The sequence below is a fragment of the Typha angustifolia genome, chromosome 8, assembly GCF_048772165.1.
Source record: "Typha angustifolia cultivar Huaian chromosome 8, ASM4877216v1, whole genome shotgun sequence".
Classification (NCBI taxonomy): domain Eukaryota; kingdom Viridiplantae; phylum Streptophyta; class Magnoliopsida; order Poales; family Typhaceae; genus Typha; species Typha angustifolia.
Genome location: NC_133246.1, coordinates 9,859,931 through 9,919,431, shown reverse-complemented (window position 1 = coordinate 9,919,431; position 59,501 = coordinate 9,859,931). Strand labels below are relative to the sequence as shown.

General features: G+C 38.3%; 3 protein-coding genes across 5 annotated transcripts; 2 read left to right on the top strand and 1 right to left on the bottom strand.

Moving 5' to 3' along the window:
- Positions 1-7,060: 7,060 nt before the first annotated feature.
- Positions 7,061-21,864, top strand: LOC140764985 (probable amino-acid acetyltransferase NAGS1, chloroplastic). 2 transcript variants are annotated; one of them, XM_073103885.1, is made up of 10 exons: positions 7,061-7,460; positions 8,025-8,112; positions 8,283-8,491; positions 8,822-8,973; positions 9,398-9,815; positions 10,311-10,408; positions 11,808-11,919; positions 12,095-12,254; positions 13,157-13,229; positions 21,360-21,864. In XM_073103885.1, exons 1-10 carry the CDS (start codon positions 7,131-7,133, stop codon positions 21,367-21,369), a joined length of 1,650 nt encoding a protein of 549 aa, XP_072959986.1. In that variant the 5' UTR covers positions 7,061-7,130; the 3' UTR covers positions 21,370-21,864. The 2 variants fall into 2 exon arrangements, with proteins under 2 accessions (XP_072959986.1, XP_072959984.1); XM_073103883.1 differs by lacking the exon at positions 21,360-21,864 and adding an exon at positions 13,764-14,015 and having other exon boundaries at positions 7,062-7,460.
- Positions 21,865-22,521: 657 nt separating this feature from the next.
- Positions 22,522-23,368, top strand: LOC140764986 (uncharacterized). The gene is made up of 2 exons (XM_073103886.1): positions 22,522-22,964; positions 23,052-23,368. Exons 1-2 carry the CDS (start codon positions 22,919-22,921, stop codon positions 23,237-23,239), a joined length of 234 nt encoding a protein of 77 aa, XP_072959987.1. The 5' UTR covers positions 22,522-22,918; the 3' UTR covers positions 23,240-23,368.
- Positions 23,369-43,396: 20,028 nt separating this feature from the next.
- LOC140765981 (uncharacterized) lies at positions 43,397-50,045 on the bottom strand. 2 transcript variants are annotated; one of them, XM_073105341.1, is made up of 8 exons: positions 49,787-50,045; positions 49,273-49,646; positions 49,128-49,197; positions 48,845-48,900; positions 48,039-48,114; positions 47,907-47,943; positions 44,268-44,382; positions 43,397-44,041 (listed from the first exon to the last, which is right to left on the bottom strand). In XM_073105341.1, the coding sequence occupies exons 2-8, from the start codon at positions 49,554-49,556 to the stop codon at positions 43,792-43,794; spliced, it is 888 nt and encodes a 295-aa protein (XP_072961442.1). In that variant the 5' UTR covers positions 49,557-49,646; positions 49,787-50,045; the 3' UTR covers positions 43,397-43,791. The 2 variants fall into 2 exon arrangements, with proteins under 2 accessions (XP_072961442.1, XP_072961441.1); XM_073105340.1 differs by having other exon boundaries at positions 49,273-49,562; positions 49,787-50,044.
- Positions 50,046-59,501: the final 9,456 nt, after the last annotated feature.

The window sequence follows — 59,501 nt, the reverse complement described above, 5'->3', positions numbered from 1 at the left end:
GGTGGTGTTAAGAAATTAGGAAGTTTGTGAAGTCATAAGGAATTTGTATAATAAATATGCATCCAAATTGTTTTTTATGCCTAATTCGAATGTGAATATAAATAACAGCTAAGTCTTGCAGAGTGATAGAGTTGATGTTGATGAAGATTTAAAGCAATTTTTAAGTGCGAAATGTTAACAACAATTTATTAAAGACAAATTTGGATCAAAATATTGAGGATGCCTCACTTTTATGGCAACGTAATGATAGTAAATTTGATTTATTATCTTGGTGGAAGATAGAAGATAGTTGAAAGTATCAAATATTGAAATGAGTTGCCCGTGATGCATAAGTAATTCTAGTCGTCACAGTTACATCTGAATATGCATTTAGTATAGGTGGCCAAGTAGTTTATGCTTATCGTACGTAGTAAGTTGGATCCCGGATCGATGGAAGCTTTAGTATGCACTCAAGATTAGATAAGATCTACAAGAAAAGATACTGATTATAATATTTGATAGCATTTTATAAAATAATATTAATTACTAATTTTAATATATTTTTTCTTATTAGAACAAGTAGCATAAATTATTCAGGATGCTGAATAATTTGAAGTTGTTGATTTACAATCATTGGTTCCATATTTAACTTCACTAAATTAAAAGGGGAGTAATCACATTTTAAGTATTTTTCACTTTATATTTGAAACACCCAAACCTTCAAATACACGCGTATACCACGTGAGTAAATTTCTCCACGTGGTGCATCACGTGACCTATCAGTAATATGTTTTCATAAGGCACATAAAAATATAGGTTCATACCATAAATGATCTCAAGCAAAATGTGAGTCTGGATATATGTTTAACATGCCAAAACAAGCCTTCAAAGATACATGTCCAAAATATAACTCCAATGTCCAAAATATAATTCTAATGTCCAAAATACAACTCTAATCATAATACTCTCGTAGGGGCTCAATACAACTAATAGAAATAACCCTAAATCATAATACTCCTCGCTACCCACACCTGCTTCCCCTAACTCTGAAATGATGCCACTAAGAGGTGGTGAGCACACAGCCTAATGAATAGAATACATACAATCTATAACAATAAAATCATATGTGCATATTCCAATGCATACCTATAGTCGCTAACAATAGAATAAGCTTATTTAAATGACTTACAATGAGTTACTAAATAAATGCAAACGATATAGACTACACGGTACTGTCCTTGAACATACCAACTCTTATTCTTATCAGAATAAGTTTATACAAGTATAAAGTTTGATATAATCTCTTATTCATACAAATCTCAATCATATCATTTACATGTTATACTTAGGAGTAAAAAGAGTAGTTTTTCTCATATTTACTCAAGTCAAGGAGAGTTAGTCATCACATGTTCACTAAGGCATTAATTATGATTTATTATAGCTCACCGAGCCATTTACCATATAATTTAGATATTCTCTAGAAGTTATCCATTACATAACCACCCATTATCTCATACATCGAGGAGGGATATATACACATCTAGTGCTAATGTCACTCAAATATGTATGGCGACGCTACATGTGATCGGTTGTCTATGGCTATCAAACTAAGGACCTCGGTCGTTAGCTCATATCTCACTATCTCTAAATCATTATCGTCCTTAGTGGAATAGTCAAGAGCCCTTAGCTCATTAGTGGACACCATAACCCTGCGTTGTCAGGTACCACTAGAGATATATCTCCGCCTCACAATCATATTCTTACTATCATTATAATCCAGTTTTGATCATGTAGTGTAATTACCTAAATGCCACTTAGGCTAACGACCTTAGGTATAGGTTGCTAATAGTATAAGTCATATACGATGCACTTTACCCTTAACCCCGAGCTGAGCGAATAGAGTGCACTGCCTAATCAGAACATGATTACTAATGATAGGTGGAAGTGGTGTAGTGTCTGTTGATGTATTGATACGATTCGGACTTCACCGATGTTGTCTTGAGCTTGGATTCACTTTTGGAGTGTTTTTGTTTCATGTTTTAGTGTTTAATTTCCATTAAAATAAGTTTTCTGTAAGTCACGTTCGAACGCAGGTGGAGTGAGTTCGAACGCGTTTGTAAACGGGGTGGTGAACGTGGGTGAAGAGAGTGCACTATGCGTTCGAATGTCCCGTTCGAACGCACTGTGAACGCCTGCATCGCATTTGCAAATACAGAGAAATGGAAAACAGGCACGTTTGATCGCACGTTCGAATGCCTGCAGTGCGTTCGAACGCCTGTATCGCGTTCGCAAATCTAGAGGAGCAAACTCGGTGCGTTCGAATGCGGTCGGGCGCGTTCGAACGCGGTCGGTGAAAATTATATTGTTAAGGTTAATTTTGAGTTGTTGGTTAGCATCTAAAAGGATGTGGATGGCAACCAAAGTCATTATTGATTATTAGGAATTGAGTTTTACCTTTCCTCCTTCGTCTTCTTCGCTCCCGTTCTTTCAATCCTCGGCGACGCCGCTTCTAACCTCCCTCGACCGGCCAATCACCCTAGACCCTTAGGAGCGGCCCTCTCCTCCCTCTTCTTCCAATCTATCCATCACTTGCCCTAACCCTTCTGTCAACTATAACCCTTCCACCACCATTTTTCATCGGTGCCACCCCATTAACGCCAGTCATCCACCAACCACCATTACCTAGGATCTCGTGCCTCCATCCACGGATCCTAAATAGATCATCTTGATATTCTTCCACTAAACGGACTATATCTCAAGATCCCCAACTCCGATTCGCCTGAAACTTGATTTGTTGGAAATATTTTTTCTTAGGCTACAACATATCAAAATTTCACGTCAATCCGACAGCGGAATATTTCGGGATCTTATTTCAAAGTTCCGTACCAAATCTAGTCCAGATTAGGAAATTGGAAGAGATCGAACCTTAGGCTAAAGGGACAATCATATCATATATAAGTCATGTCATAGTCATCATGGTCATTACATACCACATTTACTACAGATGTTTATGCAAGAGTGTCTCATACCAGGATACATATAGATCATAATTACACTAATACATGTGCTAACATTAATATTCTCATAACATCATGAAGAGTATACTATCAACAACTGCGCATATTAGGATACATAATAATTATACTAAATGCATGCGCTAACACTATCATTCTTATAACATCATGAAGAGTATAATAGCAACAACTACATTGTTCTAGACTCATATAAACTCTACTCGCTTGGGGATCTCCACAGTACTCTAATTCTCCGCAACTAGCCGGCTCCAGAATCCCAAAATCCTCCTCACGAGGTGTCGATACTTATAATTCGTGCATAAGGTTAGTTAATTAATATAATTAATTACCTTATTAGAGAATTTAGGTTTAGGCATATCACATGAGTCAAGGGTTTCCTAGAGTGAGTTCCATGTCATCCTAAAATTTACACTATTTAGGTAATAAGAATTTGTCTTTAGAAGAGTGGTTAAGCTAATTAATAAGATGAGGATAGGGAAATGGGACTTATAGGGTCCAAATAATCTTATTGGGCCTAGGCTAGTGGATAGGTGGGGTGCTGAATTAGGCATGAGCCCAATCTAGCAGGGCAAGGGAGTATAGTTCAAGGGCTGCGATCCAAACCGCAGCCCACGGGCTCCATGGGCTGCGGTTCAGACCGCAACCCACCAGCTTTATGTGCTGTGGTTTAGATCGTAGCCCACTAGCTTCATGGGCTGCAGTCTAAACCGCAGCCCACTAAGGGATGGGTGGGGGTTTGTTTAACCCCCACCCTCCCTCACCATCTCCTTCCAAGGGAAGGAGATAGAGGGGGGAGAGGCTCTGTTGCTGCCGATGCCCACGTCGCCAATAGCCCACCCTCCAGACCGGTGGCCTGCGCCCGTCACCCGAGGTGGGTGGTTAGTTGGAGGGAAAGGGAGGGGAAAGAGAAGAAGGAGGACTCGACTCGACGACTACAGGGCATAGCCCGAGCCCGCGGTGGAGTCACTGTCCGTCCTCCCCTCCTATAGAGGAGTGAGAGCAGCTCACCCCGCAGCCAGGGTGGCTAAGGAGGCGGCAAGGCGCACTCCATGGCCGCCGGCCATGGAGATCCTCCTATCCCTTCATTAAGGGCCTGAAGCCATCTAAGGAATTTCTCCCTCCCCCATGGGAGCTCTCGGACTGGGCGGTTAGACGCGAAGTCGTTAGCCGCTGAGGACTCTGATGATGGCGAGGGGAAGGGGTTGATTTACTGAAATTTAACGAGGGGTTTAGGGGCTTACCGGGAGGGTTCTACGGCTTGGCTTCATCAGCTCCAGGTCCGGGGCTTCATTGGCTTCGGCATCGGCAGCACGAGAGAAGGAGAGGGAGAGAGAGATGGTGGGGTGGAGGGGAAATAGGGGAGGGTGGCAGTGGTGGCGTGCATGGAAGGAGAAGAAGAAGAAGAAGAAGAAGAAGAAGAAGAAGAAGAAGAAAGACAGGACGGTGGGGGGGTAGGCTGGGACACACGCACACGTGACGCGGCGCATGGGCGATTTTTTTTTAAAATTTTTGGGTGTTACAATATTTTAAGTTGATTAATCTAGTTTCTTTACATTACTTTTAAATTGGTTAATCTAGTTTCATTTATTTTGCAGATGCACTTGAACGAGAAGGATTGTTTGAATGGTTGGATATTTTGTTCCTCTTTAACTTTGGGATGTTGATACCTTGTAAACTTGAGGTAATTTATTTGTTGAAGTTCATGTAAACTTGTGTCTAGACTCTAGACTTTATAAGTGGAAAGGTATTTTATTTTCTTTTGTGGTTGATAATGTGAACTTATGCAAGGATAATTTATTTACTTCTATGGTTGACAATATGAACTTGTGCAAGGATATTATATTTACTTTTATGGTTGACAATATGAACTTATGCAAGGATATTATATTTACTTTTATGGTTGACAATATGAACTTGTGTAAGAATATTATATTTGCTTTTATGGTTAATAATATGAACATGTGCAAATCTATTTTATTTACTTTTATGGTTGACAAAGTTAGAATCTCATGATTGTTGTTGTTGTTATAATTCTTAGGTCAAGTTTTTTGCTTAGTCTATTATTTGATATCACTAGATAGTATTGCTATATCTATTACATATTGTTATTATGTTGATAGTTCTTTAATCTTTTTTTCTTAGTAGTTGTCTTTCAAAGATAGTTTCAATCATAAGTATGATCATCTTAATTGTTACCTTTTAAGAATGAATATGACATAGAAACTTACATGAGATATGTCTAAGTTGGAAGTACATAATTTGTTTAAAATCTAATGCATATCCGTTTAAGATTCAAAAATTTATTCCAAAGCTATCCGATTCGTATCCGAAAAATATCCGAAAACTGTTCGAATATGACATAGAAACTTACATGAGATATGTCTAAGTTGGAAGTACATAATTTGTTTAAAATCTAATGCATATCCGTTTAAGATTCAAAAATTTATTCCAAAGCTATCCGATCCGTATCCGAAAATTATTCGAAAACTGTTCGATCCATATCTAAAAATTATTCGTATCCATTTTATTAGGATATTATTTTAATTTTTGCTATCCATCAAATATTTGTATCTGAATTCGTATTCGAATAAAAAATAAGGATTCGGATGTGGGTTGAGCACTATCCGATCCATATCCAATCCGTTTTCACCCTTAGGTATATATTTAGCCTTTAAATATGTAGAACTACAACTATTTTGGATTATTGAATATTTGTGCATTTGTTTTGAAATCTAAGCGTGAACCATCCTTCTCTTCTTCCTTTCTTCTCCTCGGTATCCATGACGAGCTTCCTCCCACAATAGAGGCTACACCTCCATCGCTTCTCCCTCCTCACTTAGGTGACCCTCCTTCTAGTAGGTAGCTCCATTCTCTCTTCTCTTCTACAACCTTGACTGATCCCTAAGCCATTCCTTTTCATTTTTTACTGATTAAAGTTAATCTTCATTAACCTAACCTTTCAAATAACTACCCCACAACTTCCCCAAAAACATCTTCATCCCTATCACCTTATCTAATCACCACACCTCCTCTATCACAATCTCCACTATGACCTCTTCTTCCATTTGAACTACTATAACCCTTGATCTACCCATAAAAAGAAGATAAATCCCCTACCAAAAGCTCTAACCTAGCCTAATTACTCTTCTCCACTCGTGCGCAGTGTTTTGTGATTTGGTTACAACAAGTTGGTATCAAATTTAGTTTTCCTTGCCGCGCCTCCGCGATGACGCTAACCATTAGATAAATGGCGGCAAGAAGGAGAGAAGAAGAATAGGAGACATACACGCCTAAGATTTGAGAGGAACTCTATACCACCACCTACGGGTACCTTAGGGCAAGAGGACTGTGGATGCAAAGCGTTGCCTCCTCCATCTATCATCACAGATCCAAATATGGAGATACTATCGAGGTCTATTAATGTTTTGGGACAGACCTTCACAGTGCCATCGGTCGGTCAAGGACAAAAGAGCGAAGAGACCATGCCCAAGCCGAGGCTAGGTAGGCCTAGCCGGCGAGCACTATAGACCTAGATAAAACGCTAATAAGTTTAACCTTTTACTTTTGAATGAAAACGCCAAAAAATTTATTTATAAAATGCTCAACTTTTTAGTCATGTTTAAAAAATGGTGAAAAGTTGAACGTTTTATTAGAAATAATGAAGAAATTTTTTTAAAGTAAAATTTGAAGGAGCTAGGGTAATTATTTTGACAATTTTGAGCGCATTAGGCTTCGAAAAATAACTATGTCATTCCAGTTTATAGAACTATTCTATTATGACGACATATTTTATAATTAAAATTTTGAGAAGTATTTTTAATAATAAAATATTTAACTTTTCAACATTTTATATGTATTTTTTTTGTTGGTAATACCAGCATTGCATTTTACTTGATAAAATGCTGATCTAATCAGAATTTATTTTTGGCCTCGTAAAATGCTTAATTGTCAAGGGCTTTATTTTACGGGTACAGTAAAATATAAATTTAAAAAAAAAATTAAGTTTTGGTAAAAAAAAATTAAAAACAAAGTCTGGTCAAAAACTCCGGCGTCTCCTCTGAATCTCGCCCGCCAATTAGGGTTTCTCTTCCAACTTCCCTCATTCCTCATCCCTAAATGGCTACTTCCTGCTCCAAACCATGGATCTCCCCTCGCGCGCTCGGAATATCCCCGGATCCCAAGAAGAGCCTCCGCCTCCTCCCTTCTCGAACAGTGTTCAGATCTGATGGTCGCATTCTTCGACGCAGGTCTCTCTCGATCCGTTGTAGCTTCGATGTGGATTCGGATAACGGCGTCTCCAGTGGCTACCCGGATAGGGAGAATGAACAATTCGTGGGGTGGTTCCGGCAAGCGTGGCCTTACATTAGGGGCCACAGAGGAAGCGCCTTCTTGCTTGTCATATCCGGGGAAATAGTGGATAGCCCCTACATGGATAGCATTCTCCAGGTATTCTCTTCTCCTCGTTTGTTCTTATCTTAGTGTAATCGGACATCCTGAAAACTTATGTTGGTGCATCTGAGTCAGTCTTGTTTCTTATCACTTTGTGGCTCGAAAATTTATGTTTGGAGCACAACTTGCAATTCATGTGTTAGAACATTAATGTTGGTCTACTAGTTATAATCTATCCTTTTTTTTGAGAAGATTATAATTTATAGCTAAGATTCAGACGTGGTAGAAATCTGTTGTCAGTTGTTAAATCGGTTTGGTCTATACAGAAAGGCGATTTTCTGGTGTATTTGAAAATCTGACATTAACTCTAAAGATGAAATTCCTACAGAATAGTAATCTTGAGACTTTTATATCCTTGTCTTGACTCACTTCAAATTAAAACTCATCTATTTCCTATCAGGCTATCACACAGCTCCATTTAGTTCACCTTATTTTTTTGATGTTGAGGATATTATACTTGGCAAGCCTAGGAAATAGGAACTACATTTTAGCTAATAGCCTATTACTATGAACTATGAAGTACTTGTTTTTTATCGTAATTTTGCCCGCATCTATTTGCAGGACATTTCACTTCTTCATGGTTTGGGGATTAAATTTGTCATAGTCCCTGGAACCCATGTTCAAATTGATAAAATCCTGGCAGAGAGAGGTGAGGTTGCCTTATATTTTGTCTACTTTGCTCATATGTTTGCATGCCATTATGTTGAAAATGTACTATTATGAGAACCTAACAAGTAAATGGTTTATAATGTCAACTCTCAGTCTCATAGTGTGAAATTAGCTCCAATACATTCTTACCATGAAATTCTGTACTTCTAGGAAGCAAGGGCAAGTACGTGGGTCGCTACAGAATCACAGATTCTGATTCACTAGAGGCTGCAATGGAGGCTGCTGGGAGGATTCGTCTTACAATAGAGGCAAAGCTTTCTCCAGGGCCACCAATACTGAATCTTCGGCGACATGGTGAAAATAGTCGTTGGCATGATCTTGGTGTTAGTGTTGCAAGTGGCAATTTTCTCGCAGCTAAGGTGAGAATACTGTATGGCTTGCTAGAACTGTATTCTGATGTAGACTTTACCATTTCCAGAATCATGTTGATAGAAGGAATTGTTTAGTTGCAAATTTGAAAATTCTGGGCTGATAAGGAGGATGGATCTACTGAAAGAACTTTGAGGGAAGTCATGATGGTTCTGGCACATTGCCCTGTCCTAAAGAAATTCCTGATATTGTGTTTGTAGCTCTTCCAGGAACCAGGAATAGTATTGCCCATTAACTCTTTGAGGCTAAAGGATACCCCTAGTTTCATTCATTTACTCTCTATTAACTAGGTCAATGAAGTAATTTTCCTTTTTTGTCAGAGAAGGGGAGTCGTTGACGGCATAGATTTTGGAGCGACTGGTGAAGTTAAAAAGATAAACGTTTGCAGTATAAGGGAAAGGCTTGACAGGGATTGTATAGTTATAGTAAGCAATTTGGGCTATTCAAGTTCAGGAGAGGTACTAAATTGCAAGTATGTACATTACCTTATATTTATTATTCTAATATCCAAAGTCCATTACTTTTCTTTATTATTCTAATACCAGGGAGCCCACCATAAGAGAGGGTCTGTAGATTTTTATTTGTAGATTTTCTAATCTAGCTGGAAATGAGTATGTGGCATTTGAAAGTGACTTTGTAGCATTTGAAAGTGACTTTGTAACTTTTCAAATAATTTCTTATTATTGTTTAAGCTTTTATTGGACTTCCCTATCAAGATGACTTACACCAGTCTCATCGAGAATATGATTTTTTTATTGTTAATTCCAAATTTCCCCGACAACAATTTTCTGTTAGCAATTACATGTAAATGCTTGTTTGTTATGCATTTTCTATTGGTTCTTTAGAAATCCTGTGGACATAATGATTGAGTCTCATTTTATCTTTGCATTCTTCAGCACTTATGAAGTTGCTACTGCTTGTGCCTTGGCCATTGAGGCAGACAAACTGATATGTATCGTAGATGGCCAAATTCTTGATGAAAATGGACGACTTATTCGTTTTATGACTCTAGAAGACGCAGACTTGTTGATCAGAAAGAGAGCTGAGCAGAGTGAAATAGCTGCAAACTATGTGAAAGCTGTAGATGAAGAAAACATTGGTAGTCTGGACATACAAAAGACCAGTAGTTACAGTTCTTCGACTGGCATAGGCTTTGGTGAAATGTACAATGCAACATTCCAAAATGGTGTTGGGTTTGATAATGGAAATGGTCTCTGGGCTGGTGAACAGGGATTTGCTATAGGTGGTGAAGAGAGACTAGGCAGATTAAATGGTTATCTTTCAGAATTGGCTGCTGCAGCATTTGTTTGCCGGGTAAGGCTCTTGTTTTACTCTTGATAGTGTTCTTCCTACTTGGTGCGATTGATGTAGTTTTGCTTCATACTGCTTTTACTTATTCTGGGGGGATCTTGTTCTTCTCTTTTTAACTTTGTGGTAACTACTGGACAATATTATTGTGCTAGAAATTTTTTATTTATTCACTAAAGAGCATCAGCAAAAGCATAACTTTTCTGAGGATTCTTAGATTTGTTGATCCCGTCCACTGGTATGGGATGTCATATACTAATGTTTTTCTTGTTTCTGTTCCCTCTCATAATAATGGATAAGGTGATCTCTTAAAATCACGATAACATATTTGCCCTAGGGAGATTTTTTGATTATTTGGTAGTTACACTTATTGGCATACTTATCCTGGCACTGTAATATGAAGAATGGCAAACCATTTTCTATTTTAATAGAGTAAATGACTGCTCCACTGCAAAAGTATGTTCTTTTAATTGGTGTCAGTATTTTTCTTTTCTTTTCTAGGGTGGAGTGCAAAGAGTTCATTTGGTAGATGGCACACTTGGTGGGGCCTTGCTTCTGGAATTATTTACGAGAGATGGAGTGGGGACTATGGTTGCTAGGTAAAAATCATGCACCTCTGCTATTTTGTTCTGTTCTTTCACTACTTATATATGTATATATCATTGCCTTTATCTGTATGTCATCTTATACACACACACACACACACATTATTATCATGGTTTACTACTTGGCAGTAGGTCATATTATGAATTTTTAGTCTAGGCTATCTTCTAGACCCCTTGTACCTCCATCATGTTGTCTTGCTTTTCTTTTCAATATCAAATCAATGCAATAGACATAGTCATTTACAATATCTCCTGTGACATGGCTTATCGTGTCATTATATAATTTCCACAGATATTCTCGTAGTGCTAAAAAATCATCTTTTTATGACATCTCCAATTTATCAAATTAGTGGATCATTAGGTTCTTCATAGTCTCAATGTCTATGAAGTGAAGGTGCGAATCTTTTATCTTTCATCATCTAATCATCCAATTTAGAAAGGGCTATCATCTAGTTAGTTATTAAAAGAAAATAGGGATAATTTCACTTAGACCCTTAATTTATCATTGTTTTCCACATACACTCTTTGAAATTTTTTTATCCACATATATACTCTGAACTAAAACAATATCTATGTAAACACCAAAATTAAGAAAAAAGAATTAACTACATGGATTTTTTGAGGGGGGTCTATGTGGTAAAAAATGTTTAGGGGTGTATTCAATGGTGATAATTTCAAGGGTGCTAATTCTAATTAACCCTATAAATTATTCATCTTTCTAACAATTATTGTTAATCAATTGAGACTAATATATTCTAGTTTGGGCTTATTTAATTGATCTTCTCTCTAGACCCATGAAATAAGAAGTTGGTATTTATCTATCGATAAACAGTTTTTGGTGTAATAAACTCAAATAAATGACTTGCCTCAGAACTGCTCTTAGGGGCAAAAGGGCAGTATATCCTCTAAAGCTACATACGATAGTGCCTGACTGCTTGTCTTTATGAGCCATGTCAACTCAGAAGTGCTTCAACTTGACATCCGGTGGCTTAATCTAGATATATGTGAACCTACTTTTTTCTTGGTATTTCAGAGGATAACCAGATGGGAATATTTTAGATAGTTGTTTACAGAATCTCTTATTTTCTGCATAGATTGATTTAATTCTATAGCATCAATCTCTAGTAGCTAAAGCTTGATGCATCTAACCAAGAATATCAAGCTTATTATCTTATCTTATTAACAAGGGAACCTTTTTTTCTTGTTATATTGAGTTTTTGATGCTGCAAGATATACACATCATATTTGTTAGTTGTGGTTGTGTGAAGTTCGTATTAGTGGAAGACTACTCCAATATTGTTGGAAATGCTAGCAAATCTTGTTGTTACCTTTCTTCTGTGCAAATATGTGATTTAGGGCAGCACTATAATGTGCTTTCATTTATTCATTGTAGTGATGTATATGAGGGAACTCGGAAGGCTACAAAGGAAGATCTTCCTGGTATAAGGCAACTTATTCAACCGTTAGAAGAATCAGGTGCATTGGTTCGAAGGACAGATGAAGAGGTCAATGATGTCTCAAACTCCAGCTCCACCCTAAACACCAAAATACACAGAGACAGATTCAATTATTCTAAGAAACATATAGCCTTTTCTTTCATTTACTTCAGGCATTGTGAATTTTTTTAGCTAAATCTAAGCTACTAAAGCAATCTTAACTGAATTATTTTTTTCACTGCAGCTTCTTAAATCGTTGGATTCATTCTTCATTGTGGAAAGAGATGGATCACTTATTGCCTGTGCTGCACTTTTCCCTTTCTTTGAGGATAAATGTGGTGAGGTAGCTGCTATTGCTGTCTCTCCAGAATGTCGTGGGCATGGACAAGGAGACAAATTGCTTGGTATGATCTTTCATATCTTCTTATTGCTTCTATCCTTTTTTGAAATTTTCTTTTTCCTTGTTTTTGAAAATGTAAGTGCAACAATTTCTCTTTCAGATCATGTATATGTGGAATAAATTTTGGGTACCAGATTACTTTCTCCGAAAACAAAGCTACTAAATGCTGGTTTTCACATCTGTGAATTGTGATCACTAGCTCAGAGAATATTGTTAGATGATTTACATTTCTTTCTCTGTGCTGGCGGGATTCAATTTGCTCTCATATAAATGGATTGCCAGTGATCTTCCATTATTTCCCGACTAAGCCTCTTCTGGAAAATAGGTGGTTGTCTAGGTTGCAACTAACAACTAGTTAAAGGTTCCATAGGAGAATTATCTTTTTGTAACTTTCGCCAAATGCCTGGATGATTCTCTTTGAACATTTATGACTGCTTGGATAAATGGTTTTCTTTGTCTCATCATGCTTCACATACTTTATTGTGCATACTATGATTATATCTCAACCATCTTCCTGTTCCTGGCTGAATCGTAGTTATGTCTGTTGTCACTAGTATGTATGCTATACTAAGTCGAGCCAATACAGAGATATATGTATAGACTAACACATTTGAAAATCTTTTAGATAAAAAGAGGTTTACAGGATTGCTGTTGAACTAATATCAACAGTCTCCCCAGCACAGAAAAGGCCAAGATTCATACTCTGCTGCTGTATAGATCGGTGGATACATTTGCATAAACTTTATTTATTTATTTATTTATTTATTTTTTCAGATTTTATTGGGCATGAATTTTGTGGGTTTGATAACTTGCTTGTGGACATAGTTGATGCTTTAAGTATTACACATGATTGTATATCTGTCCCTTTGGTTAGTGTCTTGCATATAAAGCTGGTTTTTTATACAGATTATATTGAAAAGAAGGCATCTTCTCTTGGACTAGAGAGACTTTTTCTGCTTACAACTCGAGCGGCTGACTGGTATGTTTCTTGAAGTTGTATTTCTGAGATATCAGAGTCACTGTTTTAGCCCTTTCACTACTGATGATGCTTTCAAGTGCTGATCAATGAATTTGGACCATATAGTTATTTCTGCCTCTGTTCTTAATATAAATAGGTGTAGCCATTCTATTTGACTGGAAACTATAATTGAAGTGTCAAATTAGGCTGTCTTGCTGATATCTACTTTTGATGTCTTCTTGGAATTTGATACAGTTTACATAGCTGCTAAGTTTTGAATTAGGTTGCACTAGAGGTAACTTTCATTTATTTTTTATTTCAAATATCAAATTGTAAGGCCAACCTTGAGAAACTTTGTGATTCAGATCTGAAACTGGAAAGAGATCAATCATATTCTAATTACCTAAAGTACTGTTTGGCAGAGTCCATATCTGAAGACTAAAACTTGAACTATTACCTTGATAGTACCGCAGAATTTATCTGAATGAAGTATATCATGAACACTATAATTCATCATTGTCCTAATGGTAGCTACTGGACAATGCTATGATACAGGTTCGTGAGGCGTGGCTTTTCTGAGTGTTCTATTAATTCCATTCCGGAGGTGAGAAGGAAGAGAATCAACCTGTCGCGTGGATCTAAATATTACATGAAAAAACTGCAACCAGGCCTGGATGGAAGTATCATCAGGCCTGCCTTTGGTTATTCATAAGCGAGAATACTTATTTCCTTGTTGTGGATAACTTACATTTTTGACTGAATTCAGCCACACCTTATTAAATTGATCTTCCTTGCTTATTTCTTTGATGAGACACTAGTAGTAGATTGCAGTCGCAGATACATTCTAAACTATAGATCAGACAAGAAAAGTGTCATCTTAAATTTTCTTTGCCTGGTGAAAAGATTGCAGTCCTGTTCGTTTGCTCATTGTGATAAACCTCTTCTAAGCTCCCACTCATTCCTACATTGTGGCTCTTGGGATGGGTGGGGAGAGGGGTTGCCCTAACATATTCTTCTTCTTCTTCTTCTATTTTTGGTCAATAGGCTATATTGAATACGTGCAATCTTTTCACCGTTCTGCCGCAAGTGCCAAATACAAAGTTAAACAGCAACAGATGAGGCTGTAGGGCCAAAAATTAAATTTATTTCTTGTCATTAGACAAAAACGACATAAAATTTAAGTTCTTCACTGAATATCATCTATATTGTGGAAATTGATGGAATATAGCACCATAGTGGCAGCCTTGCTGGATTTCTTTTTCTTTTGGTGCTACTTGCTATTGTCATTAGCAAAAATGTTGCAAATTAGATGAAGTTGAAGCTGCCCACAAAATCTCAGGCACCTACTCTAGATAAGGTGCAAAAAGAATGAACCTCCATAACTGCTCAAGTGGTACATTGGATCCACGCATTTGCCCTGACCTCAGTAGTGGTTGAGTGGTGGTAAAAGGATTCTAGGTCAGCTCAGTGGTGAGGGCGAACATGACTAGTAAACTCAGCTAGGGTCCAAGGCTGCACGACTACATGACTAGTATACTCAGCTAGGGTCCAAGGCTGCACGACTTATAGTGAAGGTTAGGGCTTGGCATGGTGAAGCCCTAGCACATGTGGAATGAGGAGAAGGGCAGCGAGGGTCTAGGGAGTCCTAATTTGGAAGCAAAGGTCGAGAATCCTAAGGTTTATGAACTCTTAGCACGTTTAGCTAACATATGGTTTGGTGGTCGCACCCAAGTGCTAGGGCGTGGTGGCTTGGGTTAGTTATTTAGGTCTATGAAATGAATGATGGTTTCGCTTGTCTATTAAATTTCTTAGTTATACTTATAGGGACCCTACGTCGGATCCTTGCCAAAATTTGGCCAGTGTTAGATGTCGAACAAGGGTTTACCTATTCTAACTCTTGTTAGGAGGAGGACATGATCCATGTTCTTATGGAAGGGCCTTGGACTATTTAGGGATTGGTTCTGAACTTAATCCCTTGGAAGCCAGACTTTAGTCTTTGGAAGAGATCATTTGATTTGTACTAGTCTAGGTTAGGTCCTAGACTTACTGTCAAAGTATTGGAAACTTGAAATCTTGTCGTCTATTACTGCGAAGCTCAGTTGTTCGCTTTAGGTGGACAACATTAGTATCACCGAGCACGAAGTCGTTATTTGCGGATGTGCGTTATCTAGACCTCTCTAAGCCACTCAGATGGGCTTTATCTATTGGAATTGGCTTAAGGAAGGTTCAAGTTAAATTTATTTATGAGGACCGACCTAAATTTTATTTTGCATGCGGTAGAATTGGCTATAGGGTGGTGGATTGCTCGGACCCCTTGGAAGGGAAGCTCTAGTAGTGCTAACGATGACGCCAGAGGCAGTGATGGCGAAGGCCTCAGTTTCTGATGGGATAGGGTAAATGTAAGAGTATCGTAGTTTGTAATAGTCCTAATATGTAGGTGGTGAATCTGTAGGTGGCAAAAGAAGATGATAAAAGAAGATGACAACCTTGCCTACGGGCCTTGATTGTGCGTCATGCGGGATTACTGTGGAGGAGGTAAGGGGAGAGTGCGGGGATTGGGCATGGGGGTGGTTCAGTTAGATCCTTGCTAAGGAGACAACTCAATGGATCCTTGCTCGAAGTTGGTGTCATGTGGTGGCCCCGTGACTTAGAATGCCTTAGATGCCTCGAATGTTGGGCCCACCAACCCTGGTGTGACCCTTTTGGAGGCCATTGGCTCCGATGAAACAAAATGACTAGGACAAATGGCGAGATCTCGTTATATCAATCTAGCTTGAGTGTTCTAGATGATTGATAATTGTATCAAAACTCTAAATTAGGATTGGTGAAAGGCTTAAGGGAGGAAAATTCTATTATTACTAGGGAAACTATCGGATTGAGGTGAATCCTCATTGCTCAGTCTTTGTCCTCCATCAGCACCGCATCCTTGAAGGCCTCCTTCAAGGTTTGAGGCCTTAAATCTCTCACATCGGCTTGTATATCTCCCTATGGTTCAGAAATAAACATGCTTTGTAGTTATTGATTGGTTCACACAGGATGATAGCGACTATTTATTCTTTCAAACTCGTTTTGATACACACTAACAATGGTCTTTTGCTTGGTTTTTAAGAAAAGTGCGTTGAAGTCTACATAATAGACACGTCAAAGCACTAGGTAATGTTGGTGTAAAAATCGATCCATTGCTCGATCATTTGGTGTACATTAGCCGCTTAAAACTAATGAAGTGCCTTATCTTCGAGGTTGAAGCTCGTGAGCATCACCTAATGTTCTTCCGTCGTGCCTTGGTACACGAAAAATTATTTCGCACGGTATAACCAATTGATCGGATCACCTCCCTTGAACTCCAACAGTCGAGGTGCACGGTCTACCCTTAAATATCGTGGTCTCGATCTAGGTTGTATCCGAACCCTAGTTTGACCATGGTGAATGAACCATGACCATTGGCTGATCTAATTCAGATTGAGCCATCAAAGTTTTGGCTCAACTTGATTAGACCATGGGTTGGGACCCCTTAGCGACTTGTCGTTAGGGTTTTCTTGATGGTCGAGCTCACCTGTGAGGTGTCAGGCAGAACCATTGCGACGACCTCTGGCCTAAGGGGGTATAGAAGCAGGGGTTCTTATTGGCGAAGGGGTTGGACCGGTGGTGGGGTGATTGTCGGTATAGTCTTATTAGGGGGGTGTCAATGTAGCTTTGTTTCACAATGCTTCCTAGGCAATCCTAGCTGATTGTGAGGCCATTGATTTGGTTCCTCCTCTACGGCTCATTGAAAGTCCGAGGAATGGTGGTTTTGGTACCAATTTAATACATGCTCTGATATATTTGATAGGAAGTGGCTTGGCTCGTTCTTCAATGATCTTTAGATAGATTCTAGAGCGAACTTTGCGAGGGTGATTTTAGGTGATCTACTAGTTGGAACCTTTCGAAATTTGCATATGTTATTGCTCTTTAAGAGAGTTTCCCAATGAATTTAAGATCATAATATTTAGTTGATATTGACCCCATAGTGCCCAAAGGTCGGAGAGAATGGACCTATGGGATGAAGGTCTATAGCTAGGTTGTGGAAATTTGGTAGGTGGAGGTGCAGATTTCTAAGTGTGAGGTGGAGGTGAAGGGGCGGTGGTCATAAGGTGGCATTGATAGGGATGGTGATGGTGGAATGTTAGGGAAGGTGGAGGTGGTCTATGGTGTCACTAGAGAGAAGAGAAGAAGGGGGAGGAGAAGGCCAACTTAAGGGACTAAGGTGGATGGTTAGCTGACAAGGTGTTAGTAGTCACAAAGCCAACGATGGCTACGACTGTGGGTACAGAGAATGAGGAGGAGAGAGAGAGAGAGCTAGGGTAAAAGTAGTTAATTCATTCGATAGTTTCATTACAGTACACACCACAATGTTAAATAGGTGGCTATCGATGAGCTAATACGACTAGCCCATTCGGATTGGACTCATAAGCACTTAACAGAAAATACTACTAATGCAAGGACTAAAATGCAATAAGAAAATAAGTAGCAAATAAAATAAAATAAGGGATCCAATCCTTATGTCCTTAGCTTGGGGCAGCTTGGTTTGATCCGAGCCGTATCAATGCATAATACGATAAGTTATGGCTTTAGCATTCATTTGAATATTCTTTACATCAATTTCATCCCATTCATTCTTGAACTTGATAATAACCTTTCCATCTACAACCGTAGTTGGTATTTGAGGACCATTAATAATGTCCTTCCAAAGTAATAATCTATGGCTTTGATATATATATATATATATATATATTCTCATTCTAGTATTTTAATAATTATAATTAGATTTGCTAAATTGGGGTGGTCTATTAGTTGATTGACTTTTGGTACGAGAGATTTCTACTATAATTGCCATGATCTACTCTAAGACGATTAAATTTAAAAATAGAGGTCTTGCTCCGATATTGTTGGCCTAATTAGGTAACCCAAGAAGGGGTGAATTGTGTTTACAAATTAAATAAGATAAAAAACTAAGTATGCTTATACATAAATTATAATGATAATGAAAAATTTAAAACTTCAAGCAAATTAAGAAAATGCAAACAAATAACTTTATGCTTATGTGAATGTTATGCTATGAAAACATAAATGAGATAAGTAAAGAAAAGAGAGGGAATACAATATTAAGATTTGTAGTGATTCAGCTAATGTCTACGTCCTTGAGAATTCATTATGCACTAAAAGACATACATCACTAGCTCATCAAGGTGCTTACAATACGCAAGAGATTTATACCCTAAATTTTTTTTCTCTCAAACAACATTTGCTTTGAGTTTAAGAAGTCCAACTTCTTCTAAGAGATCTGCTTAATTTCTTACTTACAAACCACAAAGGCTTTTCCACATTCTTCACAAGTCAAATCAGATTCACAAACACACCTAAGATGTAAAATAACTCCCAAGGACTTTGATTTACAAATAAATCTCACTAATAAAATGAAAGAAGAAGAGAAATAAAACTTGTCATGTGGGAACTTCTCTTCTTATCCAATATGGGCTGAACTAAATTATTATCTTTTGTATTTTTTGATTTGCCTTTGAAACTCTCACTTTAATATGAGGTATAAACCTTTTTTAATAGGCATGGGAATGTGCTTTCCCATTTGTTTGAAATAGTTTGAAGTAATGAAGACTATTTTGCAAAGCATTTAATATTTGCAGATTCTAATCAGATTTTTTTCTCTATTTTACAACACTTTGCTGACAGCTAAAATAGTCGGATTAGCCTTTGTGGCCAAAAAGAAGTTGTAGATCTTTGAGTTATCTTTTCAACCTAACAAGAATTACATCAAAAAGATATTTAGCAAAAAAATTATTGGTAAAATAGCAAACCTGTGTCAATTTGTAGGCCCTATTTCACATAGGAAATAATCTGAATTTCAAATATATTTATATATAACATTATAGAAAATTAAGTGTAATTTTCACATATGAAATATCATATTTATCAGATCACAATAAATAAAGTTATAAATAAAAATCGGATAGATATTAAGAATCTATTTGCCAGAAATACTATTTTGTACTCTCTAAATTGTCATATAAGTTTGAAAACTAAAACTTGATAATTGAAAATTATATATTATAAAAAAGATATAAATAAATGAGTCTTTTTTTTAAAATAAAAAGGAATCACATTGACATCATATAATAATTAAAAGTTATGTTGGAATATTAATACATGATCAGATTTAACTTAGGCTTACATTAAAAAGAAAAAGTTTCTCAATTAAAAATTACTATTTTAACTTGTTTAGTATAATCAAAATAATATAACTAACTCTTTTGTTTGTTGTCATCAAAATCAAATAGGAAACCACTTAAACCATAGGGCTAACATTCATGAATTTTTCATTTCTAATCTTCAAATACATGATACTTGATAGCAAATTGAGATATTGTGAAGAAATAATTTAGACCAAAAATAAGGTTTTGCCAGATTATGTAGTGGTCTAGTATTTAGATTTTCATATTTTTAAAAGATTTATTTGGATTTTAGTAAGATTTACCTATGTGATGAATTATTTTGGGTAAAAGTTTTTTTCTATTTGATCATTATGCATCGGTCTCATATTTGGATTTTCATATTTTTAAAAGATTTATTTGGATTTTAGTAAGATTTACCTATGTGATGAATTATTTTGAGTAAAAGTTTTTTTTTTTCCATTTGATCATTATATTCGTCTTATCACATGCATCAAGCATGCGGTATGGGCGCGTGGGCATGCACATGGCTAACAAGCGAGTGTTACAAGTGGCTTGGGCCTTTAGGATTGGCAAACCTGATGTCCTTATGAAGTTCGATTTTTGGAAGGCCTTCGACTATATTAGATGAGATATCATTATTGACATCCTTAGGGCCAGATGTATCCCTACTAGATGGATCGAGTAGGTTTGCCTCTACCTAAAATCTTCACAAGTTGCCACTGTGGTCAATGGGTTTCCCTCTAACTTCTTCAACTTGGATCATGGTCCTAGGCAGGGTGGTCCCCTCTCACCCTCCTTGTTCATCATTGTCCCCCTTTCTAGGACACGGTTACCTTGGTCTAGCATTGTACTAATAAAGCCCTCCTCTTTTTTGAGGCAGCTTCCTTGTTCATCTCCAGCCAAAAGACTATAATGCGTCTTTTCCAGATCATCTTCGAGCTTTGTATTAGCCTTTTCAATTCTCGCCTTCTCTCTCTTTGGTTGCGAGGTGGCCATGTTTTCCAATCAAATACCTAAGCCTCTCTGTAACACCTGACCTCCTCAAATCCTAGGACTAACAATCAATTGTGGATAGAGATGAAAGGAAACTTATAGTGTGGAAGGCACGAACCCTTTCCATCTATGGCAATGTTACCCTTGTTAAGTCAGTCATTTTGGCCCCTCCTTCCTATTTTCTCTCTATCTTTTAGGCCTTGAACTCCATTTTTAAGCAGATTGATTTGATCCATAGGTCTTTTCTTAGAAAGAGACAAATGAGATCAATGACTTCCACGACAAAGTCAATTAGGCCATAGTTTACTGCTAAAGTACTTCAGCAATTTGGACATTCAAGACCTCTGAAGATTTAACTTTAGCTTGCTCGTCAAATGGTGGTGGAAGTTTCTTGGGTTGAGCTCTTCCTTAGTGTGGGTCAGGGCAATCTAACATATCTACCACATGTAGCTAGTTCCTCTCAAGGATGTGCTGGCCTAATGCTATACTCTTTGGAAGCGGGTTCTCATGGTTGCACGTATCTTCTTTATTAGTGCCTCCTTTCATCCGGGCAATAAATATTATATTTTGTTATGATCCAATCACTGGATGTGCGAGTCCTCCCTTCTTTCCAGATGTCCTCGTGCTTTCTGAGCTTTCAATTTACAGGCTCTCTTGCGAGATGCTCACAGTATGAAATGACCTTTTGATTAAATTTGAGATTATCTATCACATTCTGAAGGTGATAATATTTTTAAAATGGCTATCTACACCATTGAGGCAATTTGCCAAATCATATGAGATACAATAGAGAGACTAAAAGAAATAAAGGGTAAGCTTTTTTTCAAAAGAAATGATTTACGCTAGTTTGAAACTGAGTATAGACTTGCTCCATTGCTGATATGCTCCATTTTATAACATCTAAGAAACATGAGAATTTGATCCTTGGTGACAGGGGAAGCTAATCATTAAGGGAAGGGGCTCTCAAAGTAGAAGGCGAGGTCGAGGTTGAGAGGCAGAGGTAGATCTCAGTGACTACAAAGAGGCAGAGCTTGGTGACAAAAGTAGAGAGATGATCAAACGGAACTTGGCAAAGAAGTGGAGGCAAAACATAGCAAAGAGGTGGTGGCTTGGTAATGGAGGAGATGAAAAGGATGTTCAAGCTTTGGTTCTCATTCGTGGTGACTAGGGCTAGAGATGAAAGATGACAATGAGTAGCTAGGTAGGGTATATAAAAGATAAGTATATTATTTATAATTTATGTTGGTAAACGGATATCCGATATTTGTATTCGAAAAATTCTATCCTGCCCATATCTGTAATTGGATATTTTTCAAAAACCAGACCCATATCTAGGCTGTATGACTTGAAGAAAGTCAGGTCAGGTCAAAGTTAATCCAACATATTTTCATCCCTATCCCCTCTTTGTTCCTTATTTCCCAATTAACCCTCAATGGTTAATAAAGTAGATTCATGAGTTGAAGCTTCCAATCTGGCATATTAAATCCAATGCAACTTTAAAACATATTAGTATATATCCTTATTTATCAATCCCATATTGAGAATGTATCAAAGCCATAATGAATAACTAAAATTATTACTTTTCATTCAAATACTCTTTTTACTGTATCTCGAGTTTCATAGAACAAACTACAACTTATCATTAAGCCGATCAAACATCTATTAGTATGAAAGTTGTAATATGAACTGATAGATAGGTCTTAGGTAATGTATCAACATTGACAAAGGACAAAAATTCTGCGTTTGTATTAGTGTGAAAACAAGAGAGGAAAGGAATAATAGAAAAATAGAGATAGAAAACCAGTAATGGAAAATCTATATATTGGCCCGTTTAGGCAATCCAAAAACGGAAAAGAATTGAGTTTACAAACTAAAATTAAAAATCAAGTATGTAAGAGTTACTATCCGAATTGATTACATGTCAACTAATTTACTTATTATGTTTGATCCAATTATTTACTTATTTAATTAATTTGAGTTCATGCATGATTAAGTCCAGACGGCCGCTAAAGATGCTTAGGTATGACTTCATTTTGTGCAAATACAATTGGACATTAGTATTGACTAAACTTGTTGTATTTTGAAGATGGACCATCCATAACCCGGTGCACAATAATTAATTTATTTGAATTGGTGAGGTCGATATTAAGGAACGTAGAGAGTTGAAAATCAAAGATCCTCCTGTATTATCCGGCGTCATCGGTGCTGCAGTGTTCAACCACCGTTTCAGGTCCACTAAAGCTGCTTTCTATTTGAAAAGACTGCCACTGAATAATTGATTCAAGAATTTTTTCGTAGCATATTGCGTGGTCAAAAGCCAAAGTCTAATCTGGTTTCCTTAGAATCTTCTATTTGGTGCATGAATTAAATTTTCAAACTTAAGTATCCTACTTTCCACACCTATATGTGTAAATTACAGCTAGAGACTCTTAAGAGAGATGCAGATTATAAATCCAAAGGAAACCATCATCTCTTATGTAAGCTCAGGTAGAAATGGCCTGCATCAGGCTTTCCACGACTTGTATTCTCCTACTATCTGGTACTACTCTTATCTTCGAAATTCTTATTAATTACATGCATGGTCGATAACCAGTTCTTTCTTTTGTGATTGGTTTGATACCAAAAGGAATCCTCTTGCTTGGTGGATTGCAAAGCAGCATGGAAGCCATCGCTTGCCCTCAGTATTGTCTCCAAGTCGACTACGTAACCTGCGCATCTACTGGCGGTCAGAAGCTGCCATCTAGGTGCAACTGCTGCAATCTTAAGAACTGCGTCCTTTACCTCTCGGATGGAACTCAAGTAACTTGCAACTGACATCTGCTGTGTGGAAAAAATAAGCAACTCGTATTGCTTGATGATAAATAAATATCTGCTAATACCTATTAAGGACACCAAATGTCGTTTTGCCCTTGCTTAATTATGTATCAGTTATCTTTTCAGCTTTGCTTGGTTGTTCTTTTAATTATCAGTTTTAGTTCTTATTAATGGAGTATCTACAACAACTAATGGATGGTTGTGAATGATGCGAAGCATTATTTGGGGAAGAAGAAGAAGAAGATGATGATGATGCTAGAGCCCAGCCTAGGCATTAACTAATGTCAAGAAGCTCCAAAGTCAACTCTTACAAGCTTAACTATATTTTGAGACTAAAACCACAAAAAAAGAATCTGGTTATACCAGCAGTTGACGAATGCCACTTAAAAGCTAATATATGCCATTGTAGATCTACACCGGCACTTAGCCGAACACTGTCCAAAGCCATGCCCGTAATGGTATCGGTGACATTTCTTACGAATGCCAGTGACATGGAGAAACAGCAGCATTTTATAGCTCTACAGCGACATTTATATCATATCCATGGAAATCCACCAGCACTTGAGAAAATGCTGCTGATAATAATACTTTCGCATTTTTGCAAATCTCGGTGTTTTATATAGTGACAGTTTAACAAATGCCGGGAAGGACATTCTGCTTGTAACACCCATATATATATATATATATATATATATGAATTTAAGCGTACGCGCCATGCGCGCTCTAACCGCAGTTAGTTGCGAGAAGTGGGAGAGAAGTGCACCGGAGTGGAGTTGAACTCCACTCCGCTCCCCTCTCCGCCTCATCTCTATTTAAACTCCAACACCCATCCCCCTCAGGTTTTCTATTTTTCACGATCTCTCTTTCTCGCTCTTCCACCCCTTTCTCTCTTTTCTCTTTCCGAGCCACTGAAGACCTCGTCGCGGACAGCGGGTTACCGAAGTGCCGGCGGCCAACCAAAACCCCCTTACCTCAATCCTTGGACCTATTACTGTGCGGAGAGGATCTCAAAATTCAGGAGCCCACTGATTAGGAGAGTGAGACAAATTCCAAGGATATTCTAAGCGAGTTAGATCCTATATTAGTCTACGAATAATGTTTACATATGCCATTTCTTACTTGCATTAATTACTACTTATTACAGACCCCATGCTTAATTATAATTCATGTTACTTTGATGATCATGATATAATAAATAATAGAAGTTATGACACCACATGCATGTATCATTGTTAGTCTAGTCCCAACTAGGCGCCCCTCTCACCCATAATAGGATTTTTATGTTTAAAATTTGTGTATGGACTTGTATTTTTAGAGGCTTGTTGAGGCCTGTGATAATTATAACTTTAGATTATTTGCTTATATTATTATGGTATTTTTAGACTTATCCCAGATATTTGTGAGATTATTTCACTGACAGGTCATGTGAGAATCACGTGGATATCTCCACGTAAGGAACACGTGATTTTTAGAAGTGAGTGTTTCCCTGCTACTTCAAAGCTTATTTTGGCATTTAGTTTTATTTTTATTTTTGTGACACTATAATTGTACTTATATTAGCGCTCTGTATACTGCACGCAAGACTAACATTTGCCACATTATACACATCAATTTCATATTTATGTTACAACAAGAAAAACAAATATAGGTAAAAAAAGATGAATAAAATCAGTAGTGTTATATTTCATATTCTTTTATAAATAGAAGATACAATCATCCGTAATATATCTTATGCAAATATCCTCATTTTTACAATCATGAATATCTTTGAGACCCAAAATGACTTTTACACCCGATACATCCAAAGATTGATGTAAACGAGATTTTTTTCACCTTCAATTCTCTGTTTAACATGAAAAATCACACAGAAGAACTGCCAGGTTAAATGAATGAAATTGTATTTAAACCTATACTGAGTGAAACTAATTACCAAGTAAATAACAAGTAAAATATTGTAAACATGGAAAGATATTTAGATAATAATTGTTTTAAAAACTTTCACCTTAATGCATGAACTCTTCTTGCCTTAGAATATAACTAAGCTACGTTTAAGTCCCGCCTAGGCTACCCCATTAGCATCTTGTATCATATTTACTCTGAAAGTCAATATTATTATACATATTGATGAATTAGTGGATCATAATAGATTATTATAGTTCATAATAAGAATGCGTTAGTATATTATTTAGATTGTATTATTAGTTTTAACTCTTCAACTAAAGTATTGTAGGTGTTTTAAAATTATGCATCCTCATCCTCATCATCCTTTCTTTCTTCTTTTCTACCTAAAAATGATATCTCAGAAAAATCATGAATAGATAACAAGGAAGTAGCAATGATAATATGATTATCCTTTTTTTATAATAGGAATCATCTAAATCATCGATTAAGAAAATTTGTTGTCTAATAAAACCATAATCAATAAAAGCACGTGATGAAGGAGAAACGAAAGGAACCCAAAGAAAATCCATATATCAAAAGATCACTCTAATACAAGAGAAATCCGCTTTAATACCAAATGAAAATCTGGGAAGATAGAAATTTTGAATTGGGTTAGGAAAATTGAATCCTACTATATATATATAAACTAATTTAGAATCATATTATGAAAATTTAATCCAAGTAGGAAAAGAAATCTGAATACTATTCTAATTATGACACAATTTTTTAACATGGAAATAACTCTCTCATCAATGAAAAGAAGAAAAATTGAATCTAGTTAACTTCTCGGATCAATCTATTTCACACTTAGACATAGATACAATACTTACTTGTAATCCCTCTCACTGTGCTATGGATGATATCTTGAATTGAAGTACTTTTCTAACTCGAGTGTTCCACATCGATGAACTACTTGATGAAATGGATCGCTCCTCGTTTATTGTCCACAACTCGACATGGACCAATATCTTGAATTCCACATATCACTGTGGATGTTGATGTAGATAATTCGATTATGTTACTCTGGTGCTCGATGGTTAAACTTTGATGTAGCCTAGCATACCGAAATATGTAGTAGTTCTAGAAAGTATGTGTCATGAAGGAACCGAAAACTTGTAGATGATGAAATTGAAACTCCTTGAGTTCTCCTTGTATGGATCCTCTTTCTAACCTCAAGTTCATCTCTTCCTTGTAGATGATAGTTGGCTTGCACTCAACTAAAATTGTTCCCTATGCAATGATAACAATTTGAAGCTCCTTTGGGTGACGGATCTTGGATTGATTAATGCTTTTCTCTACCGCTAGATCATTTTAAACAAGTGTGGAGGAAGTTTTGCAATTCGTATTAGGAGAATCTCAAAAGAAAATATCAAGTTTGATATAGATTTATGATTCTTATTTCTAATCTCCTATTAGGGTGTGCAATTCATTTACTGGGTACACACCGAGCTCTAAATACATACATACTCAAATGTAAACTTGACGCCAGGGTGCGCACTGCACTGTTCTGGGTACACAATTAAAACAACTTAAATTCATTTTTGTTCTTTGAGCTTCACACGAGAAATCTTCTACTAATCATATGTCTTTGATTTAATATTAAATCTAGATCGCACACTATATTTTAGAGTGTTTTGTGCCTACAAATTTGTCTCAACTTCTAGTTTGCAGTATGCCACTACAGATCAGTTGTCAAACTCTTCTATGGTTGGTGGTGGTAATTGATGTAGACTTGGTTCAGCTACACTAGTGTTTTAGGATTATCATTTTGTCAAGCACAACACTCATATGCAATTTGAGGGATATCAAAACTAATATATGATTTATGTAAAATTTCTTTGAGTTGGATACTCTGCCCTCTAGCGTTAAGTCTCTTAAATAATAGTGAGAAACATTTATGATTTTTTATAGGACAAGCCACCACAGGTTTCTCCAAATCCTTTTCTGATTCAGCTTTTTCATTGTGCTATCCTACATACACCGTCTAGATGTCATTAAGTTTCCTTTGATTGTCCAGATGCCTTAAGTCTCGTTCCGATCGGATGAGATTATAAAAATAGCTACTAAAATCTAATTTTTTTGCTTCAATTTACTTGATTTCTTCGGACACTCTGATCTTCCATAAGCTATATGAGTTTACCATGCATTTTAATATTATTTGTTGAATTCAATCACATGTGAATTTGTCTATGAATTTGCCATTTTAAAATATCACACTTATACATTTACATTTTAAGTAATAAATAATGATTTAAGTAATAAATTATTTATATTTTAACATTTATAAGACAGCTTCATTTTGAGGCAAAAATATTAAGAACAAAAAAATTTCACTGCATTAAATACATAACAGACTTCTCTCCACTCATATATAAGGAAAGAGTACTTTCAGAGAAGAGTGAAAATAACTTTCCACCTAAGCAGGAAACTAAAATGGACCGAACCTCTAAAATTAAATACAGATTAAATTTTTATTGCACATTATCCAATAGAAATAATTAAAAGTAATAAATCATTTTTTTAATAAAATGGGTGACTTGCATGAAAAAATACATGGTTTTCATTTTTGCTATTTGAGCCAGTTTTGATTTTCCTTTGCAAGTTAGGCCTTATCTCTTTTTTCTTCCATATTTGCCCTCTTACCACTTGATGCCTCGTTAAATTCTAATAGGACACTATAAAAGTAGAGAAAATTTTTACCGTACTATTCTTGGAATAATCTCAACCCTTCACGTGCCTCTCACATGAAGTTGCCTAAACTTCGCGTGAGGTTCAAGTGGAGACTAGGAGGCCTATATACACACAGCACTAGATATTACCAAAATAATATAAATAATAGTAAGGCTCGTAGACCACAATAAGTCCATTAGTAGTAGAAAAGCATGTGAAGTGGCCGAATACAAGAGTACATGTTGATATTAGCTACAATAAGGGGATATTATATCACAAAATAAAAACTACAACATAGAAAATAAAAGAGGCATAATTCCCTACTAGTAAACTCATACAAAAATTCTGCTGTGACTATAGTTAATGTGTATCATATGTTAAATATGGATGAGTGATACAACCCGCATTAACGTGATTGAATCTACTTGGATAGGTTGCACCCTTGTTGCTATCGATGGCTATTTTGCTACAAAATTATCTAATTTGTAGATAATGAAAAGAGAATATAGATTGAAGTAGAGGAAGAGAAAGAGAAGAGGGAGATTAGCGGCTACTCTGGAACCGTTTTGACGAAATAGGTGGAGTGGTTGGCATGGAGGGAGGAGGGATGTGTGGTTGTCGATGGCTAAGAGGAAGGGAAGAGATAAGGGGCCATAAGAGCAAGCCAAAATAATCCTCGATGATCAAATTAGGATTGCACTCTATATATATATAGAGGCTAATCCCAAACTAACTTGGATTCGTACTTGATCAACTAAAGTAACTTGGTTAGCCCAATTTGAACTTGGGTTCACCATACATGTCATGACTCAACTAATACAATTAATTAACTTGACTAGACCTAATTATTGAATTAATAAGTTGAGTCCATATTAGCAAATACTTGAGTTCATGACTCAACCACAAAAGCAGGTACTACAAAAAGTAAATGTCTAGGCAAGACCCAGCAAACCCAATGTGTCCTATTGGATCCAATCCTATCAAGTACATATTACTCCACCACGCTTCTATTCATCTTAGCCTTAAGGTGTTAAATTTGGATAATGGTCCATGAAGTCGGATTTGGGCATCCAAGTTGCCTAATTAACAGTGTGCCCATACCACTCCACCAATAGCTTCGTCACCAACCTGCCTTGAACTCGAGTGCACCTCCTTGATAGAATCTGGGCTCAGCTCTTGGCTCGGGTGGATTAGCCCCTATTAGCTTGGGTGGAACCGATCCAATTAGCTTGGTAGTAGGAATCTGAGCCTTAGGGCTCAAGACATGAAAAGACCGTGGGGAATTTGAGCCTCCTTGGGTAGGTCCAGTTGATATGTTATGAGTCAACTTGCCTGATCACCTGATATGGTCCAAAAGCAATGTAGGCAGCGGTCAACCATAGACAACCTCGAACAGGGTTATGCCAATGGCTGAGTGGTGCATTGTATTGTAAAACCGTTTAACCCATGGCAAATAGGATAGCCATTAACATGGCCACTTTCCCTTGAAGCACCACAAGTATTGCTATAATCAATAGTTTAGCATCTTGGATTGGCGGTTCGTTTGGGGGTGATAAGTTGAACTCATGAGGAAGTGTGTCCCTTGGAGAGCAAAGAATCTTGCTAAAATTGACTAACAAAGAAAAGATCATGGTAAAAAATAATCAATTTTAGCATGTCATGCAATTTGGCCACATCACGCACATAGGTCTCCGCAGCCTTCTGCGCTCGGCTGGTCATAAGATCTCAATGTTGGGGGTATGCACCCATAGACAACCTCAAAAGGGGTCATCCTAATAGCGGTGTGATGAGCCGTGTTGTATGAGTACTCCGCCCGATAGGTAAGCTAGCCATTTCTTCGGTTGCTCCCGGCGAAGCATCACAAATATTGCTCGATGCAGCGATTAACGACTTCGGATTGCTCGTCGGTTTGCGGATGACATGTCAAACTCATTTTCAGTTCAGTACTTTGCTATTTGAAGTACTCTTATCAAAAATGACTCATGAAGATTGGGTCATGGTCTAAAACTATTGACCTTGGCATTCCATGCAACTAGGCTACTTTCTTCATAAAAGTTTCTAGTACCTTCATCGCAGTGTACGGGTTCTGCTAGAGGTGAAAAGTGCGCACTCTTCGTCAACTGGTCGACCACCACAATTGCCACAGTATATTCTCTAACCTGGGGCAGTTCTTCATGAAGTCCATCGTCACATTTTCCCAAGTTTGCTCCGAAATGGGTAGTAATTGCAATAGTCTCGTTGGTTTGGTCGAGTCCGCCTTGGCGCGTTGACAAACTTCACATATTCGAACATAGGATAGCAGCTCCTTTTTCACCCCTGCCCATACACAATTTTGTGTCAACCTCTTGTAGGTTCTAAAGGTTCCCTCATGCCCCGCCATAGGAGTACCATGGAAGTGGCGAATCAAAATCACTCGTAGTTTGGGTTTCGTCGGTACTCGTACTCGCCATTGGTCTAGTAGTAGACCGTCCTTCACTTCTAACTTGGGGTAGCTAGATGGTTCTTCCTCAACCTTCTTCATAAGCTCCCTCATCTCTAGATCTTCCACACATGCAGCTCTAATCTTTGAAAGAAAGGGAAATACCGGAATAGAAATCATGGCTAAGTCGGTTGGTTCGGGTTGTCGTGATAGTACATCGACGACCTGATTTTCAGTTCTCTTCTTGTACACCAATTTATAGTCATACTCAACAACTTTGTCATCCACCATTGCTGTGACGGAGTGTGGATCCATTGCCCAAGGAAGTAAGGAAGACTTCGCTGGTCGGTATGCACCACGAATTGTCGACCGATGAGGTATGGTCTCCATTTGGTGACAAAATGGATAATGACTAGCATCTTTCACTCATAGGTAGACATCATCTGGTTCTTCGTTGATAATGCCTATGCCACTGGCCTTTCGTCTTGCATGAGAATAGCTCCAATTCTAGTTCTTGACGCATGCATTCCACCATAAAGGGTTTGATGAAATCGGGTAATGCCAAAATTGGAGCAGTGGTCATTGCCTTCTTCAATGCTTCAGAAGCCTTCGTTGCCGTCTTAGTCCAACAAAACTCTCTTTAGTAGTGATGTCAAGGAAGTGGCAATCTTGCCATAGTAAGCGACGATCTTGCCGTAGTTGGTGACGAATCGATGATAGTAGCCCGTCAATCGAAGGAAGCCCCGCAACTCTTTCGTTGTCTTTGGAATTTGCTATTGCACCATCTTTTGCACCTTGGCGGGATCGGCTTCCACTCTCGCCACTGAAATAATATGGCCAAGATACTCCACTCTCGGTTGGCCCCATAAACATTTGGACTCCTTCACCTTCTACTCGTTGTCCTTCAAAATTTGCAACACTTTGCAAAGGTGAGCAAGATGCTCTTTCTATGAGCGGTTGTACACAAGGATGTCGTCGAAGATGACTAGCACAAACCGCCTTAATAACGCCTTAAAGACATCATTCATCAAACTTTGGAAGGTGGAGAGGGCATTAGTGAGTCCAAAAGGCATGACCTTGAACTCATAATGCTTATCATGGGTCCGGAATGCAGTCTTGTGCACATCCTCGGGCCTCACGCAGATTTGGTGGTAGCCGACTCGCAAGTCTAACTTGCTGAAGTAAGAGGCCCCCGATAGCTCATCCAAGAGGTCTTCAATGACCGATATAGGATACCTATCCTTCACCATGATGGCATTGAGTGCACGGTAATCCACGTAGAAACACCATGTTCCATCCTTCTTTCGCACTAGGAGCACTGGTGAGGAGTAAGAGTTTTGGCTCGGTTGGATGATTCCGTTGGCTAGCATGTCCTCGACAAGTCTTGTGATCTCCTCTTTTTGCACAAATGGGTACCGATAGGGCTGCACATTAGCCGGTTCCGCTCTAGGAGTAATCTCAATGCGATGATCTTGGGGTCTCAAACACATTGCTGAATTCTTTCAGTAAGGCAGACAATTCAGTGGGTACTTCTTCCTTTGCATGGCCTCCTTGACTCCGGATTAGTTGCATTAAAAGTCCATGGCATCCGGCCTTTGGCAGTCCTACCATCGGTTGAAGTTGCGCTCTGAGCTGCGATCAAATTTCGTCTAACTGCACTCTCTTACCACTTCATTTGAAGTCCATCCACATCTTTGAGAAGTCAAAGGTCATCGGGCCCAAGATTTGCGTCCATTGTATCCCCAATACAATGTCAGCCCTTCGTAAGGCCAATAGGTGAAGATCTAAGGTGAAGGAATTACCTTGAATCTTCAAAAAAAACCCTCAACATATGCCGTTTGCCCAGAGCGTCATGCTATCTCCTAATGCTACATCAAATCCCAAAGTAGCGTCTATAGCCATCCCTATCTTCTTGACCACACACTCGTCCATGAAGTTGTGAGTGCTCCTGGTGTCGATGAAGATCCTAACCGTTTGATTCTTCACTGTGCAATCGACCCGCAACGTCCGAGGTGCATTGGCGCCGGTGTAGGCATGCACGGATATCTGTGTGTGGATCTCCTCGCTGCCCTCCAATTCTTCTTGGTCTTCCGCCACATCCTCTAGTTCAGCTTCCATTATCTCCTCTTCCTCCACATCCTCTGCTTCGTCCAACACCATCACAGTAGCTGCTGGTCAGACACATTTGTGCCCAGGGGTGAATCCCTCATCACAATAAAAATATAGCCCTTTTGCTCTTCTCTCTTCAACTTGGGCTGGAGTAAGTCTTCTTATGATAGTTCGAGAAGGTCCCCTCACTTCTGTTTGTGGCTGTGGAGGTATTTTTGCACCCATTGCTTTTGGCGGAGGTGCCAACACATGATGTGTGGCTACTGTTTGCTGAGGCACTCCTCTATACTCTGCGGTACTCCAACCCCCTTTTGCCACTATTCGCAGCTCTCGAAGCTTCTCTTCCATCAATTGAGCTGTTGCAAAAGCCTCCAACAACGTGGTTAGTCAAGCGACCTTCACTTCGACTTGAATGTCTCATCGAAGGCCACTAATGAAGGTGCTCTTGAGTTGAGAATCCGACTAGCCCCGCACTCGATTGCTAACTCGCTCGAACTCCTCTTGATATGATCTCACCGTAATCCTTTGGGTCAGCTTGGTGAGGGCGGCTTGAAAATCTTCGTATCTGGAAGGTCCAAAATGAATGAAAATGACGTCGACAAATTCTTCCCACGTTTAGTAGGGCTGAGCTCGGTTCGTCGCTTGGTTCCAACAGATGGCAGTCTCTTCGAGGTGGAATGATGCCAATAACACCTTTTGTGCATTAGGTGTTCGTTGGTACTCGAAAAATTGTTCCAATCGAGTGGATCGCCTCCATTAAATTGCGGGAAGTTGAGGCGAACGGTCCCCCCACGGACTTCGTGTTCTTCTTCTTCATGTCGGTTGGGCCTTCTTTTCCTTGGGTTTAATCCAGCATCCCTAGGATGATATCAAGGGGTTGCTAGTTCTTCATAATCCACCCACTTGTCATCGTCATCGTGGTGTGGTAGATCCAGTGCTCGATCTTGGTGAAAAACTGACGGTGGTACATTGCACCTTTCGGCCAGCGTAGGCAGCAAGGGTCTCCTGGAATGACCACCATGGGGTCTTCATGATCTTCCTCCCGCCTGGTACAGAATGGTGGAGGCGGTGTCCCTTGGCAAAAATGTGGTTCTGTTGGTGGTGTAGCCTGGGCTCGAGTAGGGAACTCGGTCGCCGCCGTACCCTTTGGTGCGCTAAGAGGACTTGAGTCATGGCTTCCATTGATGCTTGCATGGTTGGTTGTGTCTCCATCATATCCGCAAACATCTTAATCAGATCTGAGTTGACCATAGAGGTCGTTGGAGACGTTCCGATAGGTGAGTTAGGGTTGGCCTCCAATCTAATAATCTACGTGGCCTCTCCCTCCGTGGGAGGTGCCTTCATTGGGTCTTGATGCCATGGATCTCATGGTAGGCATTGTGGCTGAGGAATGGTGGCTTTGATACCATTTGTTATGGTCAGACATCTATTTTTTGATCTAGATTGATTGTAGGAAAGCAGTTCGTGCAGTCGAGAAAAAATATTTACCAGATGTTCTACCATAGTTGGAATATTACTAAACTAGGGGTGGTCGATCCATAACTTCCTAATCTACATTTTTAGTATTTACGCTCTTCATAGATTCTGACTGCAACTGGGACTAAAATAAGTAAAAGTAGGGGTGAGGGTGGAAGTGACGACTGGTGGTGATGATGAGGTTAGGGATGATAATGGCGATGGGGGTGGATGGATTGTGGTGTTTAGGGGATAGGGATGAGGGGGGAAGAAGGGGTCAAGATCCCAAGGAGGAGAGAGGACTTGACAGACAAAGAAGGTTAGAAAATCACCGACGTCGAGATAGCGCACAGTTAGGGCTTGAATGAAGGGGAAGGAAGATTAGGGTAGAGAGGATAGAAAGGGGGTAGAACTCAATATTCATTCATCATAATATTTTTGGTTGCCATCTACACCTTAAGAGGCTAACCAAACAAGCCAAAAATGATAAATAATAACTCTAGAAATAGTGAATTCTTGTCGATCGCGTTCGAACGAGGTGGAGGTGTTCGAACGGGCATTGTGCGTTCGAACGCTTATTTCACGTTCTTTGCCGATGAGAACGTATGCAGACATTCAAACTGGGTCTGCACGTTCGGACACATAATTTACGTTCTCTATCAATGCGAACGCCTGTAGACGTTTGCAAGGGGTGTTCGAACACACTCCTTTCTGCGTTGGAATGCGACATACATAATCCTTATTTTTCTTAAATAAACAACTAAACACAAAGAAAAGACTCTCATAGGGTGTATCATGCTCGAGACGACTCGGTGAGGTCCGAATCACATCACCACCAGATACATGGAACGATCTAGTCCTAGTTCAAGAGCCCTAGTCGGTGCACACTCATCAAGTTCATGTGCACATAAGTCTTGCTTACAACTTGCCCTCGGACTATTTTTATTGAGTTCAATTACTTCCTTTAGCTATGGCCCATAACTCATATGTCCTAAGTGATGCTTTCAAGGGGGGACTCATTCGCAACGAGGGCTGTCAAGCTTGACGAGTGGCTCGGGCTTGGCTCGACTCTAGCTCGAGTCCAGCTCGGCTTCGTCAGATCTGAGCCGAGCCCGAGTTGTCAAATACGGCTCGAAAATAATATTGAGCCGAGCGTGAGCTGGAGCCGGCTCGTTTAGGCTCGGCTCGAGAAGCTCAAAATTATATATATATATATATATATATATATATATATCTTAATATATTAGTTTTCTCTCCATTTGATAGGCTAAGAGGACAACCCCTCTTAAATACTTACACCTCCGGTCTCCTCTAATCTCTCTTGCATCGGAGATCAGGAGGAAGAGGAAAAAAGATGGCGGCGTAGCCAGCCATGGTGCACGTTAGCTTCTACCGCAACTATGGGAAGACCTTCAAGAAGCCTTGTCGCCCCTACGAGAAGGAGCGGCTCGATGCTGAGTTGAAGCTAGTCGGAGAGTACGGATTGCGATGCAAGCGCGAGTTGTGGAGAGTCCAATATGCTCTAAGCCACATCCGTAATAGTGAGAGTTGATTATGAGAAGCACATAGACTTTTCTCTCTCAAGTCTTCTTGGTGGAGGTCGTCCTGGAAGAGTGAAGCAGAGGAACCAGATGGCTGTAGCCAAGAAGGCAGCAGATGGGGAGGGTGACAAAGAAGATGAGTGAGCATCTGGTACTAGATATGTAGCAACTAAGCTTTAAGTTAGATATCAATTTTTTGCTTTTGAAATTTTCAGACTTTGGATGCCTTTTTCCTTCTCTCGTGGCTTACACAATAGTATTTTTATTCGAGCATATCTCGTTCCAGATCATTGCATACTTACACCTCCAAGCCTAACCCCTACTTGTCTAGCCCCTACTTGCATAGCCTCATAATTACTGCCCATTACTCCTCCTCTTTCCCATCAATCACTAATTCCCAATTTTCCATTTTTCTGAACATCACTTTTTTTTTTTTTTTACTAATATCTTTCATTTTCACCTTTTACTACCATATATTGGTCAACCGACTTGGCTCGATAGGCCTGGCTTGGCTCGGGCTTAGCTTCAATAAAGTTTGATAATAGGCTCAATTCAAGTTCGAGCTTAGCTCGGGCTCGATCTGGCTCGGCTTGAGCTGAGCTGAGCTTGAGCCTACTATTTCGGCTTGAATTAATTTTGAGCCAAGCCTAAGTTGGCGCCAGCTCACTCAAGCTCGGCTCATTTACACCCCTATTTGTAACATCCAAGCCACGATGAAGGCAATTCGTCCACATATTTTGGCGGAAGTATATGCACGGTCAAGGTAATAAAAGAGAAGCTTAGGAAGCTATGACTAGCTAGGAAACCATTATGGTGCAGTTGCGAGGGGCATCACTTGGCCACTCGTGGTCAATATGGACAAGTGGGATTTGGTTTTCCTATATGCAATAACAGTAGATACACTTAAGTGGGTTCGGCAAAAAGTGCATGAGTTTTAGATGTTGTTCTCATCTTGAGGATAAGGTGGACAAAAGTGTTGTAGATTGATACTATCCAAATTTGAATTGAGTCTAAGTCTAAATTAGTCTTAAGTCTCTAAATTGTAGAAATATACAATTTATGTAATTTTGAAAAAATAATTAGCAAATATTTATATGATATTCAAAAAATATGAAACCAAATGGTTTAAATCAATGACATCATGATCTACATCTCTTAGCCTAATTTTTTTTTCTTTTGTCTCTGACTTTTCCTCATTCATCTCTCTTTGCCTTAGTCATCTCTACCTCGCATACAATTTGCATCTTTCCCATTACTATAGTTGTAGACCAATCATAGCTTTCAATTATCTATCATATCAGCAAGCCGCTACCATCGTCTATTACAAAGCCACCTCCAACAACTAGTCGGCCTCCACTCCATCATCACCATCACCTAATGAGTGGCCTCCATCTCAAGTCACATCACATCTTTAGCTTGGTCTAAAACAAAAGGATATCAAATTTGATTGGATCTCATCAATTGTTATCAAAGCTTGGGTACCCTCAAGCCGGTCCGTATCAATTGGTATTAAAACTAGGTTGAACTGCATCAGGATGGTGGTGTGGGGTTGGCATGTGAGGATGATGAAGAAAGAAGATAGGGGTAGCTGAGATAAGGGGAGAGCTTGGCTAGAGGGGAGTCGCCGTGGCAAGGAAAAAGGAGGCTAATAGCTAGGTTAGGGTTAAGTTGAGAGGGAGAAGGAAGGTGAGAGGGAAAGCGGAACTAGTTCAGATTCAACATGATATTAGACTAGGTTGCGATGTATAATATTTATAGAGGCTGATCTGACTCGACTCGATTAGACTAGCCAACTTGAGTAGGAACCAACCAATTCAAGCAAGAAATATGTTCAATTGAACCTGACATAAACCCAAACAAATACAATAAATCAAATAACTAATTTGAAATAAAATAAAACAAACGTGACTGAATGGACCCCCTAACTCAGGCTAACTTGAACTTGGCTTGAAGAAATGGCAAACTTTAGCAGCAACCTCCGAGTGATCAAAATAGGTTGAATGTTATTCAACATCCATATATTCGCCTTCGATGCCACACCGAAGAGATGCAGCTTCCTAGTGTAGTCTATGCCCAAGAATCTATGCTTGCAAACTACAGTCTTCTAGGTAATAAACTTGTTAATAAAACAATTCATATATAAAAGTACCATAGTCTTCGTCAGCCAGAATGTATTACCCTATGGCACGTGTATCTTAAACTCTAGTTGCTTGAGATGAGAAAACGTAAACTGTGCCATAAGAATATGATTACTCAGTTTGCATCTAGCACAAAACATGGGTTCATTACAAGAATGTACTATATCCTTCTTTCAACAATCATATCAAATTATCAAGTTATAAGAGTTTTCATGTAATTATGGGTTGATTTGCACCAAAAAGCTCTCTAATTTTCATATTGGCAAATATGAGCTCCTCTATTTCGAATTACATTTTTGAGCCCCCTTTACTAACAATACCTAATTTATCATTTTCCTAACCCAATCTAACTATTTAATTAGATCTCTACCTGCTCAAAACCTCTTCTTCTTGTTTAGTTTTTTTGTTCTCATCATTGTCAACCCTAACTTTCTCTCAGACACATAAAGCCCTTCTTTCTCTTCTTCTTCTTCTTCTCTTTCTCTTCTTCTTCTTCCACTCTTTCTCTTCTTTCTTAACATTGTCCTTCCATTCTCACACATCAAACTTTAATGCATACATTCAACTCTTTCTCGTTCATTCCTTGTTATCTTATTCAACTCTTTCTTGTTCATTCCTTGTTATCTTATTTTCTTCTCCACTTCTTCACTATTTCCCACCATTTTTTTTTGATCTTATGGCTCCTCGATAATGGCACAAGAGAAATCTTCCGGTGGTTTTAGGTAATTAGCATTATGATTAGTATGAACTATTTATTTGGCTCTATAACTTTAGAGTTATTGCATCATCACATCATACCCTTACACTAATATAAAAATAGATGAGTAAAATTATGACTAGGAATCACGCTACTTTTATAATTGAGGCTAAAAAATAATAATTAGAGTTGGCCAATTTATGACCCCAATATGTAACTTATTTTTCTACATGTACTAGATAGATGTAATATAGTTCATTTATACTAGATAGATGTAATATAGTTAATTTGCCATAAATATTTTTTAGAATAATACTTCTCTAAAATATTTCATGGTTATATATACTTTTTTAAATTAGCCATTTTAAAGGCACATGATATCAAATAACTCAATATCTACATTAGAGTAGTAACCGATGAGATCTAGTGTGATATGTGTCAAATAGAGATAATTCAACAATAGAAGTGGAAACAAGTCCAAAATGTGTATAAAGAAATACTAAATACTTTTCTACTTTGTGGAGATCTGAAACCAAAAGAAGGCTATGCTAACATTCCTTCAAGATTTAAATATATTATAGGAATCAATCCGCGCAATCGTGGGAAAATATTTGTCAAATATTCTCCGGTAGTCCAAAAATTACGAAACTAATTTGGTTAGATCCGTAACTTTCTGATCTACAACTTTCATATTTATGTCCTTCACAGATTAAATTGTAGAAGGGACAAAAATATAGAATAACTTGGGTGATGATGGTGGTGACGGGTGAAGTGGATGTTAGGGTTAGGGTTATGGATGAGTATGGAGATGAGGGTGGATTGTGGAAGTGATTAAGGGAAGTAGACAAATAGAACGAAGTGGTCGAGATCCCAAAATTGATGTCGGCCCTTTAGCTTCAACTAAAAATGGGAATTCTCTTTCTCAAGCACACCCGAACAATGATAGGACATGAGACAAATCCAACAAAAGGTGAGAAGAGGGGTGGCTTAACAGACGAGAGAGATTAGAAGTTAGGAGAAACCTTGCCAACGGTAGAGATGGAAGGATGGTGAAGAGGGACGAGGGAGGAGTTTAGAGAGAAGATAGACAAGAAATCAAGAATCCAATTGCATAATAAAGTTGGCTACCATCCACATATTTATAGAGGCTAGCCAATAAGTCCTAAAATAATATGAAATCCTAATTCTAGAGGATTCCCGTCGATCGCGTTCGAACAAGCCTAATCGCGCCTGACCGCGTTCGAATGCACAATATGCGTTATCTGTATTTGCGAACCTGATATAGGCGTTCACAAGGGCGTTTGAATGCGACCCCTCTTGCGTTCGAATACAACCTACAGAAATTTTATTTTAATAAAAATAAACACCTAATGCAATAAGAAAAGATCCTAACTAAGTGTATCATACTTACTGATAAATACATAAAAGATGCCAATGATATGATAACTTACTAGGTAACCTAAGTACATAAAATTATTTATGGCTGTTAAAATTGGGTAAGTACATTTATTTGTGCAGGCATATATTATAAATGATCATCTTTTTTATTAGCACAAAGAGATATACATCTGAAGTAGAGTTAATGGAAAAGACAACTAGAATATGTTGTAAATATCCCACAATAATGAGGAGTGTATGTTTATTTAGTTTTCATCTTATTTATTTAAGCTTTTATTATTTATTATTATGAACTCATTAGTTATATCACTTAACATGAGCAAGCAAGATTGTGGTATATTTGTCTTACAATATGAAGATTGCTTACAACTACATATGCAATATAACTTTTACTAGTGAGATATTATGAAATTTTTTGCAATGATAGCTATTGAGATTACTTATGATGGGAGTGTACATGAAGAAGTAACGAAAAGTTACAAAATTATATCGTGTGATTAGGGTATAATTATATAGTTATGGAGTACTCAGCGATGATATATTGTTATTACAATTAGGTTATTCTGTTATGATTTATTGTTTTATGTTATTGATGACTTTAGTGATGATTTATAGTGTAACATACTCAAATATAATTCTACTATTTTATTTTAAAAATTAATGCAAATTTTAGTGATGATTTATTGTTATTACAAGTATGTTGTGTTATTATGTTATTATGATTTATTATTTTATATTAGCAATGATTTATGATTTAACATACTCAGTGATAATTTTAGTATTTTGTTCTGAATTTTTTTTTAATTTCTATAATATTAGTGTATTCATTTTGTTAAATAGATGTATACCTTTTAATTTGGGACATGATATTGTGTTGTTCTTTAATTTCTTGTTGCTAAAGAAATTAATGCAAATTTCTACAATCTATTTTATATAATTTCAATACATTAATTTCTAAAAGATAAGTACATTATACTTTAGTCATCTAGTAGTTGTTTTAAAAATTTCTGGAAAATGAGTGTATTCATTTTATTAAATGGATGCATATCTTTTAATTTTTGTAAGATGAGTGTATATCATTTTGTCAATATTTTTCACTATTCTACTTTTTTTACAAAGGTTTCTTTACTAAAATGGGTGAAAAAGTATTACGCATCATTTATGTAAATTCTGCGCACTTCGTATACAAAATGTAAGCTTAAAAAATAGGTAATGTACACATTAATAATGGTGAAAAAGTCTTACGCATCACCAATGTAAATTATACACATTGTTTATATAAAATGTATGCTACAAAATTAGGTAATATATGCATTTATAATGATTAAAAAGTCTTACCCGTTATTTGTGTAAACTAGCGACATTTTTTTTAGGTATTAAGATATATAGTTGTATAAAAATGTCAAATGTTAAGGAAATAAATTTAAGATAAAAATATAATCTTTAGGCTTTTTCGCTGGACACCAAGGAGATAGGTAATATGCGGCATTTTTTTTAGAAATCTCGATGCTAATTGGTTAAAATTGGAATATACAATTTGCATAAGCGATGCATACATATTAAATAAGCGATGCGTGACATTTATTTAGAAATTTTGAAGCATACTTTAGTTAAAATTGAAAAGTATATTTTGCATAGGCAATGCGTTGTGTTTTCTTAGAAATTTTGATTCATACCTTAATTAAAATTAGAGCGTATAATTTGCATAAATGATGCGTACATATTACATAGGTAATGTGTTGCATTTTTTTAAAAATCTCGATGCGTACCTTGGTTAAATTGGATCGTATAATTTACATAGGTGATGTGTACACATTACATATGCGATGTATATCATTTTTTGAAAATTTTGATGCTTACATTGGTTAAAATTAGAACGTATATTTTGCATAGGCGATGCGTACATATTACATAAACGATGCATGATTTCTTTTAGAAAATCTCAATACGTACTTTAGTTAAAATTGGAGCATACATTTTGCATACGTAATATGTACATATTACATAAGCGACGCATGACATTTTAGGAAATCTCCATGCTTACTTTGGTTAAAATTGGAGCGTACATTTTGCATAAGCAATGTAAATAAATTACATAAGCGATGCGTGGCGTTCTTTTTTTCTTAGTAAAAAAAACTAACAATTTCTTTATTTAGGTTTTGATGCTTACCTTAGCTAAAATTTCTGCCCATGACTTGTATACTTTTTAAAAATACTTTACATAGATGATGTACATGATTTTTTACTGGGTTTACTAATATAATGGTGTTAGATTCTAAAATATATGCAATTTTCCACAATCACCTAGCGAAGAAGCTTATATTTCTATCTTAATTTTATTTTTCTTAAAATTTGGCCTTTATATACAGCTATATATTTTAATTTTGAAAGATTTTTTTTGCCGGTTTACATAGGTGATGGACAAGACTTTTTCATCATTACAAATGCATACCTTGCCTAATTTTGAAGCACACATTTTATATAGGTAGTGTACATAATTTATATAGATAATGCATAAGACTTTTTCACCATTATTAATACGTACCTTGCATAATATTGAAGTACACATTTTGTATAGAAGAGCATAGAATTTACATAGGTGAAACTTGGGTAAAATTAGAGTAGTGGAAAACATTGTTAAAATGAAATACAAATATTAACAACATTTACATGGGTGATACACCTATTTTGAGCAAGATAAAATAATCACTAAAACATTAACTTAATTCAGAATACTTCAATCACGAAAGAACAAAATGAGGAAGATGAACAGTGAACAAGATGGGAGAGAGATGTTGAATAAAAGAACTAGCTTCTAAAATTGTCAAATCAGACTATTTTAGAGGAGAAAAAGTAATTGAATTGTTATTATTGAAAATAGAAGATGTAAGAAGAATGAAAGAAAGAAAATTATAGAAAAATAAGAGGAAGAAAATGGAAGAAGGAAGAAGATGGAAGGGAGTAGCGTCTAAAAAATCACACTAAAGAGAAGAACATGAAAATCTTGTTTTAGTTTATTAGGCCTAAATTAGTAAATAAGGTAATGAGGTAATTTGGCGAGTATTAATTTTACTATTTTAGGACACAGACAGTTTTTTTAGGATTTATTCTGAAAAAATTGTAATATGATAACAAAGAAGCCTATTGCTGTCGATTCAATAACGAAGAGACATTTTGCTATAAATTGCCCAGTAATTATGTGTAGTGGAGTTTTTGACCAAAATAAACTTATTTTTAAATTTTTTACAGAAATAGACTACCCTCAAACTTATTTACTAAATAGAGTCTAATTTATTGATTAATATTTTTATTGCGAGATAATTCTTTTTCTAAACTGCTAAAAGACTAAGTTAAATGAATTTATATATATAGAGTTAGACAAAAATGCTAAACTGATGATTAGATTTGCATCTTTCTTAGAGCTACAGTGAATTAGATCCAATTTGGTAAATAAATTTGAAGACAGCCCATTGTGGTAAAAAAATTAAACTTTACAAAATAAATTATTCCAAAGAGTACAGAAAATAGAGAGAAACGGGAAAGTAACAATTTTCTAAGGCTGATTTTGAGAACAACGTACGATGCCCTTGTCATGTCATAATTTTGTGGCCATTAATTGGCATGATTGGCTCTTGATTCTCAAAAAGAAATCGCTAAAAATCCTCGCATGAGCATACGCCATTCTTGAAATAGTGAAAACGAGCAACATCTCGGAAAATTATCTTATTGTTGGTCACACGGAGGTTCCTTATAATTTTGGATTGTCCAAATAAGAAAATGAACATTGACTTTAATATCATAAAAGGTTCCTTCTTGAATATAATTAAAATGCTTAGGAGAATTATTTGCGGGGACAAAAGGGGATGATCTTCAAATACAAATAAAGATCTAATCACTTTGACAAAATTTAACTGGAGAATGTGAATCTACCGTCCGTTCCTATGCGAGGAACCTTGCCACTGAATCTACGGGATGCTACGACTTGCAAACCGTAGAGGAAACTGTCATTAACTTTGTTACCATGAAGTTTCATAGGTTCGAAAACCACGCAATGCTTAAACAATGGCGATTGGACCATATTGTGGATATAAGTTAATGTCCTGCACTTTTGGCAAGAAATCATATGATATATATATATATATATATATATATATATATTACATGAAACTGTTTGTATGTTTAATTCAAAGCTCATCATAGACATGAGGCAGTAGCATTTCTGCTTGAGGAACTGCCTTACCAGCTGCTTGGGCTGGAGTGAGCCCATTGTCAGCTCCCAATCTCTGGACATCTATAATGACCTCTTCATTTGCTATTGCACCCGATCTGATAGCAGCAATTACTTTTCTTTGCAACTTCAACAAGCCGATCCGTTTTGACACAACATAGAGCACTGAAGTCGAGAATATGAGAAACCCAACAATAATAATGGCCCTGTAGATGGAAACTACGGTCAGTACATTCAATTGGAAAGGAGGCACATAAGTTCTGTCTGGTGGTTTTGGGCTCTTCCAGTCATATCCTATTAATTGTTAGTGCAACCATGTCATGGCCACTTCAGATGGTGATCACTATGTCGCTGAAATCAGGATGTTCATCGAAAATGAAAAAGAAAAGTAAAACGAGTTCTCTAACCATGAAAAGATTAAAAGACCCGCACCTATCAATAACGTCTTGACGCCGCATGGTGGAGAGCAATCGACGGGTGCGCATCAGCAAAGAGCGATGTCCCTTGTACTCACTCTCGGCCTTCCTTAAAACGCTTGTTGATTCCTCTGTATAATAACAATTAAAATCATGAAATAGTGCAAGTGGTCATGGTACTTCCCAGGTTGAGAATCTAAAATAAAGCAGCAGATTTTTTGTTTCATAGAAAATAAAGATAAAGCTACATTGCCACTCAAATGCAAAAGAAATAAAAGTCTTAACATGTTATCAATGCTATGGAGCAGACAATGATCAACTTGCACAAGTAGATTGGAATTTCTAAGAATGCAGTATCGGCATTCTATAAGGGAATCTAAACAAGTATTTGAAACTGAGGTGTAAAAATGGTTTTGGAAGAGAAGCGTACTCAGCTTCTGATATGATCCAGATCATATCGGACCATCTCGTGGACATTAGGCTCATGGCTTGAGTCATTTATCTAACTGGTGATTTATTTCAGCATTTGGTTTAGTTTATTTCAGCTTGTAGTCGGCTTGATTGAATGTTGGATTAGTCATGTTTTGATAAATAAGTTTTCTGACTGGTGCGTTCCAATGGGATGAGAAAGGGCATTCGAACGTGCCGTTCAAATACTTGTATTGCGTTCGCAAAGTCAGAGACCCTGTTTTGGCCGTTTAAATGCCTTGCAAGGCTATTCAAACGCCTCGTAGCGAGAATGATCGTATTAGGGTTAATTTTTTAGTTGTTTGGCTGTTAGATTAGCCTCTGTATATGTGGAAGGCAGCCTCATTGGATTATCATCGAACTATTGAATGAATCATTGAATTAACCTATCTCTTCACTAATCTGAAGCTTCTCCCTCCTCACTCAAACCCTAGCCGCACATCACTTCGTCGTCGGTTACCCCTAGCCTCCTTTGACAATCGGACCCTCCCTCCTTAGGAGACCGACCATCTTCTCTCCTCTCTTCCTTCACCCTACTGCACCTTGTGTAAACTTTACCTGAGACTCACATCCACTCTATCCCCACCATTATCACCACCACCCGTCATCAACGCCATCATCATAACTCTGTTGTAGTTTGCCTAGCTATAATTTGAATATACGAATGACGTAAATGAACGAACCCATCTAGTTTCATAATTTTTTGACTATGAGAGACTAGCGAATATTCTCGTCCGACTGTGCAAATTGTATTCCTGCACACGAACGAAAACTGATAGCCGAGATTGGATCATAACAAGTGATATCAGAACCATCGTTTCTTGGACACCATACCAACAACCAGATCCATAGTGTCGAGACCCCTTAGGGGCACCTCAGCTAAAGCGAAAGCAGCAGAGACATTTAAGTCTGATTTGAGCTGATTCAATTTGAGCCAATCCCTAACCGCCAACGGTTGCTTTTCCTTTGTTTCTCCCAAGGAATTCAGATCTTGTCAAGGTGATGGCTTTGTTGATGGAGTCACTAAAGGCCATGCAAGTATCCATGGAGGCCATGGAACACTTCATAAGCGCATAATAAAACCCGATGGCGATAGTGCCTCCCGTTCGCACCTAAATTCCCGAATCAATAAAGGCTCCCCTTTACAACCGGACTCCTCCACCTCCACCACCACGTGATGGAGGACCTAAGAAGCCCATTCCACTATTAAGAGAGCCTCTACTGCCCACTCCAACAACAAGGCGACACGGAATGGGTGCTGAATTGCACCAGTGGACTATTTAGGCGGGTGGGAGGACTTTGATAATTTGGCGTCTCAACGACCTTATTTTGAAGATCCAAAACCTCCACCACCACCTTATGCAGAGTTTAAAGAAGAACATGGAGGATTACCAAAGGGTGAAATGGATGAGGTTACGAAGGAGATTGAGGAGATCCATGTCGAGGTCTCCATGTATGCATGCCCACCAATTGAGCTGGCTTTTCATCTTGCAACCAAGCCTCAGTCAACTTGAGACTAAAGTTGAGATTTGGTCCGATTCTTTTTAGGTTATCCCTCACCTAGATCAGCCATATACCAACCTCAAATGTCCTTCTCCAAGCTTTGGGCACACCTCTAGTACAACTAGTCCAACCAAGGCTACGCACGCACCTATCGACTCATCGGGTCATTCCGCATTCGAACTTTGCCTAAATCCACAACTGGGCTGAGCCTTGATCAAACCCTTGCCAAGGTTCCCCATCCTGCTTGGCCACCTCCTCACCTTGGACAAGCTCTAGAAGGCCTTGGATGCAACCCATTTTCAGCTAGCCTAGGATTAGCCCAATTCAAGCTCAAGTCAAACCAACTCAGCCGACTTGGTCTCTTTTTTAGTTTTGGTTTCCCTTTCCTTCCTCTAATTTTAGAGTTGAAAGAAGCTTACTTGAAGGACCCAAAGGTGGTTGAGCTTGAGTCCAAGAGGTATTAAAGGACTTGAGTTAGACCAACAGAGCCGCTCAATCCACCCGCACTCAAGTCGAGCAAGATTGAAGAAGCGTTTAATCCACCCATCACTTTGAGAACAAAGTGAGCAGAAGCATAGTGGAATGATGTGATCCAAGTCAGACTAAACCACCTCGTGTACATTAGGCTCATAGCTTGAGTCATTTATCTAACTGGTGATTTATTTCAGCATTTAGTTTAGCTTCTTTTAGCTTGTAGTCAGCTTAATTGGATGTTAGATTAATCTTGTTTTGATAAATAAGGTTTTCTGGTTGGTGCATTCGAACATTGCGTTCGAATGCCTACATCACGTTCACAAAGTCAGATACCCTATTTTGGTCGTTCAAACACCTCACAAGGCCATTTGAACATCCCGCTGCAAAAATAATTGTATTATGATTAATTTTTTAGTTATTTGGCTGTTAGATTAGCCTCTATATATGTGGAAGGCAGTCTCATTGGATGATCATCGAACTATTGAATGAATCATTGAGTTAACCTATCTTCTCCCCTCTAATCTAAAACTTCTCCCTCCTCGCTCAAACCCTAGCCACGTGCCACTTCATCACTAGTTACCCCTAGCCTCTTTCGACTATTGAACCCTCCCTCCTTAGGATACCTACCATCTTCTCCCCCCTCTTCCTTCACCCCACTGCACTTTGTGCAAACCTTACCCGAAACCCACGTCCACTCTATTCCCACTATTATCACCACTACCCTTCACCAACACCAACACCACCACCACCACCACCACCATAACTCTGCCGTATTTCGTCTTAGCTACAGTCCGAATCTGTGAAAGGTGTAAATTGCAAAAACGTAAATCAAGAAGATACAAAACAAACTCATCTAGTTTTATAATTTTCTTACTATGAGAGAATATTTTACGAATATTTTCGTCTGACTGCGTGAACTGACTTCCTGCACACGAACGCAAACCAATAGCCGAGATCGGGTTGCAACAGCTTCTCTAAAAGTATCTCATTGAATTGCTGTTTCTGTTCGCATTTTATGAAATGAAACTGAGTGGGATACCTCTATGGTTCTTTTTGAAAGAAAAAAAGAAATAGCTAGGTCTTCCGCATATCTGAATTCACTAACTACTGCATGAAATTCTTACAATAAGGGGATTACATTCTTGTTGAAAAAATGTATCTGCTTGTTAGCCCCAAATGGGAAAAAAGACAAGGAGCGAAGGGTACATACCAAAAGTTGCTAATGTGCTTGCACTTCTTTCAACCTCCTGCAACAACATAACTTATTAGCTTAATCTTAAAAACAGCTGTAATCAGATATTACTCCAGTTATAATTCAAATAAGTATTGCAGATGTGGTCACCTGAACCATCAATTGACGAGTCCGGCGGAGGCTCTCAGTAATACTTTCAGCAGCAGAAGTCATCCCAGCCTTTGTCCTTGAGCAGTCATAGAGTTAAAGCTCATTGTAACTTGTCATTTAGTTAAATTGAGTGGAAGAAATTATTTTCAAAAAAAGCATTCTAATAAACAACAGCCTATGATCTTTAAGGCAAATAAGTTTTAGAGAAGTCAAATAAGGTGACTTCTATGGTAGAAATGATAAAACGACCATCAGAATCTTCCATTCAATTGTGAATTAGAACACTTCAAGATAAATAAATTTTCTTGAAGAGAGTAAATGGATGCATAGCTATTAGGGATTCAAAAAAGATTGTTTACAAAACAATTCCACATGCTCTGACAAGTCTATTCTGTTTGCCATCTTCTTTGCCTCCAACAAGAAATAGCAGAAATAGGAGCACTTTTTAATTGGTAATCAACCTGAAATAATCATCAGCTAATAGCACTAAAATAAACTTTTTCTTACATGTACCTATTATCAAGCAAGTCTATTTACAAATTACAAACAGCATAAAGCGTACCAATTATCTTGAGCAGTGTCATATTTTACAAATTACAAACAGCATAAAGCGTACTAATTATCTAGAGGAGTATCATATTCACATCAAGTATATCTTTGAAGAGAAATGAATCCAAGTAAAACTTGTAATTTAAGAACCATTAAATGCAAGTCTTAACAAACCATATTTGAGTTCAGAACTTCAGAGTATTCTCCAAATATTTGGTCTTAAAAACATGTCACTCATAGTAGATAAATCAACATACTGTAAATTACGCCTGCGAATGGTAGACTCTTCCCCACCTCCTAAAAGAAGCTCTCTCTGAAAACAAAAAATCCAATGATAGAAGAGGTGAGAATTATCTACAAGCAAAACAAAGAGAGGACCATAAAGTTTCCAAGTTGATTAAAGTATAATGAGCCAGATCGTGAAATGTTAAGAGATAAAACATCTAGGTTAGTAACACCAGTCTCATTTCATAAACACTGGCTATGAACTAGGAGTCTAATAAAGAGATAAAGATGTCTAGGTTTATGAAGAGAAATCACCTCCTCTTCAGCAGCTTTTCTGATGTTTGTTTTTGCTTGCAGATTAGCCTTCCTCAGTCTCATTTGTAGCCTAACATTATCAACCAGAAGAATTGAGAACAAAAAATGATGCAGAACAATTATGGTTTCCGAAATTAAAACTTACTTTTGGTACAATTCCTTCCAAGAATCTAAGGTCGACAAGCCAAATTTCACTTCCTCTGCTGTAGGCAATTGCTGGGCAAGGAGATCAAGTCTAAACTGCATTGATTTAAGTAATGCAAGACAATCCTGAGCAGCACCATTTAGTCTGGGAAGAATATTTGCTTCCTCTGCTCCTTTTCCAGACTTTCCACAACCTTCGATGGTTGTGATGTGTTCGTCAAGCTGCATCACTGTTTGATCCCATTCCTTCTTCAGTTTCGCGACAGCTTGTGCAACCTCATCCATCCTTACCTAGAAGATGGCAAATTCTCCCAATCATGAATGAAGGGAAGAAGAGATCAAACTGTAGGCAACCGGGGAGATCTGGATAGAACTCTAGAAGAGAGAAATATGTGGGTGGAAGAATAAATGAGAGTTGGATTTGGGAGTTTCACCGAGAAGAGAATGAGGTCTAGAAGGAGAGATATGGAATGGAGTGGATGATGAGAAAGAGAGTTCTCAAAAGGGGAAATTACCTTCTGTTTCCGGATAGCTTGTCGAGAGAGAGAGAGGGAGAAGGGAGAGCGGCGACGGCGGCTAGCTTGTCGAGAGAAGGGGAGAACGGAGAGCGGCGACGTCGACAGCTGGTTCGTCGAGAGAGAAGGGGAGAATAGAGAACGGCGGCGTCCTCGTGGTCGAGAGAGAGAGGGAGTAGCGTCGTCGAGAGAAGAAGGGGAACGGCATCGGAGTGAGAGAGGGCCAGAGGTAGGGCACGGAAGGGTAGACGTGATCAAACGGCCCAGCCAGCCTAAGCCAGAACTACCCATGGGCTAAGCCAGAACTACTCATGGGCGGCACAGGTCAGCCCTTTGCCCGTTCGACCTGACCCGAAAGCCCGCCCGTTTGGCCCGTAACTAGGTTCGCCCGTTCTGCTACAGTAAAAACCAATTAAATTTTTGGTATTGTACCATTTTATATTTTTTAAAGCACACATTTAAATTTTTTAATTTATTATTATTATTTTTAAATAGAGGAATATAAATATTTTTTTTTAAATAAGCTAATAGTAAAAAAAATTCTAAAAATAGCTAAAATGTAGGTTGGCCTGAATGATTGGTGGGTTGAGACGGCTTGGCTCGACCGGCTAACCCGATCTCTCACGGGCCGATGGGTGGTAACGGACTAGACTATTCTAGCCCAGCTCGAACCCGGTCCAGCCCGTCCGATGATCATGTAGAAGGGGGAGAATGAATAGGGGGGCGACGAATGGGGTAGGATGTTATAAAGCATGATTCATTCATATTAAGCTTTTCCTTTCCAGCTTTTCAATTTCTCTCTTAAACATTTGGAAGATGTTACTCTATAATAGTGCATTTGGGGGGTCACAAGGAACAACTTGTCTAACTCAATATGTAGAGCTATGTAAAATACCGTAGTCTACTAAGTCCAACATGTACATGAATTTGTACATGATGAAATCTAAACTGATGATTTAATGTACAATTTCCCTCAAAAAGGAGAATGACAATTCCTCACACGATACCTTTAATAGGACCAAACAATTTTAAAATACTAGTTTTCACATAACATTTGGCCATTAGTAGGTAGCTAAATAATCGTGGATATGCTCCATTCTATAACACCTAAGAAACAAGAGAATTTGATCCTTGGTGACAGAGAAAGCTAACCATGAAGGCAGGGGGCTCTCAAAGTGGAAGGCAAGCTCGAGGTAGAGCTGAGGCAGATCTTGGCAATAGCAGAGAGGCGGAACTTGGTGATGAAGGAAGAGAGATGGTCAAATGGAGCTTGGTGGAGAAGCGGAGGCAGAGCTTAGCAAAGAGGGTGTTTAGTAGGGGTGAAAACAAATCGGGTACGTATATGATAATGCTTAATCTACATCTGAATCCATATTTTTTGTTTAAATACGAATATTGGACAGATAGCAAAAGTTAAAACTAATTTCTAACTAAATGAATACAAATAATTTTTGAATACAAATCAAATATTTTTTTAATAAGAATCAAAAAAATTCCGATTACGGATCGGATAATTTCCGGATATAGATCGTATCTTAAAAAGATACGGATCAAATCATAAATCTTTTAGACACATAACATAAAGTGCTAAGCGTTTTATAAAAAATAATTTATTACATATCAAATACATATAAAATTAGTAAAATCAATCTCTACAAACAAAATAGATCACATTAATAATATCAGTATTCATCATCTAAATGAGCAAACTAAAACCTGCATATTCTGCGTAAGAGGGGCATGCACGGCATGCACATTTATTTAGGTCTATAACCTGAATAATATGGAACAAAGAAAAAAAAATTCATTTACTAAAGTAACATAGTCTGAATAATATCACATCTATGCATATCTATAACTTGAATAATATGAACATTTGTGCAAATCTAGAAAGGGAAGTGCATTCACAAAGTCAGTCATATCCCCACCATGCATAAGTAGTTAACTATGGAAAATTCATTGTGAATCAACGCAGATATGAATAAGGAAAGCTAGACTATGTTAACAAATGAACTTTAGATGCCATTACCTAGAAAGTCCTTGAAATCACCCAGATGAAGACGATGGTTGCAGAGCTTGATGACGGCGAGCTCAAGGAGGAGGTGGATCTTGGTGACGGCTGAGAGGCAAATGCGACAGAGCTTGGTGACAATGAGCTCGATGAGGGAGGAGGCGGATCTTGCCTCTTGGTGACGGCTAAGAGGCAATGGCGACGGAGAGAGCCAGTGAGGTGACGACGGTGGAAGAGTCGAAGATGGCAGATGATGATTTTGGGATTTCGATGGCAGCTAGGTTAGGGATTTTCTATTAGGATTATTCTTTTTCACTCTCACCTTTTGTAATGATATGAGATTAACAATCTCAAATCCCTTCGCTAACTACTCCCAAAAGGCTATTGATGAGAGCAATTAGCCTTGGTTAATGGTTTTCCCCTTCCTCAAGCTGAGAGAAGAGAGGGCTATTGTATTACGAAAGAGGATGATTTTTACATAAAGGGGATCGATGGATTTATATCATACATCATATCCAATCTCTCACTCTCTAACTTACTGATAGCCACGTGACGTGATGACGTAAGGACTCTTACGAAAAACAATGATATGGGATTATTTTATAAAATTTCAGTCCCTAGTGCTGCTGATACAGATCAAAACGCAAATGGCTCTTCTTCTTCGTCTTCTTCTTCCCAACGAGCTCCAAACATGACAAATGCCCACCTCTTAAGATCCTTGCCCTCAAGGATATAAAGCAGGAAACTAGCATGTAATGGCGTAATAGTCCTCCCAAGTAGCTTCCTTGGGGCCGAAAAATGTGAAATGGCTCAGTTATTTCGCTTCACCATTCTCGTAGCCAAGATCTTGTCGAGGTGGAGAAGTAGCTCACCATTTGCATCGACTATGGGCAAGGTAGTTCTAGTAATGTGGTCAAACTTGAAATGTTATTTGAGTTGGGATACACGAAAGACGGGATGAATCTTCGAGTCGACTAGTAGGAGGAGATGATATGTCACATTGCCAATTTTCTCTAGAATTTGATAGGGACAATAGAACTTAGTAGCCAAATTGAGGTTCTGTCGGACTTGAATTGAAGATTGGTGGTAAGGATGAAGCTACAAGTAAACACAGTCCCCCACTTGGTACTGTTGCTCTATGTGATTCTTTTCAGCAAAATGCTTCGTCTTGGCTTGTGCTTTAGCTAATTAAACATGAAGGAGTAGTACCATCTAATTTATATCATGTAGATATGATTCTACAGAAGCAAGATGAGAAGTTGGCTCCACAAAAAGAGCTAATTAGGGTGGAGGGTATTGAAAAGGAGTTAGGTTAATACTATTGTGGTAATTGGTGTTAAACCACCACTCAGCTAGAGATAACCAATTTGCCCACTTCTTTGGTTTGGAGCTAGTCATGCAATGGAGATAAAACTCCAAACAACTATTCACCCACTATCTGTCCATCGGACTATAGATGGTATGCAGTGCTGAAGTGCAATGAGATACCCAATCTACTAAAAAATTTCTTCCAAAAAGCACTAAGAAAATTTGAACCCTGATTAATCACAATGGTGTTTGGTAAGCCATGTAATTTGTAAATATGATCAAAGAAAAGAGTGGCCACTTGCGGAGCAGTGTATGGGTGAGGAATATCAATAAAATGAGCATATTTGCTCAATTTGTCCATCACCGCTAATATTACCTCTTTACCTTTAGACTTCACAATCCTTCAATAAAATCCATTGAGATGCCAGCCTATAACTTTTTAGGAATTGAAAATGATTGTAATAGGCCAGCTGGGTGGGTATTCTCATATTTGTGCCGCTGACATATATCACATTGCTTGACATAAGTGAGAATATGTTGTTTAAGTTTAGGCCAATAAAAATATTGTTTAACTCTTTTGTATGTGGCTTGCAATCTTGAATATTCTAACAAGGGTGAAGAATGTAGAGTTCGAGACCTGAGATCAGTATTAGTTCCCTCATAGATACAAGTATGGAACTTTATAAGGCCTTGTGCGAATGAATAGTCGGTAGATTTAGAGATGGCCAGTTTATGGAGCATATTTTCAGCAAATAGATCACCTCAATAAGAGGTCAAAACCTCTTATAGCCATGTGGGAGTGACACTAGTGATGGCAGCTAGGACACTGGTCCATTCCGACAATCTTAAAAGTGCATCTGCGGCATTATTAGTCCGACCTTGCTTGTAACCATTTCTATTGTAAGGTGGTGTGTAATAACCCAAGTACTAAAAAAAATTATTATTAGTTGGGCATGACGCGACCAGCTAGGCTGTGGTCGGCCTTGTGCCCAGCATGCTTTGCATGCTGTGGTAGTGGTGGAGGTGCCATTCACCTCTACCAAGCCACTCTTCTTGGCGTCACAGCGACGTGTGGAGGTGGGACAGAGCTTACTAGCCACTCTGCCGCCGCCGTGTGACCACCCTGACCTCTCTCTCTAATTTTCTCTTTCTCCTCCTCTCATTCTCTCTCTCTCTCTCTAACTCCCCCCCCCCCCTCTCTCTCCCTCTAGTCCCCCAGTAGCCACCGACCATCGAGAAGAGCCACGTCGGCCCTTCTACCTATCGGTAAGTCTCTCTCTCTCTCTCTCTAGTTCTCATGGTTTCCTCTCGAGGCCGCTGGAGGATATAGCCGCCGAAGAGAGGCTGGCTGTTGAGTTGTTGCCAGCGGCCATTCCCTTCCCCTATGGCCCAGCCCCTCTTCCCCTTCCATTCTTCTTCTTCTTCTTCTCCTCCTATTCTTTTCTATCCTTAGGCAGATTAACCCTGGCTACATGGTGTTGGGCTTGGCCTAGCACCTGCAGTGTTGAGGTGCTGGGCTGAGCCCAGCACTATGTATAGTAATTTTTTTAAAACATTGTTTATTACTATTTAAATAATATTTGATTGTGTTATTAGTTATTTAATTATTGTAGTTAATCTAAGGTATTTAATTTATATGAATTAAATCTAATTATATCATGGTTAGTAAATAAATCTAAGAATGTATACTCCGATCCCAAACATGCGTGGCACCCCTAGCCCGTGCTAGCCCAACATGGCACGAGGCCGGCCATGTCGTGCCATGCAAAATTTCTTTCTTTGTTTCTTTTTTTTAAGGATAGGTTGTTACAACTCGGTCAACACCAATTTCTAAATTTACGGGGTAAAGAAAGAGGACAATTAATAATGCTGAAAATAAAAGTAAGGAGGAAAAAGAAATTTTGGCTCAGTCCCTACTTAGTCTAGGAATTAATGACACAAAACCCCAAAAAGACTTGACTTGATGAGCGGGGCTATACCAGCCCAAATAGGGATAGTCAGGTTGGGCCAAGCCCAACCTGAGCTCGACACACTTGGGCTAGCTCCACCCAGCCCAAGCCTGATGCACTCAAGCACGCTTGGGTGCTCTCAAGTTGGGCACTGCTCAACCTGAGTCCCAAGCGTGTTCGAGTGCACTCAGGCTAGCACCGCCCAGCCCGAGCCCAGCACACTCAAGCGCACTCAAGCTGTGCTCGAGCTAGGCATCCCCCAACCTAAGCTCGGTAGTCCCTAGGGGTGTAAATGAGTTGAGCCTGAGCGAGTGCTCAGGCTCGACTCAAAATTAATTTTGAGCCTCTTTATTGGGCTTAGGCTCAGCTCACCTCACCTCAACTCGAGCCAAGCCTGAGCCAGGCCTGATCGAGCCTGAGTTGAGCCCGAGCCTGAAATGAGCCTATTATCAAACCTCATTCAAGCTGAGCTGGCTCAAGCTAGATCGAGCCAATTGAAGCCCAAGCTAAGCCACAACCTATTTAAAGTGAAATTTTTGAAATTGAATAATAAATTTAATCTGTCAGCTGATGGAGGAGGATGACATAGCGACTGCTCAGAGAAGGAGGGTGAGGCGGAGCTTAGATGATAGATGCCAACTGCTGAAGGAGTAGGAGGCGGTGGTAACTCAAGGAGACAAGCACGAGTGCTGAAGTTTCAAATTGCTGACTGCCGAAGGAGGAGGAGGAGGAGGAGGTAGCGACTTGGCATCTTCGCGAAGAAGGAGGAGGAGGAGGCAGTGGCAGCTTAAGAAGATGAGCATGGGTGCTGACTGCCAAAGGAGTAGAAGGCGAGGAGAGGATGTGGGCTGGGAATGTGATACGAATCGGATCAGATTTTGATCACATCAAAGGGAGATTATGCTCAATGGATTAAGTCTAATTATCTTATTTGGTTATTTGGTTTAGTTAGAGTCTTAGTAAGTTAAGATTTTATTTAATTAGCTAAATCTAGCTCTGCGCAGTTTTAGGAAAATATTTGTAGAATATCCTACACATATCCAAATAATATCAAATAAGTTGGATAAGGTCGCCAACCTCCATATTTGTAGAACTACAACTTTGATATTCATGACTTCTCCAGATTCGAAATCTATTTACGAAAAAATGAAAGCTTAAGAGTATTAATCGGAGAAGATAAGGAAGACTAGTTTAGTTGGTTTGTTAGAGTTGTTTAATTTAGTTGATAAGTCCCTAGGGTGAGCCTCTATATATATATATAGAGGAAACCCTAGTTAGAGTATGAGAATGAAGAATGATATTGGATTATTGATTTTTTGCTTCCTATCTTCTCTCTAGACTCTCCCTCCTCCCTCTTCACTATCCTTCCACTTCTACTGTTGGTAAGGTTTCTCTTAACTTCTAATCTTCCTTATCTGTTGAGTCACCCTTCTTCTTTGGGATCTCGACCACTTTGTTCCCTTCGTCTACTTCCCTTAATCACATTCACAATCCACCCTCATCTCCATACCCATCCATAACCCTAACATCCACTCCACTAGTCACCACCACCATCATCCACGTTCTTTCATGTTTTCATCCTAGTTGCAGTTCGAATCTGAGAAGGGCGTAACTATAAAAGTTGTAGATCAGGGAAGTTACGGATCTAACACAATTGGTTTTGTAACTTTCTGACTACCGGAGAATATCTGACGAATATTTTCTCACAATTGCACAAACTGCTTCCTGCAATAAATTCAGATGCTAAGGAATTGTTCCATGGCAGATCTTTTGGTACAAAAACCCATCAAATAGGTATCAGAGCTTATCAATTTGGTATTAGAGCCTATCAATTTGGTATTAAAGCCTATCAAAATGTGAGATTGGGATATTAGATTTGGGGATTAGAGTTTCATGAATCATGACTTATAGGTATTATACTGACCCTATCGAGCCAAGCCTCAACGAGCCGACTCCAGCTCAGGCTTGGCTCGATATTAATTTCGAGCCTCTTTTAGCGACTCAGGCTCGGCTTAGCTCTCTAAGCTGAGCACGAGCCGAGCCCAAGTCGCTCGTTAAGCTTGACACCCCTAGCAATCCCCAACTTAAATAAGCTAGGCCGTTACACTAGAGGGGAGGCATCACCTTCCCTTCCCCACCAACCCACACTAACACCACCCCCACGAGGGGGAAGAATTGACGCCGGCAGCCAATAGCTGCTGAAGACGTAGCACCCAAAGCGTCGCACCCCACTGACTAGAAAAGAATGGACGATTTGGGTAGACTCACCGCTGACGACGACGACAACTTTACCGGTCCAATCACGGCAACGATCAGGAGGAAGAAGGAAGAGAGGAATAGTGGAAAGAGAAGGAAGATGAGCAGAGTGAACCTCTACCGGGTGGGGGAGAGAGAAATAGGGAGAGAGAAAGAGAGAAAGAAAGGAGGGCAGTAGCCCTCTAACGGAGGTCTACCCTTCGCGGATGCCAATGATAGCATGCACATGGGGTCTAGGCGTACCCTACTCCCTTCCCTTGGCCTGACAAAGACACTACTTTGTCAGGCCAAGTAAGGCCAAGGGAGAAGGAAGGGGTGAGGGTGGTGGGCATGTGCAAGGCACATGCCCCGCCCTTCATTTATTTTTTTCTTTTCTTATCTATTTTTGGGTGTTACACCGCCCCCAGGAATTGTTCTCATAAGATCCACCCTAGAATCTATCCTAAGACCATTGTAGGCCAAATTAAGTCATTTCTCTATTTAAAAGATAGAAGCTTGTATCATGGAAATGGAGGGGTTAATGGTGATGATGGAGTGGGTATGTAATGCCCTCGCCTAGCACGGGCACATGCATGCCCACGCGCCCACATGGTACATGCGGTGCACGCGACAGGTCGGGCGGGGTCACCACACACAAATACACTCTTATACTCATATAATCATGATATCATCAAAAAAAATCCTGCTAACATATCCATGCTCATATAATCCATCACCAAATAAATCATACTATTAACCAAATTAACATGTTAACATATGAATATCTAAGTCCACAACAACTATAATAGACAGCTATATAATCTAGTAGGGCCCACACAGGCCACGATAAACGATCAAGATACAACTAAAATCACTAATATATGAGTACACTATAATCCGACCTATATTATACAAATTATCATCTACACAATGGAGTACAAATATTAAATAATAGTACAACTTAATATCTAGATAAACTATCTTCTATATTATCTCACGTCTATAGCTCACCTCATCTTTGCTCTAAAATATCTCTTCAGGATATCTCAAGTCGCTATCATGTACCATAATATCTGGGAGGGTTAGAAAAAAAATAAAGAGAATCATGAGCAAAAAGCTTAGTGAATAGACTTTACCCTAAATCAGTGATGCCAAACACATAATAAATCATGTACTAGATAATATGAATTACATAGAAGCATTATGTCATGAATAAGTATATAAATGTATTCTCAATATTATATAAATAAAATAAAAATATTATGTTATAACTGATCAAAGTATATAATTCTCGATAATGTATAAATAATCTTCATGCTATACCATCATCATGACTCTCTTTCAAATATGACACCTATGATGCATGCCCAACCATAACGAAACTACGATATCAAATACAACTATATATGATGCATATTGACCACTCGATAATCAAGTATATCAAATGATAATGAAATTATATGCATTTCTCAATATCTTAATCATCAATGTCATCTCTGAATTTCATCATCATACTAGATCACTATGCATAGTCAACACCCGGTACCCAGTCTCATCAATTTGCCCGAATACTCATAGCATACCCTGCCATCCATAAACGGTATTTCAATCATAATCATATCTTGCCATCCACTAAGGGTATCAACATCCATCTATACCGAGCACCCTTCTAACTGATAGAAATACGTGAGGATAACTCGCCACATATGCTCTAGTGAACGGCATGTGTCAGAATGTCTGCTGCACACACAGACTAATGAGCACGTCCTAACCCTTGCGCCCACTCGAATATTCTTACGCTTTCTATCAACTATCCTATCAATCAGATTTCATGCTTTCTTTATAAATAATAGATCATATGTATTTTATCCAGTACTATAATAAGTCATATATATCAGGAATTTAGATGGAAGAGGAGGCAAAAGAAATATATGATGCGATGAAATCTCCAATGGTACATATATCACATGCATACTCATGCTAGTCAATCATATGCTTACTCATGCTACATATCATCTTGACATAAAATCATAACAGAATAGTCATCTCTAGTCATTTCTATATATCATCAACATACTCATTAGATCGATCTAATCAAATGAATGATAAAATATGCTCGACTAAAATCATTTTTAGATAAGATCATATAATTATGCTGGAGGCTAAAATATGCATATATATAATTATATAATATATCCTAATTGAGAAATGC

Coding starts and splice junctions, on each gene's coding strand:
- LOC140765981 (XM_073105341.1), bottom strand. CDS start 49,556: ATGGATGAGGTTGCACAAGCTGTCGCGAAACTGAAGAAGGAATGGGAT. Junction 49,198..49,272: donor TGGAAGGAATTGTACCAAAA/GTAAGTTTTAAT, acceptor TGATAATGTTAG/GCTACAAATGAGACTGAGGA. Junction 44,383..47,906: donor AAGCACATTAGCAACTTTTG/GTATGTACCCTT, acceptor GTTATTATACAG/AGGAATCAACAAGCGTTTTA.
- LOC140764986 (XM_073103886.1), top strand. CDS start 22,919: ATGGCCTGCATCAGGCTTTCCACGACTTGTATTCTCCTACTATCTG. Junction 22,965..23,051: donor TTGTATTCTCCTACTATCTG/GTACTACTCTTA, acceptor TGATACCAAAAG/GAATCCTCTTGCTTGGTGGA.
- LOC140764985 (XM_073103883.1), top strand. CDS start 7,131: ATGGCTACTTCCTGCTCCAAACCATGGATCTCCCCTCGCGCGCTCGGA. Junction 9,816..10,310: donor CTGCAGCATTTGTTTGCCGG/GTAAGGCTCTTG, acceptor TTTCTTTTCTAG/GGTGGAGTGCAAAGAGTTCA. Junction 11,920..12,094: donor TTCGAAGGACAGATGAAGAG/GTCAATGATGTC, acceptor TTTTCACTGCAG/CTTCTTAAATCGTTGGATTC.